Source organism: Drosophila sulfurigaster, chromosome 3, assembly GCF_023558435.1.
Source record: "Drosophila sulfurigaster albostrigata strain 15112-1811.04 chromosome 3, ASM2355843v2, whole genome shotgun sequence".
NCBI lineage: Eukaryota > Metazoa > Arthropoda > Insecta > Diptera > Drosophilidae > Drosophila > Drosophila sulfurigaster.
In genome coordinates, this window is record NC_084883.1 from 5,630,023 (window position 1) to 5,702,111 (window position 72,089).

The following is a 72,089-nucleotide window of genomic DNA, read 5'->3' on the forward strand; positions in this document are numbered from 1 at the left end:
TCCTGGCAACAACTGAAGTCTCTCACTCTCTCCCTCTCTACTCCCTGGAATATCCATCAGCGACTGCAGCGATGCGTTAACATGTGCTAAGCTGCGTCGCGAAATGACCATTAAAATGTTATCGCTTATTTATCGCTCAAGATTCGAACAGAGCCACTCGGACTTGCAGTCGCTGTTTCAGTCTCAGTCACAGTCCCAATTCTCAATCCCCACTCTTGACTCACTCCATTCTCAGTCACAGTCTTCGTCTCCAACTCGCTCTGTTGGCGGTCCTCTGGGCTAATCCGCACACGCATGCGATGAGGCTGCGGCTGCGGCTGCGACTGTGTTTGCGTTTTCGTCTGCCACACTGGCAACATTGTTGACAAAGTGTGCAACAAAATGTTGCCTGTGCTGTGCCATACGAAACCAACTCAAGCAAACATACAACATTATTGCAAAATTATTGTTGTTAATGTGGCGTGTGCATTTATGACTTCAAATTGCCCAAGCACAGTGGCACATGACTTATTTGAATTCCCTCAAAATTAATACTTTTAATATCGAATACATTGTATTTATATAAATTATATGAAAGATCAAAAATGAAATAGAAAAGAATGTGTATCACTTTAATTTAAAAGATTGCTTAAAAAATATTTTTGGGTAATATTAATTATATAACTCAGTTTTTTAATGCTTTACAATTTACACGAATCCTTAAATTTATATAACCTCTATATTTCTTCTATAATTGTATTAACCCTTTCATACCCGAATTCAATTTCTGAACTTAACGAAATTGATGAGGTTATAAAATCTTTTAACAATGTTAACAGGACATTAACAATAAAATTGTATGTGGTAGAAAATTCCTTATAGGATTCATGTATGTCCATTCTGAGTTTAAAAGATAGTTCAAAGGAGTTTAAAATAAAATAATTGTGTCTGCTAAATTTTGTAAAATTTATTTAAAGGTTAAAGTTTTAATATTTTCCAATTTTTATTTTTATTCAAGAATAAGCTTATAGACCATAATTTTCGGTGTATACACGAATGTAAAATAAACATTCGGTTGCTTAAGAAAACTTTTGAATGTTATTCATTGAATATTCATAGAAAGACGTAAATAGTTTAGATAAAACGAATTCAAACTACTTATTCTGACATCTCTCTGCAGTCACTTAGATAAACAGTGATAAGCTTCAAATGTTGGGAGAATAAACATATTTTGTTAAATCTATGATTACGACTTTATCTGTTTACACAGTGAACTTCTTCCAAAACTAAATGAAAGTAAACATATTCAAATGATTTCTGAAAACATACGAGTATTCGTAATCTAACTCTTAAAGTCTATCCGAATATTTATATCTTTAAGATTGTTAGCCTTGCGCTTTGCCCGAATTACATTGGACGAAATGGAATTGCAATCAAGATGAAACTAAATTTATTGATTAGTAGCATTCACTGGCCAGGCGGCAAGCTCAGGCTCAACCTCAACCTCAACCTGTGTGTCTTCCATAATCCGTTGCATAAGTATTCAAGTAGCAAGTTTGCCGCCAAGCCACAGCTTCAACCACAGAGACCCTAGGATACTTGTCCTATCTAGTTAGAGCTACAACAACCTCTGCTCTCTCTCTCTCTATCTCACTCTCTAGCTGCTATCTCAAGTGCATTCTCGGTCCAACTGATTGGTGGCCTGTTGAATGCTAAGTTGACGCTTTGATCTTGTCTAGCGCGTAAATCTGGCGATGCGCTTTGAGATTAAATGCCATTTGTGTGGCAATGGGGAAGCCGGCACTCAATCTGACCACATCGTTCTACACTCCCTATTTCCATTCCCATTCCCATTCTCATTCTCGTACCGATTCCCTTTTGCCTCTTCGTTCACTTCTTGGCTCTGGTGTGTGCACTTGGCAAATTAAGCAGACTTCCCGGTACAAAGTATTGGGATACTCGGGGATACTTGGATACTGGTTGGCTGTGCCAGCACCTGTTCATTAAACGGCCGCTGGAAATTATAGTTGTGCGAGTACAGTAAACAAATGTAATCGACATCCTGTGTGTATGCAGGTCCAGGCCACAAAGGATGCCGACACAACGTCTGTGCATCTGATGGGGGGCGCCACAGAGCTCGAAATGAACTAGAACGCAAAAGCAAACACAAACACACAGCACACAAATATCGACTCAACACACACAAACGCAAAATGACAACAAAAACAAATAATAAACACAACAATTTTTTGATTTACCATGAAATTTAAATGACCCAAACGCAGAGTGGAAAGAGAACCAGACCGGGGGACAGCTTGAGACTTCACTTTGCGTTTTATTGTCAAGGCGCGCAAATATTGTCAAAAGACTTTTCAGACAGGCGGGAGGCAGAGGCAGAGGGGGTGGGGGGGAGCGGAGCAAAGGAGAATGGAGGCGGGGGTCGACGCATTTGCATCTCGTTGCAACGGAAGCGCCAGAGATATGAGAAAAGATGCCGACAATGGGACAACTGTGGAAACTTGTCTGAGTCCGGTCCCAATCGCAATGTGCCTGTCGCAATCCTGTTTTTGTTTGCGCCGGCGCTTCAAGTGTCCCTTTGGAGAGGCAAGCAAAAGCAGCCAAAGCAGCCAGCAGGCTGTTGTCGTGCCACTTGTTTGGATTTATAAATATTTTTGGTTTGCTTAGGACGAGGACGACACACTCGAGTTGTGGAGAGGCAAACGTTGAGTTGAGTCGACTGGAAAGTGCCAGGCAATCAAAAACAAATTATGAGTGCTACAATTTGTTTAGCTGCGGCTCGAGCCAACAGAGATATGCTAATGGATTTGAGTTTGTCTTATCTCCGCTGCACTTGGCCAAGTTGCAAGTTGCAGGCATCGATGCGAGACGGCATTGAACTTTCGCCAAAAGGCATTCGCACAGCGAAAACTATCGTAAAGACAATGGGCCTCAGTCGACACTCTACTGACCCAATTGGGGATACTAGCTACGTTAGCTGTGCTGGGTTAGGCCTGGCCCAAGAGAGATAATCATGAGTGCTTGGAATCCTATATCAATAATTGACTTAAAACCAAACAATTTATGATGACCTAAGCCCAAACAAAAGGCAGCCAGCCATGGAGGAACTTAGCCAGACAGCAAAAGCAAAAGGGTGCGGTAATCAAAGGAATTGGCCAAACAGATTTTGCCAAACGGATAACGGCCAACTCAGCGCCAAGACCTGCAAAACTGATGACGTTGTTATAGCCATTGTTGCTGTTCTTGTTGTTGTTCTTGTTGCTGTTGCCAATGATGATGGCGATGCCGAAGCTGATGCTGATGCTGATAATGTACTCGATGAACGATAGAGCACGCCGGCTGAGTGCAATGGAATGGAGGGAAACAAAACCCACGCAAAACTAATGTGAAAGTCAATGCGGACAACGGGCAGGGATAGACGAAGAAAACTACACTTGGACAAAATGTTGACTACAACATTGTTGTAATCATTTCTTTTTAAATAAATCCATTTAAAATACAGTTTGTGTATCAAACCGCACAAAAAAATGAGGTATGGATGGAAAGCCTTATTTTGTATATTCATCACCTATAATTTCAAGATGCAATATAATAATATAATTAATATTCCTTGTTTTATTTATTTATAATAATTCAATTTGAGAAATTTGTGTTGTGAGCAGCTAAATATTTAATTTACATTTATTCCTAATTTAATGTACTTTTTTTTAAACAATTTGTATAAAAGTTTATTTAAACAAATCAATTTTGTTAAGATATTTTAAGACGTTTAAGAGAAAAATCACTAATTTAATAAAGTAATTTCTATCCTACATTTATAAATATTTTTTACATTTAACCTTTCAAGACACTGTGTCATATTTATTATTGACTTATTTAAACCATTCAGTTTTATTTATTTTATTTAAAAAGGTTAGATATCAACACTAACACAATTGCTGAAGCACTGGATGCAAAAACATTAGACTTAATTAAGTTTTAATTAGATACAATTCAGATGTAACTTATTTAAAATGAGAAAAATGATTGAGCCATTCTAATATCATGTAACTTTTCAAACGATTTTCTCAGAGTGTATTCCTGGGCTGGCGATGACGATGTCTACGACGACGATGACTGGCGCGAGCTGCAATTTTGACCTTTGGAGTAACTCTCTGAAAACATCTTTATGCTGACTTGAGAGCAATAAATAGCAGCACCAAGGAATTCAAGTGGAAAAGCATGGCAAATAAATACGAATATGCTGCGGATAAATATTATTTGTTGCGCCAACTATAAGTAGAATGAGTCGAACAGAGATACGATATGCGAACGGGGAGCAGTCTAGGCTAGGCTGGCACAGTTCAGTTGAGTTCAGGCCAAAACAAAGGCCATGGCTTACAATTGTTGGCCAACTGGGTCAGCAAGTCAAGGACCAGTTAAAGAGCGCTCCAGGGATTTGTGTTGATTTCCATTTATAGAACTGCGAACTGGAATTATGGACAGTAGCAAATAAGTGCATAAATTTTTCCTTGAACGACGCACACGCATTGCTGCCATCAAACTGCAAATCAAATCAATGTAATGATGACTCGTCCATTTCAGAGGTAGTTGACTTATTGACAGGCAACTTCTTCCACTCCTAAGAGTTTGACTGACTGCAGTCCTTACTCGACTCGACTCGACTCGATGCTACTCAACTTCATTCTTCTCCTTTTTTTTTTTGCTTTCAGCTGACTCACTTATGTAATAACAAAATTGGCACAAACATATGTATTAGAAGCTGCCACGACAAACACTACAAGAAATGGGTTGCCCCCGTGCCCTTTGCCCTGTTGTTGTCCCTACTCCTAGCATGATTATTTCTTGTCCCGGACTAAAGAATATCGATAGAACTGCTGTGTCACTATTGGCGAAGGGTAACCCACATCGAAGTATCTGCATTTTGAATGAACTTGCTGGAAATCGAACGCGCCTCATGTGGGGCATGAGTCTCAACTACAAGGCTTTTATGTTGTATTAAGAAAATTGAGAAATTTCCCGATTTTTATTTATGAGAGTCTTTTTTATGAAACTTAAAAAAATAAATGACAATTATTTGGCATTGAATTTTAACTCTGCATTAAAAAGTAATTATTTTCAATGTTTTCCAACTAAAAGGTTTTATTTAATATTGTTCAAAACTTACTGATTTAATTATGCTGAAAATAGCATTTTTCGCAACATAAAAAATTTGGATATTTATACAAATAAATTCTATTTCTATAATGAATTTATTCATTATTTCAATTTAATTATTTACATTTTTACATATTCTTTTTTCAATATCATAAATGTTTCATTTCATGTGGTAAGTAATTTATTTTCTTGTATTTATGAAAACAATTAAACAAATACTTATTACGATGATTTTTAATTTAAATTGTACTCCTATAGTAATAAATAAGAACAGTTTGTAACATAAGTAAAAACAATTAAATTATTAGATCATTTTTATATCGCTAGACAGAATTGCATAAGACAGCTGCAGCATTTTGACCGAATCATTTACCATTTGCTAGTAATTACAAAAACAGACAAGTCCACATTGAATACGTGCATTGTTCAGCGAGTAGAGACGCAGCACTTGAAGGACAGCAGCAGCGAGGAATTCAACAATAGACGCGAGACAGGTTCATTGCTAATAAGTTCCAATACCAAACTCCCTCATACGCCAGTTGAACAAAAGTTCCATAGTACCATTTGGATGGACATCATTAAGAGCAGAGCCACATAGGAAGAAACACTCTGTACCATATACATGTATATGAACGGACATCGTATGGGCAACCACTCAGTACAGCTTAAGCAGTGGCCAGCTAATAACCGACCATGGGGCAGCTTATTGTTGTCGTTGTTGTCGTTGTTGCTGATGTTGATGCGTAGCGCCACTTAAGTAAAGACGCTGTGCGTCAAGCAGGCAGAGGGCAGAGAAGGTAGCACAGTCAGAGTTCTGTCTCTGTTTCTGGCTCCGGCTCGAGCTGAAACTCTGCCTCCGTCTCAGTCTCCGTTTACGTCTCTGTCACTGGCTGTGCTTGTTAGCTGTCAAACTCGAAAATTTGCAATGACAGCAAACATTGGCAGCGCCTGCGTTGACGTCGGCGTCAGATAAGCAGCGAAATGAGCGCGGCCGTTGCACAAACTAAAAACTCATTGTCAGGCGCTGTCTGCTCGCTGCAAGTTGCAAGCAAGCAAGCAAGCCAGCAAACAAGAGGCAACCCGATCCGCATTGGGGGTGCGTTGCTGCATAATAAACTGCAGCCAGCAGCAGTCGCCAAGGTGCCCGGGCTGGGAAGCGGGGAGTGGGGGGAAGGAGCAGGGTCAGAAACAATAGGGCGCCAGTTAGCCTGCTGCCGTTGTCGTTGCCGTTGCTGTTGCCGTTGCTGTTGCGTTGCATGGTCAGTGGATGGCGGCAACTGGCGCAGCGCAAAGAAACAATAAACACACCAAAATAATGTAATGAGTGGCAGCAGGCAATGGGACAAGTGCAGCTTAGGCTGAGAGTGCAGTGACAGTGGACAAAATACGTAATTCATTCTGCCAAATACTAATTATTTATTTTTTAATTTTTACATTTTTATTCTTGTTAAGTTCTTTTTATGACTATTATCGCTATAACTTGAATTGATAATATTCTTATTATTATTGGAGGTTATGTTTAACAAGTCAAGGCAATTCAAGTTTATTACAAATCCAATAGGAACTAATTGAATTGTAAGCGTGAAACATATTGAAATGTAATCTGGCAACGCCAAATGCTAATAGCGCCATCTATGGCATTTTGTTGTAACTCATTTCATACGTAGTGAGTTGAAAAACACACACTCACATTTTGTTGGAATGTTCTTAATTTTAAACAAAGTATTGAGCACGTAAATGTGGAGCCTGAAGGATCATTGGGTTCTTGGTAAAAAATGCCACTTGTATGTTTACATGGTCGAGATAACTTACATAAAGTATTATTGTTATTAGTATTTATGTTAAGATAAGATAAGTGAATATCAAGTACGTCGAAGGTAATGCATTCTTAGAAGAACAGAATTGAAAAAGAAATTAATAATATCATTATGATAATAAGATAAGCACACTCGTGTTAAGATAATTTCATATTTAAACAAAATTACATTTGTTTCAATTTTTTAAAAATAATATCCAATTTTAGACATTTTTCTTTAATACATGTTGTTGTTTCTATATTTTGTATATGGTAAATAGAGCTTAGGCAAATTATGTAATTTATTTATTTGAATATTTAAAATTTCTAAAATCTTAAAAGTGTGATTTTTAATTTAAATCGTATTCCTTAAGTTTGTCATATAATAAAGTGTAAGTGCATAATGTGAATATTGTATTTTTCTTTAAGTAATCGTAATTAATTAAGTAAATGAAACTTTTATTAACTTATCCTCCACCAATACACAAATGTATGGTATGTAAGAAATGTATTTTAAAACGGAGCGTTGTTGAATCTAGCATTTTTCTCGAAAATACTTTCAAAATTTGTGTGATTTCCAAGTTCTGTTCACAATTTTTAGGAAACTGTATTCTTTAATGTCGAGAAACATGATGTAGCGTAGATATATAACGTTTAACTGAATGAGCTGTGCAATAATAGAATAACAACCTTCAGATGATAAATCCATATAGTGATCAATTTTAAATATAATCCGAAAGTCACTCAACTTTTTATTGATAATTCCAGTTGTATTTTGAACCACTGTCACTTCAAGTGCTTAGCTGCGGGAAGAGTGAAATAGTGCAAAGAGCATATTAAATTCATTTTTAAGCATGCACCATGAGAAACTCACCAAGTGGGCGCAGAGTCCCATGGGGGTTTGGGCTGTCTATCAGGGGGGAGTTGGCACCACATTGTATCCATAATTGATGCGCCCTGCATTACTAGACAAAAAAATAGTATTAAAAAAAAGCGGACAATGCAAGTTGAGTGGTATCAGAAGGGTTATTTACTACTTCTCTCTTTCTTTCTCTCTCTCTCTGGCTGTCTCTGTCTCTCTGGCGTACAGCTGCAAAATGTGGCACAAGAAACGGCGCTTTGTGGCAACCATCATTGTCGTGTGCAGCATCCTCTGTTCCCCTTTGCAGTTGCTGCCTCATATTAATTAAGAATTATTTTAATTAACGTAATAAATTTGCGGATGCAAGCCAAAAAAATAAAATGCGCGTTCGTTTAATTCTTCTTTCTCGCAGACTGTTTTTTTTTCTTTTTTTCGATTCGTGCAACGTTTTGTGGCCAGGTTCGTGGCACTGGCATTGACTTTGCGGGGCCCCGAAAAAAAATGTGCGAAAATTTATGTTGCATGCGATTTTGGTGACTTGTTTGCAACTTGTTTGCCATGTTCGATTCGTATGTATGTGTGTGCTGGACCTGCAACCGCAGACTGCGTTCCGAGGCAAGTGGGTCACAGTCTCAGCCTCAGCCTCAGCCTCAGACTGTGCCTCAACCATTGGCTCTGCCGAATTTCAATTAAATGCACATAAATTTAAAATTAGTAATAACTTTGGAACGCGCAGTTTGAGCTGCAGCCAAAGCTGAAGTTAAAGCTGTAGATGGAGTTGGAGTTGAAGTTGAAGTTGGGAGTACAAAACGTTGCCAGACACGCAAAAACGCAGGATGAGGACAGCGACAACGAGAACGCAGCTGTTGCCCGCATTGTTGAATCCAACGACGTGACCTGTTGCCCGTTCCCAGCTCCCAGCTCCCAGCTCGCAGTTCCCAGTTTTGTGCTGTGCCACACAGCTGCCTTGGCTCGCCTGGACGCATCGAGTTAAAAAATCTGTGTGCCTATTAATTAGCCAAACTTCAACACCTGCTGTGTGTGTGTGTGTTTGTGTGTTTGTGTGCGAGCAGAGCAAATTAACTTGACAACACGCCTGGCCAAATACCCCGCTCAGCTGCGTTGCTACGGGTCCTTATTTGGGCTGTGAATTGGAAAATAATTGTGCGACGGCCATTAAATTACAATGCCCAATGGACAACGTTAGATGGACGTCAACACAGTGAAAGCAAAGCGAGGGCAAAGCGAGGTGCGGAAGCGGAGGGTTGACTTCTATTTTTGGGTTGATTTGCAGCAGGTGGCAAACACATTGGCCACGTCCCGGCAATTATGGCATTATAAATAAACAAAAGACCAAATAGTTATTAACTAATAACTGGCACGCGCCTCAACTCCCACTTCTCCGGCAAAAGTTTTTGTTTTGCTTCGTTTCGTTTCGTTTCGTTTTGGGTGCTGATAAAGTTGATTAAATATTTATGTGAATGCCACCTGGCGATAGAAATGCCTGCGACATCGACTGCGTCTGGGTCAAGAGTCAAGAGTCAAGGCTGTCGCAATCGCAGCGAATATAACAAATCATTGAACTTGAATGTCTGAAACTAATTGGTTGAATTCGATTCCAAAATTAGACAGCTCTGGTCTACTAAATGTTTGATTTTGGATATGTGATATGCGAAAGTAACATGAATAAATCTGGTTTAATATTGTCTTTTCTTAAGTAGTTCTAAAATTATAGTAAAATTCAAATTATATAAATATAATAACTAGTGAATTTAAATTTTATTTCAAAATAATTTATCGACACTTCAATAAAAAACAAGTAAGAAATTTACAGTCGCGTGTGCTTGACAGGAAGACACCAGCTTGAAAAAAAAAAACAAGTAAGAAAGCTACAGTACAAATTAATAAATACTTAAATATACCAAAGATAATATTTGGTATACCTATATTTTAATTATACCAATGAATACAAAATATGCCAGATTTTCAACCAAAGCAACAATGATTGGACTGCAGCACTCTTTATTTTTGCCAAATAAACAATAAGATATGGCAAAATGTTATAATACTCTATGCGGATATACAAATTTAAAGCTATATAATACAATACCAAGTTTTAGTAACAAGTAGCAACAAGTCTTAATATTATTATATATTTCCAATCATGTTGATTGTCTATATTTATTTTTCTTTTCACTTTGGCAGACTTAAACATTAATTGATTTTTTGTTTTATTTTATTATTAGAGTATTTCGCCATACTTTACATGTTTATAAAGCAACTTATTGTCACGGTTTTATTAATAAAGAAAACGATTTCAAGAAATACGCTTTAAAAATAAACGTACAAGTAAATTCCTAAGCCTACTTAAAATTACTTACTTTAAATTCATAAAAATGAATTCCTTAAAAGTAAAAATATTAGATTTCATACGAATTTGTCTAGTTTTTTTTTGCCTATTAACTGCCCGCTCAGTAAGCATTCATTCATCCATTTACATTCAGAATTTAATGGTGTTTAGCCCTTACATTGTTGGACCTAAGCTCTCGCATTAGTAGCCAACATTTCGACATAATCGAACTAATCAATTTGCGTAAATAAACTGCACACGGTTTATTATCGGGCAGGTGGCACGTGTCGCTGTTGCTGTTGTTTTTGTTGTTGCTGCTGTTGCATGAACCCCATTCCCCGTCCCGCGACATAAATCTTTATTTAGAAAAGTGTAAACAAAAATTACTCATTCACGCGAATTTAAAAGAGACGCCGCCAATGCCACCAACAACATCGCCTTACTTGCCGGATACAGGCGGAAACAAAGCAGCAGTGAAAGGGAAAGCGAAAAGAGAAAGAAGGAAGCGTGAAAAAGGCTGAAATGCGAAAAATCAACGACTTCAACAATAAGGGAGCACCGGGCGGGGCAAGGGAAATGTGTGTATTAGCATGTGTGGGAGGGAGAGGTATTGAGGGGCTGATGGGCTGATGGGGCGTATGGGTGATGTGGTGTGTGAAAGAAACCCTATAACATTCGCCGCCTCCCCAAAGCGCCCACTAATGGCTCTCCAGTGTGTTTGACGTCGTCGCTGACGTCGCGTCGATGTGGAGCCCTAAACTCAATCCCAATTCCCCAGTTCGTCGATGGGGAAGGGGAGAGATGGGGGCCGCATAGGTCGCGTTGAAAAGTCAACGATTGCCGCGTTGCGGAAATTAACGGAAAATCAGCAGAGCAGGCGAAAAAGGCAGCTGCCTGTTAATAGCAACAAATGCGAAGGATGCTTGATTTAATGTACAAAACTTTTTGATGTTTTACTGATGCTGGCAACTCAGGAGAGCGAGAGAGCAACAACTGCTGCTGCTGCTGCTGCTCCTGCTGCTGAGGTAGAGCAGAGCTTATCATGAGGCAGACATTTTGCTTATTTAAAAGTAATTATGGGCACAACACGATGTCGGCTCCCAGGCTCCCTCTAAGACTCCTCCGCATTCAGAGTCGCAGTCGAAGTCTCAGTGTCAGTCAGACGGACCCAAAGACTGTCGTCCTGTCAGCTCTGTTGCCAACTCATTGAAGCAGAATGCGGCAAATCACGCACCCAACTTTGCTGAGCACAAGGGTTCGGTTCGTTTCAGTTCGAGGTGTATGTTGTATACATATTCTACATAAATGTATACAAATTATGCGTATTTATCAGGAAAATTCAATGAACTGTAAATGGTGTGGAAGTTGTTCATGTGAGTCGTATTCTGCCCGCGCACGTGTGTGTGTGTGTGTGTGTGTGTGTCTGAGGTGTATGTTAAGGTGTTTTGCACCACGACCCATTGTTGTTCTGTAGTTGTATGTTACAACATTAAACCAAGGGGTCGACCTGAGAATGCGCACAGGTGTGTGTCAAAAGGCATGCGAAATGACAGTCTACCGTGGAGGGGGGCTGATGGCAGTTGAGGGGTTGGGGTCGGGGCATATAACAGGCAGACTGACAGAAACTCTGGCTGGGGCAAAGGCCTGCTGCAGGTGAAGTGGAGATGGTGTAATAGAAATAATAAACAGAAGAAAATTTATTAAAAAAAAAAAACTTGCTACTCTGTTTATAAAGTTTTTACCAAATATTAAACATTAATTAATCAAGAACAGAGAGGTGATTGAAGTCAATTGTGTATAGTATAATTCAGTTTACCTTTTTATAACACTTTTTTACTATTTTACGGAACAAGATTGAGGAAAGGTCTTGCAACTTTTGAAACGAGCTTTACACATGGCACTTAATTCAATATGTATGATTTATTTACTTAATAAATAAAATCATTAACGAATTTAGTTGAATAATATCGATAATAATTAGATTTCAGCTGCCCGATTTCAGCTCGATAAAAATAAATAAGTTAAAAAGTCTAAAATAATAGTTAAATATATTTTTTCAGTGTTAATACTTAATTTTTTCAAGTTTTTGAATATTGGGAAAATAATTTAACATTTAAATTAAATATATTGTCTTCGGAGCTCTTACCTTAATACTATTTTATTTCTTTAAATAAAAAAAACTGTATTTTCAATATTAAATTTAAATGTAGTAAGAGTATTTAATGAAAATATGTTTAAGAAACTTGAAATATTTTTTCTCAGTGTTTTCAATATTCGTTGATTATTGAAAAATGTGTTTTAAAGTGAGAATAATTTAAAAATGTTATAGCTCTTGAAGAGTTCTAGATTTTGTAATTTTGTGTCTATTGATAAAAAAAAACAGAATAAATTCGTGTTTTTACAAAATAAATTTTACTAATATGCAGAAGCATATGCGATTATAAACACTACAGATGTGCTCAATGAACATTTAAATGCTAAAAATATTTTAAAATAAAGTTGAATATCGTAAATGCATTTTTGTTGCCATTCTTTCAAACTCTTTTGGGATTTTCTTACATTTCTCTCAATGAGATTTGGTTTCGAAGATCCAGCTCTTCTTGGATCATTAAAACTTTGGCTAAGCAACTGCATTTTCTGGCTGTTTGTCGTGTTCTTCTTGTTGCTGTTGTGTGTGAAGGGATGTTGTTGTGGAGAGGGGAGAGAGGAAGTGAGGGAGGCAGACATTGTGCTTGCCACTTGGCAGGCGAGTGGAAAACTTTTCATTTTACAACAACGCGAGCTGTGGAGCCAAACCGGAAGTGTAGGAGTCGACAAAGGAGGAGAAGAAAAGAGGGAGAAGAGCAAAGTGTAAAAGAAATAAACGGACTTAAAATAGGAAAAGTCAACATGAGCTGTGCGTTGTGTCCTGGGACAGGATGTTGGCTGCTGCTGCTTGTGCTGCTGCCGTCGCCGTTGCCGTCAACTAACTTATTTTATTTCAGTACAAGACAGGACACCACACTGCTAGGGGCTAAGTGCAAACAAAGATGAGATTTCTTTCTTCAGCTTTGCCCCCTCTCTCTCACTCTCTTTCGTACTCTATCTCTCTCCAATTGTTTGAGGGCTGGCCATTTCTTTCGAGGGGCACAAAAGCGTAACGGCGCTCAAAATGACTGACACGGCTTGCTGGTCACATGGTCAAGAGCGTGAAGCGAGCCCTTGCTATAAAATAGACACAACAAACACACCAACACACCGACACACACACACATACGCACAACAAACACACAGACAGATGCGAAATGAAATTCCATAGCTGGAGTCGTCCCCCATAGTAGAACATTTTGTATCTGGCTTAGTTGTTTTAAACTTTATTGTTTACGCTTGTGATCAGCAGCGACGCTGCAGTCAGCGTCGCAGTTGACGTCAGTGGCGACGTCATGGCCTCCATTTTGTTGACTGCTGTCTCTGGTTCTTCTTCGTCTTCTTCTTCTGGTTCAGCTCGCACTTTGGCCCATTGTGTGGCTCTAAAACATAAACGGAAGCGATTTATGGCGCAAACACAATGAACGAGTCAGCAGCCACCAACAACAAAAACAGCAACAACAACAACAACACACAAGAAATTGAAGCACAACAACAAGAACAGTACACAAAGGACACGGATACGGTCAGAGCAACAATTTGTGTAGTGTTGACCAGCATCAAACTGCGTTCCACATCTCCTTGGACTCCTGCTGCTGCTGCTGTTATTTCTGCTGCTCGTCCTTGTCATGGCAGCTCATAAAAAACACAAACAAACGGACATCAACTAAGATTTACCAGAGGACATTCGCTGCGGGATTCGCTGAAATCGCTCAGCTTTAAACTGGCTGCTACATTTTGCCAAAAGCAGCTAAACTTGGCATAGTTTAAAAAGACAATAGAATAAAGAAAAAACTATAAGATCATAAACTGCTTCAGAAATTAACGAATCGTTTTAAGTACAAACAAATTAAATTAAATCGAAAAATTGAACAAACATAAAAAATAAAAATTGAATTATAAATGTAATTCTACATTTCAAATAAAAATTATGTTTTTCTATGGCATTAAAATAGACCACTTTATCCCAAGGGATTATTTTTCTTATTTAACTGATTTGAAATTTTAGTTAATGAGATAAGCAAAATTCATATTTTTATAATACTGAAAAATGTTGTTTAAATAAGTATAAGTAAGTATAAGTATGTATATAAAATTAGTATCCAATTTTAGCTAAACATATTTTCTTAAAGAATTCATATTTTTGTTTGGAAAAAATATATATTAATATAAGAAAAATTAATACATAAAAACATTAGGGCTTTATACATTACATTTAAGAGTACGAACATTTTTGATGTTTAAAATAAAATCATCAACATTAAAAAAAGGTTTAATTTGAAATGTGACGATTGTGACATACTGTTTCAGTAAAAAGGTCTTACGTTTACTTCACTATTTTTGGCATTTTTGGAGTGGTCATTTTTGGCTTTTTTTTTGTTAGCTTGAAACCCGCTAATGTGTCATCTCTAGCTGGATCAGAAGACGTTGGCATTGTTCGCTTGCCGCAACTAAAGTGCTTGTCACTGGTCACGGCCCGGAAGTATCTTTATTTTAGCTTTGTTTGCACTCGCACTCGGACACACACACACACATACTTACATATATAGTATATATGTTAGATACACATACGCAAAGGAAACCCAAGTGTTATTATCCTGCTTAGCCATAATACGTTGTTAAAATGTTGAGTCTGTCATTTGTTGGCCATACTAAAAATCACAAGAAATTGAAAAAATGCTTCAGCACTTGAAAGAGAGACCGTTGATGTTAGGAGGAGAGGCAGAGGGGGATAGCTGGATAGAAGGGGGAGGAGGGGGAAGCCAAATAAATGGCAAGGCATCTAGAGCGATGAATTCCATTGAGGTCCTGTGCGTGGGTCCTGTGGGAATCGTTGACGGGCGCGTGGCCATTTTGTATTTCTCTCGACTTTATTAACTTTTCAGCAAAAACAACAACAACAGAGAAAAAAAGGAAATGTTGAGCGGCCGCCTTTGATTTGCGGCCATTTTGTAAGTGCGCGTTGATTCCGCTTTGCATATTTTCGTTGTTACCTGAAAGCTTGCGTTGTTAGTTGAGGTTCGTTGCGTTTAGGGTCTTAACAATTAGGTTCATTAAATTTCAATTAATTTGATTAATTGAAGCAGAAATATGCGTTTCATTTGATTTGTTTTGATAGGCCAACAAAGGAGCATATCCGAACTCACTGTCTCTCTCTCTCTCTCTTCTCCTCTTCTTTTCAACTTTCTCTATGCGTCCTGCTTGCACCTATCTTCAATTGCAATTAATTACGACAGCCAAACCACAATTAAAATTAATTTGCCTGTCTAGATGCTACTGGAAAAAAAAGTATAATTTTATATAGTATATCAGGAAAAAAAGCCAAAGCAAGAGAACAAGAGAAAAACAAAGGAAAATTGAAGCAAACGCATGCCGGAAATGGCGAAAGCTGCGCTAAAGTCCTTCGCATCCGCCTTTCCGGTGGGAGGGGGCAATAAAAATTCTCGACGTAATTAAAATCAAAGGATTTCGCATTTAACAATTTATGTGCGCTATAATTTTTGGGGCGATGCAGACAACTCGCATCGCATCGCTTCGCATCGCAAAGCGGACGCCGCTCGTAAATTTACCACCTCGAAAACCAAACCACATTCCGTTCTCCCCCCTTCTTACTCTTCGTCCTCTTTGCAGGCCTGTGTCCTGTGCCCAGTGACAAAAACGCTTTATAGCCGTTAATTTGTTGGGGCAGCAATGAGTGGGGAGGGGACTGTGTGTAAATGATTTGTTTCCTTGGCGCCCGTTTTTGGGAAACAAAAGCTTTTGAACACAGACAACGTCTGTGGCAAGTTGAGGAGCGAGGAAAAGCGAGAGAGAGAGAGAGAGAGAGAGATGGTTGCACGTGACTGCATGCCACACATGCCACACTCAGCGGCACACCGGGACATTCGACACGATCAACATAACTGTGTGGCATACGCACTGCATTGCCACATGCCACGCCTAACAGGTTTCCTAGCCTACGCCCCCCTACTCAACCCACAGACTGCACATCTGCCGCTGAGTGTTGCATTTCATCGCTAATTTAAGTTAATGTTCATTGTTGTAAATTACATTAATTTTAATGCGATTTCGTACACACACATGCATTGCAATCGCCTTCTTCCGCGATGTGTGGGAGGTGCGAGGTGCGAGGCAGAAGGCGGGGCAGTAAAGCTTTTAAGTGTGTGATTGTTTGGCCGTTGCACTTTTATGTAATTACGGCACTAACAAATTACATCAAGTGTCACAAATGAATGCATTTATGATGCGCATTTTAAAAGCACTACTCGCCACCCAAATGCAGCAAGGGGCATGCAACCCACAACATTATCAGGATGGGGATAGGAGGAACGGTGGCAGTCAGAGAAAAGTTCAGCATAGGCTTTTCGGAAAATATGCTATGAGCCAAATGGACGTGCAGAGTGGCCTAAAGTGCACTTGCAAATACATTAATTAAAAACTCCAGCACGGGCGAAAGCTTAAAACATTATTTGTTTCTCGCTGAGCCTCGCCCGGCGGTGCCTTTTGATACTATTGAAAATAAATATAATTATTAGTTGACGAGCAAACAAACAATTGTGATTAATAGTACGTAAATAATGTGGAAAATATTTATTAGTTTATTAATATGAAGAATAATGTGTAGCTTTTAGGAAAATTTAATACTTACCGATCTATAAATATAATTATAATTAAAATGCCAATTATATTTAACATTAATATGTGAAAGATTAATAGCAATTGATGAAGGATTTCTATTTATTTTTTTTGTTTGTTTTTATTTGTGCATTTTAAGGAGCCTTAAAATTCACAATGCCGCTATTGAGATACATTTAAAAATATAGATGTCAAACTTACAAAAGCACATTATATTAAATGATTAAATATATATAAAACAAAATAGACATCTTTATTTAATTTAATTTAGCCTTTGAATTAGTTAACCAATATTTATGGTTGTTGTTTCAGCTGATAAGCAATGAAATCTCAAATTGCATATGTTATTTTAAAAGATATTTTCATTTTGATGAACATCAACAGACGCATTAATTTAGAAAATTTTTATCAGCTGTCAGTTTATCTTTACGCAAATACAAAACTATGTAAATTAAATTTAAAATTAATTTTGTTCAAATTTAAATCTTCATAATGTAGTGTATATGTTTATATTATATATACATATAGTATATAATTGATTCTGCTTCATAATAAAAAAAAATATATTTTTTATACTAATGAGTCCAGCAAAAGATATATGGAAATATTTTGAATAATTAACAAATTAGATAAGTTAATTAGTTTAAAGTTATGTGTACTTCATAAGGGTGTGTAAATGTGTAAAAACATGAACGATGAAATCATTATTGGCCTGAATACTAAAAAAAAATTTGTATATGTCGTTGAAAAGCGTTATTAATTTAACTTGCATATCTAAAAGAATATTCGATTCTTAATTCTTTTAATTATATAAAATGTTATTTTGTAGATTTTTACCATGCGTATGCTAAATGTTTTTTGTACAGTTGAAGTGTATCCGCTCAAAAAATTAACGAAATTAATGAAATAGGAATTCTCTAAGAAAATAAGAATATTTATATTTAGAAAAGCAACATTCGCCCATCATTACCATTTGTATTATATTCTTGAACTATTTTAATAAGATATAAATGAATTATAATTCGTTGAATAAATAAAGATACCTAAAACTAAGCAGAATATTGATTTAGTTTCATGTCCCATGCAATAAGTATATGAATGTGTGTTGTGCTGAGACGCCAATGTATAGAAAACATAAAACATGAGAGACAAAACAAATAATACATGAAAATCATGCGGCGAGCGACAAGCGGCAAGTGCGCTTTGCTCTTGTGTGGCCACTAGAGTAAACACGTAGTATGTAGCTGCAAACAAAAACGTGGCAGCAACATGGGGCACAATGCCCCAGCAGAATGCTGCTCCTATAACAATATTTGGCTTCATTTGCATAAAATGCAGCACCAGAGTTGGCAACATAGCGACACAAAAATGTCAGGTGCAAAATGGGCACGCGGCGTATACGCAATGCGGACTCAATACGAAGCTGCTGCTGCAGCCACGGCAAGTAAACAAGGCTGTAAAGTTGCAACACAGAAGGCTGTCAATGGGCTGAGTTCTCTTCTGTCCGTGGATGCCATAAACTGAACGACTGATTGAACAGCAAACATGTCGCCAGTTGGCTATCGTCTCCTGTCTCCTGTATCCCGTCTCCCGTATGCTGCCTCAGCTAACCCCAACGTCATCAACATTCGCCAATTGGCTAAAGGGTAGTCACCATCGCCATCACCGTTACCAGAGTCATAGCCATGTAAAACACATGCTCTTATTTCTTTTGGCCATACTCAACTCAAACCATTCTCAAAGCTTCTGCCTATTTTCTCGTGTTGCCACAATGTCCAGGGCGTAACCAATTTTAAGCAAATATTATTGTTTGCATTTATGTTTGTGTCTGATATCACACAGCCGATAATATACATGGCTATGTGGTATGGTTCAGGTGAGCTGAACAGAACCGAATCGAACGGAAACGCAACCAAGTTCAGCATGCTCTTTTACACTGTTCAACACAATTTTGAATTTGTGATACAATTGGAAATGAATTCTATTTTTTTCGGCGAACATCTTAGAAATAGTTTTACTTGTAATGAAAGTATTAACATAACAGAATACAATGATTTTCTCAGATTATCTTATAATATGCATTAATGCCTGCAGCACCTGCAGCTTTTGCGTCTTTATTGCTTCGATTGACAATTTTGTATATTTTGTGGTATGTTTTGAATGCAGTAGTTTATAGATATTCATGGTATATTTTAGTATTTTTGGGCTTAATTTTAATGTTTATTACTGCCTACAGCACCTGCAGCTGTTGCGTATTGCTTTGATTGACAATTTAGTATATTATATGTTTTTTTTTAATGCGGTAGTGTATCTGTCATGTATAATAAAATTTTCGAATAGTTTTGCTTTTTCTTAAAAATGGGAAGTAGGTATTTTACAGCTTGAATACTCGATTACAGATTTCTTACTTAACTTAAATTTAAAATTGCCTTTTCCAGCACGTATACATATTTTTAATATGTTTATACTTATCATATTATTATTTTATTATATTATGGACTGCAACATTCTCCTGAATGAATTTTTCTTGTATTTTTACTGGAAAGAGTATACAATTAGATTCGGTTTATATATTTTACTGGCCAAATTGTTTAATTATTATTTGCAGCAATGTGTAGTTCCTGTTTGAAAATTATGCAGTTAGGTAAGGTTGCTCTTGTGGCACTTATTGTTGTTGTTGTTGTTGCTGATGTTGTGTGTCTTCAAGCGTAGTAAACATACATTCAAAGTAAAAGAGAGTGAGTGCGATAGGGAGAAAAGGGGGAAAGCGAGAGAGACAGAGTAATGTAAACATAACCTCAAATTAAAATATGTTTACTTACGTTAGGCAAACTATACGGCAAACTAGCTGATGCTACCGTTAGCTTCGAGCCAGTCAACAGCACACACACACACACACACACTCACACGGAGTGGGAGAGAGACGGGTCGAGACTTCACGGCATAAATTAAAAGTTTTTTTTTGCAAATTTCGTAACGGGGCAAGTTTGTGTTGTAGTTGCAGCTAATTATGCATAAAGCCTCGAGCCGTATCGCAGTTTATTTACCTTTTGCTCTAAAGGACATACAGCCCCCTTAACAAACTACCTCAGCCAGTTCACTTCCTTCCTCGAAAGAGGGCAACAGGGTATTATGACAGCTGATTTCACTGACAGACTTGTGGTCGATTACTGTCGGAGCGGAAATTAAGCAGCTCGCATTTTGCATGGCGGTCACGCATAAATCAGTCTCCTCCAATGAATTTGCTTCCGTGTTTTTTGCGTATGCAATTCTTTAACTTTTTTCTAACCATAGCCTTCAGGTCATAGTAAAATACACCGAAGTCTGAAAGCTCGTGAAATAGTCGAATTGAGCGTTATTAGTCAGCCAAATTGCCTAAGAAACAATTATGAACTGGTCAACGAAATGAATGCTTTGCTAACAAAGTCAAAGCTGAGTTTCGATGTAAGAGAATAAGTTCCTACCATGTTAAATAATTATAAAATAAATAACTATAAAATTGGTATATTATACTTTAATATTAATTTCTTGTTCTTCTTCGCTTAAAGTAAGTGGCAATCAAATGACTTAAGTAAGGAACTCTTTATACCCGCTTCCCATAAAGTACTGGTAGAACTCCCTAAATCCTATAACTTTGTGCCGAAAGGTAACTGATAGAAGAAGTCATCTATGACCCCATAGACCCCATATAGAATAAATCTATATTCTTGATCAGTGTCAACAAGCAAGACAATTTAGTCTAGCTAGCTATAGTAATAAAAATTGTCGAAATTATTTTACAAATTCTTTTGTTTAAAAAAAAATCATACTGCAATCAGGTAGTAAAGTATTTTGTACTCTAGGGTATATTTTAAATGTAAATATACCAAATATAGCTTTCTGCATATTTATTTTATTTTTATTCTTTTTTGTTCTAGGTTTTTGGTTTTTTTTTTTTAGGCCACTGTGTTTTTTATTTTTTGTTTGATCTGCTAACACTATTAGACTTATTGCTTCTATAATATCAATGCATAAAATCATTTGTCAACACTGAGTATAGAGGCCATCAAATTTGAAACTCATGCATCTTATTTAATTTCTTTTTAATGAATTGAATTTTATTTTCCTTTTTATTAAATTTTCTTATTCACTGGACTTATGTTAACTTTACCCTTAAAATAGTTCACTTCTGCTGTCTTCCCTTGGCATATCACAATAATCATCTAAATCGGTGATAATAAAATGTAATGCCAGTTGAAAGCGACTTGGCATTTTAATCGCGTCTTTACTTGATGTAATGTCACGAACATCTTCGATTTCAGCTTATTTGATATATACATGTACCTAATAACATAAAATGTACAAGCTGTATTTTGTACCAACAAAATTAGATCTATTTTTTCCCTGTCTTAGTAAAAGTTTTGAAAGACCAAAACAATAAAATGTAATATATGTACGTATTAAAAATAATTTTTGTAATTTGCAAAACTAGATTGTTTTTACAAATATGTAAATACCTACGAAGCCGCCAAAGCTTAAGTCAATAATCTAAAACTTTCATTCCAGAAATACGCTCTCAACTTTTAATCAGTGCACGTAGAAAGAGAAGAATACAAAAAAAATCTACGGCTATAAACTACCCTGCTTGAAGTTAATATAAATGTTCATGAAAATATTACAATCAAATTTTTTGAAAACTCCTAAACTAATTATTAGAAGCTAATAATGTTAATGATCTCACATACATTTTAAAAGATTTATTTTAGATAAGCTTAACTAAAATTTCACATTTAAATTTAACTGAAGTTACGAAAGTGTTTGGTAATAATTCCATTGATATAAAAGATTTCATTAATAATATCTATGAATTAAAATAAACTTGAAACAATATAAAGCTCTAAAAGCATTTACAATACATTCACATACTAAGATAAGCAGACTCTCAAACATAACTAATAATCTCATTACACATACACTGATAACATTTGGAATACACACATTTGTATATACATTAAAACACAATTAATCAAAGCTTTTAAGAGATGAGCGTACATTTCTTCAGAGAGCAACAGAGAATACTCATAGAGAACTTTCACGAATAATATTTTGTATTTTAATAATCAATTGCAATGAACACATTCAGTTTCGTCTCGCGATCACATTGAGTGTGTCACAAGTAAATTCAACGCTATCTAATCTCTTCAACATGATTATTAAAAGTCATTTTTCACTATTCGTCATTATATCGATTTTGGGAAAAATATATTGTATTAACATCGACTATGACAAAATTTCAAAAGCATCTCAACTCAAGTTAGCCAATTTAAATGAAATAAATAGGTATCAAAACGAAACAGTGACTCGCCAAGCTGGAAAACTAAATCAATGTATGGCAGATGAAAAAAGTATGGAGCTTAACATAACAAAATTACAAAGTGCCTTGACAAATATAACCGAAATTCTTAAGCAAGAATCGAAACGCGTTGATGATTATAATAAAGCTCTTAATGAGACCGAAAATAATTTGGCTTTAAGTGAAGAGACTATTGTGATATTAGAACGCGATTTAAAATCAAATAAAACAGCTTTAAATTATATGATAATCGAACTGAATGACAACATACAAATGGTTAACGATATGAATAATACAATTAGAGAACTCAATTCTACCATTAAGGAACTCAATGAAAAGGTCCGTCAAACTGAAGAAAACCTCACTACCGCAGATTTTGATCTTAAGAAATGGGAAGCAGATATTGCAAGAGCTAATAAAACAATTGATGAAAAGAATAACGAAATAACCGAATTAAAAAAGCAAATTAACTCAGATGAAAATACGATATTAAAATTAAATAATTCATTCACCTCCTTTGCGGATTGCTGCATAGCCACCAGTTGTGAAATATTTGGGAATTCGACTGATGTCCATATCATAAATGTATCTGGCGTCGGCGCCTTCGAGGTGTTATGTAATGGTAAAGTCAATGGTCCTGGCTGGACTGTCATTCAAAGACGCATCAATGGCAATGTTGATTTCTATCGCAACTGGACTGAGTATAGAAATGGATTCGGCGATCTCTATAACGAGTTCTTTATTGGATTAGAAAAGCTGAATCACATGACAGCAGCTGAGCAACAAGATATTTACATTGAATGCCAGGACTTCAATGGATATACATTTTCTGCGAAATACGACAACTTCCGAGTGGGCAACGAAACAGAATTATACAAACTTATTTCTCTGGGTACATGGTCAGGCAATGAGGATGACGATGATTTACTAAGCCAACACGTGGGTGAAAAGTTTAGCACCTATGATCGGGACAACGACAGTGATGTTGACATAAATTGTGCCGAGACTCTACACGGCGCCTGGTGGTACAGCGATTGTGCACTAGCGTAAGTTAACCTTATATTAATTACATACGAACAAACTCCATTAAGCTATGTTTATATTTTATTTTCAGTAACTTGAATGGACGCTATCTCGGAAATGGCTTTGAGAGCAAGGAAGGCATCTTCTGGTATGGCAATACTGAGACATATCTGAAATCAGTTCAAATAATGATACGACCAAGTAGACTATCAGGTTCGAAGACATAATTGAATAATAGTCCTTGTAGCTCATAAATAAAATAACTTGTTGATAACTTTTTGATACAAAATTATGATTTAAGTTTTACATGTTTGACTTCAAAGTAATCTCATTTGCTATATTAAATATGTAAATCTGTTCCGAAATATATGTTAATTGTAGAACACAATATTGATGTCAAAGGCATAAATTTAATGTTCAAATATGAAAGGTGTTATTTCAGCAATATTAAATAAAACTCCAGAAATTGGGAAACAACTTTTGATTTAAACAAGCAAGAGAGCGAGTGTACTCAACTTTAATTTAAACAATATATTTAGGTGGCGGGCTTATGAAAACGTCAAGTATATAAAATCTATATATATAAAAGGAACTTGTGTTAGTTGCACTATTTATAACTCAATAACTGCTTTACCGATATGACTGAAAATTAGATCCAGGAGAAAGACATAGGATACCTACCAAAATCGTCTTACGTACATATGTTATTAAAACAGGGGTGCCCATTATCACCTTACAGAACATTTACTAATTGTTTCGATGGTTTCTGCAGTATTGCGTCAACATGTATGTCAAAATAGAAACGAAACCTTTAACTTTTATTTGATTGAACCAAGCTAAACTGACATGCTGAATGTATAGAACTGAACTTATTAGAAAACGAGACCCATTGGGATACGACTATCGCTGCCTCATATCGTCGATTGTATAGCGAATAAATATAGTGAATAAACTGCTCTTGACAACAAACATGAGAGTTCCATTGCTTAATGATACATCTGCTGAAGATTTCTCTGAGCGATTGCTGACTATAGGTAATGGTCAAATACTTATCGATGAATCGAGCGAATTTATATCATTTTTAAATAATTTCTGTAATTTTGTCTCATCGAAAGACGAACTTATTGGCAATGTATTTCCAGACATTATTTCTAACCAACTTCCAATTGGATTTTAAAGCTCCTTGGATGTGCCTGGCTTATCACCGCATTATTCACGCCTAAAGGTTGGCTCCGTAGTCATCATGCTTCAAAATATAAACCAACCAAAATTGTGCAAAGGCGTTCGTTTAGTGATTAGAGAATAGATTATCAATGTACACGACGATGCTGAATGGAAAATTCAAAGGTGACGAAGTTGTCATTCCAAGGATCCGATGATCCTAACCGGTTTGCCGTTTGAATTCAAAAGACTTCAATTTCCGATCCGTATTGCATTTGCCATAACCATCAACAAATCACAATGCCAATCCTTGAAAGTTTGTGGTATGAATCTAGAACCTACATGTTTTTCCCATGGTCAATTATATGTAGTATGTTCACGGATCAGAAGATCAGTAAAGAGCAACATACATATGTAATGTACTTCTTTTTTCTCTAAGAAAGAAATTAATTAATTTGAATTATGGCCTTTAAGGCGGAACAGGGTCGCCGGGTCAGCTAGTACATACTAAAAATATATTTAAAAAAAAGTGGATGTATCATACAAATATATCTTCAATTTATTCAAAATACACACAAATTATTTTAAATACTTATGTATGTTATGTAAATCCGTGCATTTGAATTTAATAAAAATATATTTTTACTTAAAAAATTAAAATAAATAATAATAATTAATTATATATATATATATTTTTTTAAGTAATATTGCAACGGATTGGACTTTAAATTGATCACGAATATTAATAAACAATTAAAGTTAATTGACACAACTACTGAAAATTTCTGACTGGTGCCATAACTAATAACTCTTATCTTGACTCACTACTAAATACCACAATCTTAATAAATAAATATAAATAGCTTAGAATGTTTTACTTATCGCTTATTCTAATCGAACTCATAGCAGATGAGCCGTGCCTTAGGGAAATGCCCCTGTCGATTTTTGTACATACATATAATATTCACGATTCCTGAAGGTTTAGCTGTGATCAAGATTCAAATTGTTGGAGTAATTTAAAAAATAATTTTATATGACAAGAACCGACCGCTTTGGTTGAAAATCTGCTTTATTTTTTCTTTATGGTATATTTTGAATGATTATATAGAAATACCACATATAGACTTCGGCATGGTATTGTTGGTATATTTATTTATTATACTCAAAGAATAATAATAGACTATTTTGCTTTTATTAAAATGGAGTAGCGAGTATCTCAAAGTCAGGCTCACTCGACTGTATCTCTTAAAATTGCTCTGCTAAGGCTTGACAGGTGCCTGACTGCTAAAGACTCACCGTCTATTGATTTCATCCTCCCTAAATACCGATATTGATATTAATATTATATATACTACACAGCAGTCCAAATGCGCCAAATAATGTCTTGAAAATGTTAAGCGTGTATTGTATCTCTCGTACATGTACTTATTATTCCGTGCCAAAATTGAAATACTGAAATATGTATTTACGATCAATACATCGCTATTCGGTTAAAAACCTATGTCTGTTTCACAGAAGTATATAAGAATATATACTCAATTTCTACATTTATAATGGAGGGTATATATATATATATATATATATAAACAAAATAGTTAACAAATTTATATAGAATCATACATAATAACACGAAGCTTTTAGATGATAAGCCAACATTATTTCAGAGAGAGCATCAGCGAATACTGACAAAGAACTGTCACGAGTAATCTTTTCATTTATATTGGTGGGGAGGGTGGCGGGGTAAATATGTATAAGCAAAATAGCTAACATACATTTATATAAAATAAAATAATATAAATAATATAAATATAATATAAAATCATACATAATAACACGAAGCTTTTAGAAGATAAGCCAACATTATTTGAGAGAGCATCAGCAAATACCGACAGAAAACTGTCACGAGTAATCTTTTCTATTTTAGTAACATATTCAGTTCCGATTCGTGTTGACGTTCAGTGTGTCTTAAGTAAAACCAAACGCAAACTAATTTTTCAAAATGAAAATAAATTTGTTAATATGCGTAATAATATTAATACTGGGAAAAACATTTTGTACTAACGATACCGTCAAAACCTTTGAAAAAGAGTTAACAAAATTGAAAAATCATCTTTCCAATTTGAAAAGTGTGATTGACCTTAAAAAGGAAAATGAACGTTTAAAAAGGACAGATTTGTCTGAATGTGAATCGAATGCAACAAAATTGCTAATTAATATTGCAAAATTACAAAGTGACTTGCAAAGTAAAGCTGACAATGTGGACAAGGAAAAAAATCTAGTTGAGTGTATTAATAAAAATCTTAATGACACCCAGAAAATTCTAACTTTGAAAAAAGAGAGAATTCAAATATTAGAGTTCGATTTAAATTCAAACATAACTGCGTTAAATAATAAAATTAATTTAAATAAAGGTGAAACGGAGAGGATTAATGATATGAACATTACAATCACTAAAATGAATGAAACTATTCAAGAACTAAGAGATAAAGTACGTCAAAATGATGTATCCTATAATTTAAAAATAAGTAAACTTACAAAATATAAGAATGATCTAGAAAATTTGAATAGTGAAATCGACGTAAAGAATAATGAAATAAACGAATTAAAATCGAAAACAAATAATAATAATGAAAAGATATTGGAGCTAACAGCAACCATAGACAACTACAAAACTTGCTGCGGATCTACAAGCTTGGGTTCTGCAATTGGAAAAGAAGGTATGTTTATGTAATACAATAATAATAATAATAATAATAAGAATAATAATAATAATAATAATAATAATAATAATAATTATAATAATTATAATAATAATAATAATAATAATAATAATAATAATAATAATAATAATAATAATAATAATAATAATAATAATAATAATAATAATAATAATAATAATAATAATAATAATAATAATAATGTTATAATTCTAATTATAATAATAATTAATATATATTCTTTACGTATTCATATTCGAATTCTACTATATTTACAGAAACTTCCTTTGGGGCTAACAAATAGTGGAACACAACTCTGCTGTCACTTAAAACATAAATCATGAATACAATTTTCATACGCACATTAGTTAAATAAAGTACACAATATTGCTCGACATTGAAACTCGTTACTCTTTTTTTTACATAAATGTGTTATAACACCCGCTACCCATTTCGAATAATAGAAATAAATGTTGCGATATTTTTCTTAAACCCCTAGTAAGTTGGCGTTTTTGCCCATACAAAAGTAAATACTACTTTAATAACTTAGCGGGTATAAAAATATAGAAAAATTATTAAATTGTTATAAACATTGTGTAAAAATATTCGCTAATCTTTCACTGAAATATTTTATTTTAGATATGGCATAATTATCAAAATTAAAAAATGTTGAATTGATTAGAAGTTGTTCACAAAAATTAAACGGTTTATACAATTTTTTTAATCACAACCATACATATTTTACTTGTGACCCTAATCATTAAGCTAATAAGACGTATTATGAATAAATATACTTGACTAGCTAAAGAGAGAGATATAGAGCTTTAATTTTTTTCAACAGCATTTGCTATGTTTGCTCGCAGATCAAGTTTGTTTCAAATTTTTACCACGCCCACTTCCGCCCACGCGTATATTTTAGTATTTTTGTAGTATTATCGGTATATTTTGAAAACAATACCGCAATATTTTGCTTTTATTCAAGATGGGTAGCGGGTATCTCAGAGTCGAGCACACTCGACTGTAGCCTTCTTACTTGTTTTTTTTTTTTTTTGGTAAGTAAGAATAATTTAGCACACTATTTCGAAAAAAATGTATTTAGAAGCGAGTAACATTGAAATGTGTCGTAAAGTTTTGATTGACTTGCAGCCTAGCTCAAATTTAAGCGAGTGTGCCTATTTTACAGTTTCTTCAGAGTCAAAAATTTCACATTTTGTGAATTACTAATTTTTAATTTAAGCGAGAGTGCCTATTTAACAGTTTAATCAGAGTCAAAAATATCACATTACTCCTTGTGCGATTATTCTTCATATTTTTTAACGCTCTTTTTCGTTTCCCCTTCTGCTACGAGAGAGGAAAAGGTGTCATATAATTTTGTGCAGGAGTGTATATTCAAAGTGATCACGCATTTTTAACGAGCAAAGCCATTTGTTCGTTCTGTCTTTGATGATATATGGTATATATGGTAGAGTTAAAAGTAATATTTAAGTTTTCAGTATTAATGCTAAGACTAAGATTACATACCTTCATCTGGCATACGGCCAAATAAGCTGTTTTGCAAGAGCCTCAAAATATTCTGTGGGATCGTTTTTATGGTACATATTGAAAAAGTTACTAATCAACACATGATGACTCTTACAGACTTTAAGTTTTGGATTCTTATTCATACAGACAGGTAAGTTAACCGTATTGATAAAGAATATGCTTTCTCATTGCGCCAAGTCAAATTATTCTATCATCAAATCTCATTGAGGTGAGCATTGAAAGCGCTTATAAATATCATCTTTAGCCAGCATGTCTATAGCTTCACACTAGTATTCTCGGAGCTGGCGCTGATTTATGTGACACACATTAGGAAGCGCTCGTTTGGAGTTGGTATAAGGCAAATTGAAAGGCCCCACGAAAACTGAAAAACTGAAACATATTACTGCATTTTATTATGTTTTAGAATTAACGATTTGAGGTTTGCGGCCAGTGAATTGCAGCTCAGCACTTTGCTGCATTCCAATTTAATGCAGTTTTTCGCCCCTGGCTAAGCAAATTACTCAAAAATGGCGCATAAATTAATGAAAGGTCTGACAGAGGCAGATGACGGGCAGGCAGGCAGGTAGGCAGGCGGCAAGAGAGCAGCAAACTAGGCGACTGACTAGCAAAATTAAAACATTAATCTAAAGCAAACGCGAATGTGAATGCGAATGCGAACGCGAGGGAGCTGAACGTGCATAATAATTAATGCAGACTTTAAATTTATTAATTTATTTATGAAATCAAAAAAGGGCAGCCAAACAAAAGGCACAAAAAGAGGTGCGAATGCGAACTTAAAGAGACGCTGTCCAGCCCTTCTAAATGTGCACAGAAGTAGTATGTTACATACACAGCACAATTTAACGAGAATCACAAACGGAAAACGGAATCGGAGACTGCGTCTGGACATGGGACTGAAGATGAGGCAGCGTCTTTGTGCACAGTTTTAAAAATGTCCATACGCCCTCTAGGGACAGATTAGCGATTAATCTATGGGGCATGGTCACATGCTCATCCTCCTGTTTTGTGGAGTGAGTGTAGAGCGTTGCATCGTCCTGTGGTACGTGGTAAGGGGCACGAGGTACGAGGTAACGATTAAAAAATCTCCACAGTAAAGACTGAGCACTTAATCAAAGAGGATTTAGAGAGGAATAGAGCCAAAGCCAAAGCCCATGTCCAAGTCCAGGGCCGGGCGAAGCCAAGGCAGCAAAACGTTGATGCGGCGCTTTGTTTTTAGTTGCCTTCTTTCCACCTAAGTAATGCTGTTGATACCCTGTAAGCCAAAAGAATATATTTAGTTTCCGTTTAAATGATAACCTAAAGCACATTTTGGAAAATTTTATTATACGTACTTAGTTCTACATTTAATTTAATTAAATTTAAGTTTGTAATTTCCTATATTATTTTGTAAATCAAACATTTGTAACTATTCGATTCAAATTTATATTAATTTAATCTCTTATTTTGTCATTGTCTACAGCTCATACTCGAAATAAATAAAATAATATCATACCTATTGCAATTAAAATCTCTTAGCAACAAATCCAACAATTGTCTTATTTGAAATCAATTTATTTGCCATATAAATAATTTATTTATACACAATCATTTAAGTACTTAATCTTTATGTTTATTTAAATAAACAAACAACTAAACGCCAACTTACTAGGGGTTTAAGAAAAATACCGCAACATATATTTCTTTTATTCAAAATGGGTAGCGGGTGTTATAACACACCGTTTAAATGATAACTTAAAGCACATTTTGGAAAATTGTATTATACGTACTTAGTTCTACATTTAATTTAATTAAATTTAAGTGTGTAATTTCCTATATTATTTTTTAAATCAAACATTTGTAACTATTCGATTCAAATTTATATCAATTTAATCTCTTATCTTGTCATTGTCTACAGCTCAAATAAATAAAATAATATCATACTTATTGCAATTAAAATCTCTTAGCAACAAATCTAACAATTGTCTTATTTGAAATCAATTTATTTGCCATATAAATAATTTATTTATACACAAGCATTAAAGTACTCAATCTTTATGTTTATTTAGATAAACAAGTTTGCACATTCTTATTTTTACTTAATATATATTTGATCTTAGAAATATGGCTCTCTATATTTAATTTCATTACTTTGATTTTACAGAGCATGTGATAGTCGAGTTAGTGCTAAAATTTTTTTCGCTACATATTACAAGCAGTTTTATTTCGTTGAGCGTTGCTCATAGTTTTTGCTGCGCTTTTTCATTTACACTCCCATCCCTTGTTCCCAGTCTCTGCCGCCTTCCGTCTTGAGCCCCATCTCTCGCGAATCGTCTCTCGTCTACTCTCTTTATGGCTGCGGGCTGAGCTTCCAACTTGCATCCCATAGTACTGGCAGCTCATAAAAGACCTTAAATAGTGGCAAAGACATTTCAGGCATTGCCGCGTTGCTGCAGCGGTTGTAGCATTTGTCAATTTACTACGAGTTGAAAGGGGCGTGGCTGGGGCATAAAAATGATATATATGAGCGCTGAGTTAGCAATTTTAGTATGAATTGGTAAAACGACGCCGCTCGCTCGCTCGCATCTCACCACATCCACCATGGCAACGCAATTCGCTTTATGAATTTCTTTATGGACGAACTATAAAATATTTTGATTGTGTTTCATGTGCGTTGAAATTAAATGCTTGTTGCACTTTAGCTACTCACTCACTGCTCGATTTGCTTGTTGGCCATTCGACTACAAGTGGATTTAACAAATCTCTTGTCCAGTCCAAAGAGTGTGGCCCACTAACCGCAACAAGGCTGGAGGAACTTCTACAAAAAACCCCCACACAATATTTGGCATTTGGCTTGTAATCCTTTTGTGTGCTAATTGGAGCGTTGTTAGGCAATAAATAGTCCAAACAACTGTTGGTTTTGCTCTTTTTTTTTTCTTAGCTGCACTGTTGCTAGTAATATTTGGCAAAATATTTGTCGGCATAAACACTTGCCATTCTGACGTGCAAAATCGGCTTAAGAGCGCCCAAAATGTAAACGTTCTTTATGCCCTCTAATTGCTTTAGTCTTGTGGTTAAATTTGGGATCAGTTCTCGACAAATGCTTTTTCACTTTGCCCTAAGGCCAGCCAAAAGCTTATTATCAGACATTTCGATTAGCTCTTCAACTTGCGGTTTGACTGCAATACAAAGCTTTTATAATTACGAGCTGAATACCATTTCAATAAATACAACATCATTAAATATGAACAACAAAAACACATTCGAAAGTCAAATGATTAGATTGTCGAAATGTGAGTAATTTTGTGAACGAGAATATATGTATGTATGTACATACATGTAATGTTTCCGTTTGTCAAATATTTACGAACTTGTGTATACTTTATAAGCAGCGGGTGTAATTAGAAACAACAATTCTTAATCTTCTCATGTTATCTATTTAAAATATATTTCACTAATGCTTGGTATTCTTTTTTTTTTCGATTTTCCGGGGACATTATTTATTTCTCTATCTCTTATAATCTCTGAGATCGAGGTGCTCATTTAGACGGGCGGTCGAGAGACTGACAGACAGACAGACAGACGGACAGACAGTCAAAGTTATATCGTCTCGGCTGTTAACGCGGATCAAGAATATATTTTATATAGTCAGAGATGCCTCCCTCTGCATGTTCCATACAGCTGCGAGAAGCACAAAGTTATGAAACACTTTTGCCCTATGGGTAGCGGGCATAAAAATATTTCAGCAACGTTGAACATACGAATGTATATTGTACACAAATCACTTGATTGCTTAAACAAATCTCAAAGTCGAACTCGTGAGTCTGTGATCATCTACTTATTATGTTTCTTCAGAGAATATCGAATTCTCTACCCGAATTACCCGAGTTGTCACATAACAGCAGCTGCCACATTAATGATAATAATAAAAGAGTAAAGTAATACTAATAATAATAAAATACTCAAGTACTGTTGGGATACTCCAGATTAGATAGTTGACTGGTACATTATGTCTCTCTAGAAAGAACGAGTTTTTAATAATAAAACAATAAAGTATTGGCTTATCAGCAGTAAGATGATGTTGACGTCTACTTGAATCTCTATCAGTTCAGACACAGAATCAGACTTCGACACGAGCCAAAGTATTTTTACTCGATGCGTCGAACTCATTCAGCTTAATTCATTGTGTCGCAAGTACGATACGATTGCTCGACTCTGTAAGACGAATGAAAACTGATTGTGCTTGAGAAGAAAACTGAAAACATAAACAAATGTGAATATTATAATTCATTTAAATAATTCCACAAATCAATTAAAGTGAGTGTACAAATAGTAAACTAAATACAATAAAGTGCAATTCGCAACTTATGAAATGCATTTGTTAACTCAATTGTAAACATTCGTAGGAGTCTTCAACAAAAAAAGTGCATGCAATAAATAAATAAATGAAACAAAGTACACTAAAGTGCAATTTACATATACGAGACAAAGCATAAAGTTTAGTTTATTTTCGAGGTCTTCATCAACATCATAAAGAATTAGCTCAGAATTTATTTGGCGGAATCTGCTAATAAATTCATATAATGTCAATTAAAAAGTTGTGCAAATGATTATGCAAAGACATCGAAGTCTAATAATGTCAGTGCTGTCCAACGGATGAATTCTAGATTAATCTACTATATAGTGACAAATCAGAAACAGCTTTGTGTACTCCATCAATGGGCATCTTAGTGGGTGAAAATGCGAGCCACTTATGCGTGGATTTATTGGCAGATTTATTATCTGCCAGAGTTTGTATTTGAGTGTGTGGCACATTGATAGGCTATCCAATTTGCATATAATTTATTTTCAATTGTTGTGACATTTTCTACTTGCGCAAGCAGCGCCGACACTTGCCTCTGTTGCTCATTGGGCAGGTTGCCACAGTCGTGGGAACATGTTGCAAGGTTGCCCGTTGCCTGTTGCACGTTGCCTGTTGCTGCTTGGTTTAGTTGCCTGTGTTGATTGTTTCTTGTCGCCAGCAACAAATCTGTGGCCAACTTTCACTCAATTGTCGTAATTAAGCCATCTTAAGGCAGAGTCTCCCTTTCTCACTCTCTTTGCTTCATCGTCAGAGTTACAAAGCGTTTATCTGGTTGCAGACAATAGGTTCATCTAGCTGCTATCTGTGGCACATAGTTGCCGTGGTGTATACTTGCTGCTTCGTTGGCGCACCTTCAATTAATGAATCGACTGACTTCATTTATGTAGAGACCTGGTAAAAGTTGGAGGTTTGTTGTTGCAGCGATCTGTTCGCTGCAATTGATACGGATTCTGGCTAAATGCCATTTTAGCCGAATTGCAAACGGACCTTAATGTGTCAGCTTTCAGGTGCTAATGCTTGGCCAAGTTGTCACGCTAACTGTATCTGTTACCAGCTTGACTTGGCCGCATGTATCTCAGGCCATACTCGTAACGTGAAACCGGTTCGCTCTTTCGATCAAGTATGAAATCACAATCTTCCGTATTTTAACGCCAGTCTGTTGCAGCTTGCTCGGTGAGTAGGGGCTCCGCTGGGTCGGAATTGTGTATTTATCAGCTTACTTTAAGTTTCAGTGTGACCCACTTTAAGACGAGATATTCTTATTTAAAATTTCAGTTTATTCTGAAGCTACTTAACTTATTTATTAAACATAAACTTATTTGCTAGGAATTGAAAACTAAGCACTAGATTAGAATCTTTTTTTCGATTCTTTACATTATTTCGAGTTTATTTAGTACACTCTAAAACTCTTATTTCACTTTTCTTCTATACTCTAAATTGAACAAATCATTTCTGTATATTCTTTACACATTCACCTTTACACCAAGTTTCCGATTTTACTTTTATAAAAGTGAAAGTAAAAATATACCGTTTTTTTGCAGCACTTTGCACATGCTTTCATGTTAAATATCAGGAAATGTTAATCAGCCACTTTTGTGGTGACATTGACTGCGTTTTGATTTGATTATATCAACTTCTGCATTTGGGCTTCGTCTTACGATTTATCAACAGAAACTTATTGATAATTTCAGCCACATAATTTTAAATTTTATTTCACATACACTTATGTTTATTTAAATTTAAAGCAACTTTAAATTAATACAACTCATTTATTAAGTATATAAAAAATCATTTCTAATGATAAATAATATAAATTTTTAAATTTGGACATACTTAACCATAATTATTTCTGCAAGAAAATGTCGGTCATTTTAAAAGAATCAACTTTTATTTGAGAAAATGATCAATGATTTTTTCATACCAACACAACAATGCCTTTCTCATCATTCTACTTTCAAAATTATAAGCTGTACATTATTTCTGTAAAATTTTTTAATCTAACAAAATTTTTATTTTTTGTCATTTTTATAACAGGACAAGACGTAACATAAGTGTAATTCTGATATGGGTGATCAAGCAAAGAAGCCGGTAATTCGCCCGGTTGAGAAGACTGGCGATCCCATCATCTCGCAGATTGGCGACTTCAGGATATATCAGTTCTTCTTCTGTATGCTCGTGTTTCTAAGTAAATTCGGAACAGGATGGCACACGCTGGCACACATTTTCCTTGCGGCTCCGACTCCAGTCTCGTGTAAGACTGAAAACGTGACCGATGCCTGCAGCAGTGACTGTGATGAGATAGAGTTCGATACGAGTGTGTTCAAGACGACAATTGTCACCGAATGGGGTTTGGTCTGCGAAAAGAGATTTCTGTCCAGTTTGTCGCAGTCTTTTGTCATGATGGGAATTATGTTTGGCAGCATGTTCTTTGGAATGATAGCGGATCGGTAAATAAATATAAAGTACCTACTTCATTTCTTATAAAAAAAAGTAATTCTATTTACACAGCTTTGGTCGTCGACCTGCTTTCTTAGGGTGTTGTTTTATGCAGTTGATATGCGGACTTATCGTATGCTTGTCCCCATATTATTGGTTTTATGTAATCTTCAGATTTCTAACTGCCTTCGCCACAGGCGGAACAATGTGCACCAGGTAATTTATTTATTACAATATACAATTCTACATATTTTTATTATTGCTTCACACTTTGTCCACCACTCTTTGCAGCTTTGTGCTGATTATGGAGATCATTGGACCAAAGAGACGTGAACTAATCGCCATTTTATACCAGATTCCTTTCAATGTGGGTCATGCCTCATTGGCAATCTTTGCGTATTTCATTCGCGAATGGAGATGGTTCCAGTTCAGCGTCACAATATTCTCAGCAGTCTTCCTCATTTACATATGCCTTATACCTGAGTCACCACGATGGCTCTTCACCACCGGCAAAGTGGATGATTCCATCAAGATTTTGGAGAAGATTGCCAAACGCAACAAGGCGCCAACGGAAACGATTCGTCCCGAGATCGAGGCTGCTTACAAGGTTTTGGCCGCTAGAACACCGGCGAAAAAGGGAACTTTAATTGATCTGTTTCGCACTCCCTACTTACGATTGAAGACTATCTGTATGGCCATCGTTTGGATTGTGGTTTGCATGGTATACTACGGCACAGCTCAATACATTTCCAATCTAGGCGGTGATATTTTCCTCAACAATCTGATTGCCGCTGGTCTGGGAATTCCCGGAACTCTGCTGTGCGTGGTGATGACCAAGTATATGGGACGCAAGATCACAATGATGATCACAAATGCGATCAGCGGTGTTGCCCTTTTGCTGCTGGTGTTTTTAGTCTATGCGAGCGACAAGCTTCAAGTCATTTGTGCAACATTTGGTCTATTTGGGGCTTCGATAACATTTCCTAATGCATATCTTTGGGGTGGCGAAATGTTCCCCACAGTTGTACGGTCCAATGGCATGGGACTTTGCTCTATGTTGGGTCGTGTTGGTGGACTTTTGGCGCCTCTGATTTGTGATCTGGCCCACATTAAGCTGTGGATAACGCCCCTAATATTCGGAATCGTCTCTATAATAGCGGTAATTGCAACCATTTTCTTGCCAGAAACAAGAGGTCATCCCCTGCCTGAAACATTGGAGGACGGCGAAGCATTCGGACGTAAAGAGGCCTAAGTGAAGTGTAGAGAAGTCAAAGAGCACAGCAAATACTGTTAAGCAGATGGAAGATCAGCTCTCAGTAGCGGAATAGATCTGCAATAAGTACGCAACGTATATTTTAATTGGACAAGACAAAAATTGACGCAAATAAAATTTAATGTGAATTCCGGTATAAACAATATTTATTATATAAATTCTAGCTGTAAAGAAAGTAATAAAATCACCAAAGCGCAAGCCGCTAATTGACGCATATAAAATTTATAGTAGAGAGTCCAAGAATTTTAGAAGTGATCGAGAATGAGAAAGAGACAGACAGAGAGAAAGAGATAGAGAGAGCAACCGCTTGTTGAATGACCTTCAAAGAGAGAGAGAAATCTGCTGAAAAGTTGCAGGTTAATATCATTGTCAACTTTTGGCACGCCTCATTTATATGCAACACCCGTGTTGCCATCATGTATGTGCGTCTCACTCTCTCTCTCCTTCTCTCTACTCTTTGTCCAGCAAGTCAAAAGAGCAGTCGCCGTCGGCACTTGGCAACATGTTGAAGCTTTCATCCAGCGATGCTCAATCGCCACTCAAGTTTCAGATTGGGATGCTGCCTGAAGTCTTCTGTGTTGTCTGGGCAGTCAATCACCAGTTGGGGGCAGCCGCTAGCCATAGCCATCGGACGCAACTTGCCCCCGTCGGCTGAGGCAAGTTTTTAGCGTCATCGGCGCTGGCAGCTTGTCATGTCAGCCGTACGAAAACTGTCAGAATTCGAGTTGCACTTGGAGTTTGGCGTTGAACGTTTGCTGCCTCAATGCACATTATCCCGACTCATTCCAGTTCCAGGTCGAGTTTTTAGCCTCTGTTGTGGCAACACTGGGGTGATAGGGAGAGGGAGAGGGGTAATGGCAATGCTTGGTTGCGGCATCAAAGTCCGACTCCGAGTCAGAGTCAGAGTCCGAGTCGGCGTCGCATTTTTAATCAGCTGCGGCGCGTCTTAGTGATAATTACCAGACATTTTAGTTGCCTCTTTGCCGTTTCGTTTCCCGCTGATCCTTTTGGTTCATGCTGTTCCTGTTGTATAATTAATTACAAGTGCCACATTCATGTTGTGCTTGCCTCATTATTTATTACACTCCCAGCCCTGAGCCTCTGACTGTCTTGGCTCCCGAAATCATAAAAACGAATTTCCTGAAGTTTTTTGTTTGCCCAAAAAGCAACAAGCGATGTCATCGAATACTTTGCAAGCATATAATCAAGCTAGTATCTTAGAAGATTTCGAAATATGTGTAAACTATTTAATCTGAGGGGGAAAATTTCAAAATAAAATCTGAGACAAAATATTATTTATTAAATTGCATAATAAATTTATGTAGAGCTGTTTAGCTTCGTCCATTTCATATATATATATAAATGTAGTTATTAGATTAAATATTATCGATTAAAAGTTATGTCTACTGAAAATTTTACTTAGATAAGTGAGAAAGCTGCAGTCGAGTATGTTCGAGTATGTGAGATACCCGCTACCCATTTGAAATAATAGCAAAACAGTACGGTAATATTCTGAAAATATACTAATTAATATACCACAAAAATACTAAAATATACCGAAGGCCATATTTATTATGTCGATGAAGTGCAACATTCGAAATATATCATAGATACCCTAATATACCGAATAGTATTTAGTATTTTTACGGTATATTATGTGGCAGTATACCAAATAGTATTCAGTATTTTTGTAGTATATTTTTGGTATATTTGAAGATTAATACCGCAATATATTGGTTTTATTGAATACGATGTGTATCATCCAAAAGTAAAATACTCAACTACAAGGTAATCTTGCATAATTTTTAAATTCGTTGAACAGAACTTATTGCTGATCTAATAATCCATTGTATAACACTGCGAATAAATACTTGGTATAATAAAAAGGAGTTTACACTTTAACTTTCTTCTCTTCCTTCTCGCATTTAAACAAATATTGTTCAAAATTTCTCACCTAACATAAGAAAAGGTAACAAATTTAAACTAAATTTAAACTAATATATTATTTCTTTTTTGCTTGTCTCACATTTCTATTGTATCACCATCATGAGGTAATCGTTAATATGTCCTGGCTAGATAATGTTAAAGAATTTGACACTTGGCCAAAATCGAAAGAGCAAGCGCAACACAATAGTAAGCTAAGGCAAAAGCAAAAGCAGTTTGCCATTTTGCCAACATATGGCAAATTTGCCAGTGACTGCATGTCAACAACAACAGCAACAACAACAATAGCAACAGCAACAGCAGCAAACCCCTTTTAAGTTCAAAGCGCGACAACCGCCAGAGTCAGGAGTTTGCAGTTGAAGTTGGAGCTGGAGCTGCAGCTTGAGCTTGAGTTGAAGGTATGCAGAACTCCTCGCCATGCCGGTTTGAACCGATCATTATCTGAGCGGCATATCTATTTGCGGTTACGGGGAGCAGACAGTCAGCAGTCAGCAGGACAGGACAGACGAGAAGGAGGGGAGTTGGCTGTCAGTCGTGGGAGTCGGAATTGGCAACGTGGTGGCAACGTCAACGTGGGCGCATTAAACAGACAAATGTCAAAATGACGCGCTTTGTTGTTTATCATATTTACCGCAAGACAACAGGGAAAAAAACGCAACAAGACAACAAACAGGCAACTAAATTGAACTGAGCTGAGAAGATGGGCCAAGCTCTGAGCTCTCAGCTCTTAGCTCTTGGCTCGTCAACTCCAAGTTGGCCAAATGCAATTAGTATTCAAATGTGGACGCGTCAACGAGCACAAAAGCCAAAACGAGTCATCATCGCTCTGCGCTCTGCTTCTTGGGAGCTTCTTTGCCAATGGCCGAGCAGCTCCAAAGTCTTTTTGCCGACAGCCAAGTTCATTGTTGGCAATGAGTAGTGTGTATTGGGGGGAATGGGGCATGCTGCTTACACGTTAAAAAATGTCTAGGCTTTTGTGCTTTAGAATTCGTTGTAATTTAGCGCACGCATTTTGCATTTTAAATGCGACTTCTGATTAATTCTTCAGCTGGGCGCTACAAATTCGTTTGACTAATTGCGACTGCTTGGAGGGGATTACCGCTGGGCAAGGTTATTCTGTGGAACTGCACACCTTATCGGCCGCAATTAAATGCGGCCAGTCGAAACGATTTAATGTATGATTTCTTTCAAATCATCTCTACGTGACTTCACCTCATCAGCATGACACATGGACATGCGACATGGACTCCCTCTCTCTCTCTCTCTCTCTCTCTCTCTCGGAACGTGCGGCATCGTCTCAGATGATTCAATATGTTGCCCCACTTGCAGCATATTAAACAGCCAAAGCGGCTCAGCAACAATATTCCATTGTTGACTCTGTCTCTGTTGCATAACCATAAAGAAATGGACAACAAAATGCGTTATGGGCGCCATTAAAAGTGCAGCTCCGCTCCCCCTCGAGTTATGACAACTGCCGACAATTAAAATTGTCAATTGATGTGAAAGCCAATAAAACGGAATTTACATTAAAATGGGAGATACAAAATAAAGAATAAATATTACAAGTTGACTGATGGGCGAACAAAAAACAAGTTTACACGAATATGAATTTGTCAGATTTCATTTACTTTAACTTTTTCAGAAATGGTATATTTTTTAGTCGAGAAATTTATAAAATAATATAATTTATTTTAAAAATAAAATAAGGAAATGGTTTAAAATTTTGTATATTACATTTGAAATAATATACATACGACAACGGCTTTGTATTTGGGAATTTGATTTTTGATTCTTTGGACATTTTTCTCCGAAAATGTTTATTTCTTTACAACCAGCTATTTTATAAAATATATATTTATTGCATAAATACAAACAAAAAATGTTTATACTCATAGGGGTAGATGTTGTGCATTTTCAGGTGTTAAAATTAAAATAGAAAATTGTGAATTATATCATTAAAGAATAGCAATATAGCAATATACATATAATAGATTAGGTTTTCATGAACTTTATACAGTCTTATTTTAAGTATTGATTTCAAATGCTCATGGCTCAATTTTAATAATTTTCTATTCCTTAATGAAGAATATATACTTGACTTAAACATGTTCCTTACCTTCAAAACAATATAATTTATAATACATAACATAGGATCTATTTATAAATATAAGTATTGTGTAGATTCAAAAATATATTTTCTGGACTCAATTTTGAATTTTCTCGATTTTTAATGTTTTTGCTTATTATAATGTAATTGTTGTAAAAAACCTTAAAACGCAAAGGTTAATCAAAATTGGTTATTGTTTATTGAAGATTACAAAACGGAATTAAACGAAACGAATCTTGACATATGTTATTAGCTTACCATAACATACATAAGAATGCTTACAAAGCGCTCTTAATTAAATCAACAAGATCGATAATATTGAAACTTACATCAATACAAAAGTAATTATAAAATTGCAAATAATACATGTTACTGTAGTGTCAATATTTCGGTTTCAGAATATTGTTCGTCATACCATTTAACCCACGTGCGAACCCTTCGAAAGCTGTGAAATGATGTGAAATCTGTCTCAATTTAAATTGTCAGCCTTTCTTTTTTATGCCTCTCTCTCTGTCAGTCTCCCATCTCACTATCATAGACCTTTCTATACACATATCTAGATATATATCAGCAGAGTTTATACACTCTTTTTTTATGAACACTTCTGACTCGCATTTCTTTTTATTGCACGCTAGTTGCAAATTTACGAAAACTAATTGCTTCAAGTGCAGTAGCTCCCAAAACAACAACAACAACAACAACAAGAGATATAAGGCTGCAACCATATGAGAGAGGAAAATGGTTGACCATTTTTGTTGGAAAATATGACAATTGGCGGCATTTTTAAATTGCTACGTGCGCTAAATCTACCGACATCAAGGGGAACTCGTGACAGCAAAAAGGTAAAGGCAAAGGCAAAAGGGAGACTCAATTCCAAAACAGGTGAACGTGTGATGCTGATGGGCGAATGCTGTCCCCCAAATGGGAAGAGTAGAGTAGAAAAGTAGATGGGTTGCCATGACAGTTGCTGATAGCGCACTCAATTTGCATTTTTGGTCGTGAAATCAACAGAAACGAGCAAACCCATACAAAAGATGTAAAAATGCAAGATTCAACGGGTGGCAACAATTACTTTTTATAACTTTCTAGCTGCCACTTCAATCTCAGTCGCTGGCCCTGCGTTGATTTCAAAAAACAACCGGCGAATGGCTGCTGAAATAAACTCTCTAAGAGAGGGTTCCTTGGTAGTTTTTCAGGAGGTAAGCAAACATTAACATAATATTATGAAGGGATTTTAATTAAAAAAAACCCAAACCATTTCTCCGGGCATACTCAACAAAGTCGTTTTATATCAGACGTGTGTACACTGTACGAAATCAAGGAACAACAATTAAGTTGCCAAATAGCATATTTTTGTAAATAAACTTATATATGAAAATATATAAATTTAAATATTATTTTATTAAATTATAGAGTATACTTCATGGAACATTTGTAAAATTATTAACAATTGAAGATTCAAATAGCAAATGGTGACTCAACTCACATAATATGCTGCAATTTTATTAAATTAATATTTGGCATGTATCAAATGAATATATTAAGTTGAAACATTTAAAATTCATTTGGCTGGCAGCATTTCAATATACACAAACAAAGTGAACATTACTTTCGACTTTAAATAAAATTAGGTATCAAAAACACAAACAACATAATATGAGTTTGATTGTTACTCATTGTGTGCTGCTATCAATATTATTTTCAAATTTATTTAACTATTCGAATAATGGGAATACATTTCAAATTTTAAAACAAATCAGATATATGTTTTCATCGACAGAAGTATTTCCTTGTCAGGATCTACTATTCAAGTTATTAAGTTTGATGTTGAATTCTTCCTTCTTTTTTTTTGCAGTGTAGCTTTGTGTCCTTGTAGTGTCGTAGGGCATTTAAGGCTGCCATCCGGCACAGACAATTAAAAACCCTCTGCAGTTTTGCCATTTGCCATTTTATAAGCACAGATTACAGCTTTACGAAACGCACAGAAGGACTCAGAATGAGAGTCGGGGACACGGCTAGACCCGGAGCCAAAGCCAAAGCCGTAGTCGGAGCTGGAGCCGGAGCCGGAGTCAGACACACAATGTCCGATAAGCGACCACAGACAGGAATCTGGCTTGGGTTACGTATTGAGTGTATGTGTATGCTAGCCATCCGAATGTCCCTCTAAATATGTGCTGCTGTCTGTGTGAGTGTGTGTGTTGTTGTGATTTTATGTTGGCCATAGTCATCGTCAACTCCTTTCGCCATTCCTTCCCTCAAGTCGTCGTCATGCTTGCCTCGTTGTCTGCTTGTCTACTTTAATGACATTGCATTGCACTTATTTCTTTTTGACTTTTTTTTATACACATATTGTAGTTGCATGTCTTCCACCTTGAAAGCGAAAATGCAAAAAGACAGAGCAAAAGAGAGATAGAGAGATAGAGAGAGAGAGAGAGAGAGAGAAAGAGAAGTTGATAGTCAGTTGCAAGAGCTGATGATAGCTTAATTTTAGAGTTTTTAAATCGTTTTTGCATTTTCCATACATCGTTCTCTTCTGCGCCATCTCACAATGATTTTTGGCATAAAATCAAGTGCGAATTTGCATGGCTGAGTAGCCAAAATGAAGTCATTCGACTGATACCTCTTCGACACCTCCTCCCTTTCACTCCCTTTCATCATAATGGGCAGGGAGAAACTAAACTGCTAAATATGCACTGCACGGGCAGCAGATGATCATGCTCAGTCTGTGTCATCAGATTTCAGCTGAAGTGGAGTTTCACAGTTTACAAAAAAAATGAGAACCAATATTGGCAAAGTATGCAAAAAATAACGAAAGAGAAAAAGAAATAGTATGCAAATGGGATAAAAGAGAGAAAATATATAAGATTTCTAGAGAAATGAGAATAAATAATATAAAATAAATAAATAATTAAAAGTACATAACTATAAACTGTTAGATATTCGCTACCCATTTTGAATAAAAGTAAAACAATTCATAAAATATACCAATTGAATATATCGCAAAAATACTAAAATAAAGTACTAAAGTACTATATCAGTATACCAAACATAGCCTTAGTTGGTATATTGATATAGTACTGCATTTCGCAAGACAAAAAATACCCAAAAAAGCAATAAATAGCTCAAACAAATTAAATCTAATAAAAACTAACAATTCAATTAGTTCAATAAAATTTTAAAGATAATTACACAATTATATCAGCAGCTATTGACCAAGATTGACATTTTAAATAAATTGAGTAAACAATTGAATTACTAATTTTCTTTCTTTGATCAGGATTTACAAGCTCATTTCTATACATGATGCAAATATTTGTCAATTTAAACGGTAATTGAATCACAGAAATCAGTTCTCTAATTTAACTTTAGAGTTTATGACAAATTGCATAAATTCAAAATAAACCATGAATTTCTTTGAATACAAGAGACGATAAATTATTGCTACTCACCCCGTATTAATAAACTAAAGTATTTGCATGGCAATAGCAATGAGAATGCAAATTGAATAAAACGTGTCCATAATGTGACATAGTTATAGCACCATTTTTATGATTCTCCGCATAATTTGATACTTTATCAATCTAAAGGAAACATTTAATATGTTAATGAAGCGTAGAGGAAACTCTTTAGCCAAATTTTAAGAACCCTTTTGGCAGACAACCCGAAAGAAAAAAGAAGACCATCTCAACACAGGGGCATAAAATAAAGAACGAGTGAAATTGAAACCGTTTATGGAAATTGGAAAATTACGCGCGAAGACAATCGGACAACAGCATAATAACAATATTAAGACGAAATTTCCACATACGAGTGGCAAGCGGATGAATGGATGGATTGATGGGGTGGGGTGGGGTGGTGTGGTGTAGGACATGTAAAGAATATGGCGAGGACATCGTAAAAAGGAATCTGAGCAAATGGTCCGGCGCGACAAACTGGAGGACAAATGAGCGAGGAAGTGCATAAGCGCCAACAGCTACCGGAAACGGAAATATTTCGCAATTGGTGTAAGACTGAGAGTGGCAAAAGAGGCGTGGCATGGTGGGGCATGGTAAGCGTGGCGTGGTGTCGCGTAGCATGGCGCGTTGTGGCGCTGTTAACGCATTTACAAGCTTCAGTGACGACAATGAAATATCACCAAGATTATCTGTCCGACTCACTGCCAAAGAAGAGAGAGAGAGAGAGAGACAATCGCCAAAAAGGGCCAAGCATTCACTTTGCATAATAAGCCGGATTATGGAGCAGTCTCAACGAAGTTGACAATTGATTGCTTCACTCCAGTTCATGGCACGCCGTGTCTTGGGGTTGGAGTAGCTATAGCAAATGGCATGGAAGAATATTTGGCGGATTTCATTAAAGCAGTCAGCAAGTAAATAAGAACTCACTTGAGTTAACGAAAAATTTGATTTCAAGATGAGTTGTCATGCTAACTTTATCATTAGCACGGACAGCACCAAACGGAAAATTTATATTCCCATTGTACTATAGAGCAAGGGAGATGAAGAAGGGGGCGAAAGACTCAAGCAAATATGAAATATTTGCTGACGTCTGGCTCTAATGTTTTTTATGTCAGAAATCACTTAGAGTTCTCTCGGTCAGCGGAAGTGGCCATAAAATGGTCATGCCGCCATTTTTATGCCCATAAATTCGGCTGTGAAATTGAAACTTAAAATGCGTAAAGTATACGCCCTGTATGCTTTGTAGCACCACCACGAACACAGGCCTCGCAGCAGTTTCAATTTTTATGCACATTTTATATGCCTACTGAAAATTGTTGTCCAGAGCCACGCCTCCCGCCTCCCGGCTCCCAACTCCCTACTTTCTCCATATCCATCTCCCATTTCCCATCACCCTCTTCGACTCCGTCTCCATTAACAGACAGCAAGAGATTCGGAAGTTCAAAGGCCACAGGCGCACAAATGTTGCGGCGTTTTCTTTGCCCACTTTGTCTATGGCCGCTGTCGAAATTCCACGTTCGCAATCGTCATAAATCTTATGGCCACATCTTGAATTTATGTGACCACCCCCAACCTCCTCGTCCGCTTCTCAGCATCACTCGACGCATTCTGTGGCTGTGTTTTGTGGCTTAGATTACTTAGACCGTGTGGCTCTTCGATTTGCTGTGCTGAGCTGCGCTGTGTTGCTGTGAGTCAGCTGGCGATTTGTTATTGATTTTCAACGTTTCTTATTGAATTTTGTCTTGCAGACCCACAAAGTTTTTTAATCAAAAATAGTTGGGCTTAAAGTGTTTTGGGGCAGCTTTGCAACAATTTGAAACAAGAGGCCAAAGCATTTTTGCAGCTTAAACAAAAGGGCTGCTCGACCACTCGTCAACCCCCATTTTGGGTATAAAAAGGCGCGTCAATACTTGGCTAGCGAATGTCTGACCAGCATTTCTCTGGGCTAAGACAACCGAAGGTGAGCTGTTGCTTGGATTTCTTTTATTTTCCACTTGGCTGGCACACGAATCACGTGGTCAGAGCCCATTCCTAGCTGTGTACCCGCATATCTTGCCACTTGAGGTACGCGCAACGCGCAACGAAACGCGGCAGACAACAGAGAGGCCATCAGCCAGGCAGGCAGCTGCATCCTTTGGATAGCCAAAGCCAAAGCTCTAGCGAAAGCCAAAGCCAGAGCCAGAGCCATTGCCATTGCCGCCATGAAAATTGGCGTCTGCCAAACATAAATAAAAAAGGTAGACAAATCCGGAATAAATAACAGCGTTGTCTAGAGCTCTGCCCTCCTCAGTTCCCTCAGCATTCAATTGCAACATTCCCTTCTTTGTCTTCAGCATGTGGAGAGCAGGCGTCGCTGTGTCTCGTCTAGTCGAGAGTTGGAGTCGCTCTTGCCACGTCAGCGTTATGGCAACCAGGTGAGACCGCACCTGCTCAGCACACGGCTCACACTCGAGTCATTGCTGCACATCGCGTTGCGTATACGCTCAGTTGCACTGCAAAATGAGCGAGAATCGCTATGGCAATGCCATTTACTCCTCTGTATCAGACATTTAATAAAATATAACCATTTAATTGGTGTGGCAAACGCAGTTCTCATCCGCGGTGCAACTCACTTCTTAAAGCAACTTTCTTATCTGAGATTTAATTTAACTGCAAGTCCACCTTAATTTCAATTTACAATTAAAATTTTGGAATGCATTACCTTATCAGCACTTTTATTATTGAATGTGATTTATTTCAAATTAATTTATCTGTTAACTGTTCATAGTCTAGTCTTGAATATTCACCATACAAATAAGTTGCAAATAAACGAAATTAATCACCAAAAATTAATAATAATTAATAGTTGCACTCTTTACCAATTTTCAATAAAATCAAAACGATGCAATATTACTCTTAATATATAATACTAAAATATATCGAATATGACGTTTGGTATATCGTTATACTATTACGTTCAATAAGGAGATGGCTTCTTTTCCCTGTTACATTGACTTCATACTCAAACTAATAATATTGATGTCATATTTTATGTCTTATTTAGACCAAGTGCATCTGCTTCAATGCTCAATTCTATGATGCAAGTGTTTATACCAAAATCGCATCACGCGAACAGCTGCTTAGGGTTAAAAAAGTAAACAAACTCAGGAAGAAAGAAGACGAATATTTGAGGTAATAGAACGAATCAACAGGAAATTAGCAAATTGCATAAATCATGCGACAGAAAAAGTATAAGTGTATATGAATTTTATTTATTAATAATAAATCGACTCTGCCCATTTTTGTTTTTTCTTTATTTCTTTTAATTTTTCCTTTTTTTCGATATCGTTTTTTTTTGTGAAGAAATACAATAATAGTATGAAATTATACTAACTTGTTTAAAATTTCTGGAATAATCACCTACGAAAATATTAGCCAAAACGGCCTCATTTTCAGATTCGATTAAATCTCTCTCTCTCTCTCTCACTCTCTTACACATAACCTTTATTGAATGGAAATTGTTAATGATGCAGCTTAGTGTGTACATTTTATTATTATTTTACCAACTCATATGCGAATAAAGTGCACTCAACACAGCGAATCCTCATTCTATTCTCTGGCTTTGACTATGAAGCTGATAAGCAACCATAAATAAATTTTGTATGTAGGCCACATTTGTTTGTTTATACTAAAAGTGCAAATATTATGAACGGAAATATTCAATGAATTCTGATAATTAATGTATAATTTGTTTGAAAAAGAAACACATAAAAATAAATAGATTTGCACGCTCAAGATTGTAGTCTGTGCTGAGCTTTCAAATTCAATTAATAAATTTCAGGCTGCTGTCAGGGATCTACATGCCACGTTGCCGTCACTAATTAATTCAGAGTGGGGCGCAAAGATTCACACCAGATGCCCCAAACAGGCAGGGGAATGCATAGCGGTGATGGGATGCGAGTAGCAAATGGGGACACCGTCGTCGATGCCTAAATGGCTGCAATCAATTAACAGGCAACAAAGTCAACCATGGCCATATCGATGTCCATGTCAGCAGCTGTGATAGCAAATGCCACAGCATTCCCAGTCAGTGTCCTGGCCTGGCAAATTAATGAACAACGCAGCAGTCCAAGTAAATGCGACTGGGAATGGCAATCTGATTGGGATTGGGTTTGAGACTGGAATCGGAATCGGAATTGGAGTTGAGGTGGCAACATAGAAGAGGGAGAATTGAGGATGACTACTTCATATTTGCATATTCATGTGTCAAACCCAGTGGATACATGGGACTAGACTCCAGTGACAGCTGCGGTCGCTGCACTGATTGTCCCCAGCAGGATCAGCTAATGTATCTGTATCTGTATCTGAATCTGAATCTGTATGCAGCTGTGTATCTTTGTATCTGCAATTGCTTCCGCCTAACTGACCAATGAAATTCGTGTTGCTTTACTTTAATTAGTTGTTCAGTTTTGTCAGTTTGTCTAGCTAAGTGAATGACTCTAGAAAAAAACAACGAACAGAGAGCGAGACTGAGAAGTGAGAGAGCCTCTTCTAATGGAACTAAACTTTGAGAAAATGCGTTTGCCTGTGTTAATGGACGGTACGCAGCTCATTAGGCATTCTCTTTTCCATGCTAATATGCATGCACTCAATGTGCAAATAGTTTGAGAGCTAAGCTACAGACTACTGTCTGCCTCTAAGGACAACTACTTCTCGACAACCAGCACTAATAACAACAACTACAGTTGGTAAATAGTAGTGTTCAGGTTCAAAAGCCCCAGGAGTTTTGCCTAACGGCATCGACTAGTCAGGCCGGTCGAAAGGGGGTAGATGAGGTTGCATTCTCTGGCTTTTGCGTCAATTGGCCAAAAGCTAACCATATTTTCGACATTGCTAACGGCTTTTAATTTGCTCTGGGATTATGTTCGGCATTTCAGTTATGAAAATCAACTAAAAATACGACTTATAAATAACTAATTCGTTTTTAATAACTGTGTTTGCTTGGCAAATATTCAATTGATCAATTGAGTACTGACTAATTGTTTCACTTCCAAACGGAACTATCAAAACTACAGATTAAACGGTATGAGTTAAGACGTGTACATGTTTGCTTACAGAGTATTATTTACACAATATTACAGTTTAAAAATGATATATTTTTACCTTTACAACATTTACTCTCTAATTATCATACATTCAAGTAAGAATGAAAAGCCTATAAACTACCCGCTACCGATAAGACTGCGGCTGTTGACTGATCGTTGCTTTCGTTGTCAATCAAGTATATTAAGTAATCTATGGTATATTTTATAGTATTTTCTCGGCATAATAATTTTAGCGATTATATTATATAACTTTCACATAATTTGTCATTTTTTTTTTTAAATAATAAAGTGCGAAACAATAATCGAAATTGAAAAAAAAAATGGATTAATTTTAACGGTACCTCTCTCTCTCTCTCTCCCCCCGTCTCTCTTTCTGTGTCTCCCTCTGTCTAGATGCCTTTTATATTCCCAAATTAAAAAAAAAAAAACAATTTGTATTAATTAATTAATTTTATTAATGTTAAGCACTTTTTGTTATGTATTTAGGGAAGAAAACAATATCTATGAGATTTGCTTACCAACTTCCCACAAATTAGCAATTTCTCAAAGAGCCAGTAAGGACATTCATAATTACATATATTATACGTGCCAATTATGACAAGGGTAGATGAAAGAAAAGTTTCATATTTAGCGCGTTGTTTGTGGGCAAACTGTGAGCTATTTTTGCAAGCATCAAACAAAAGGGATAAATGAAGAAATGCCGGAAGAAATCTCAATGCCATAGTAACGAAATTAATAAAAACAGAGAATAGCAAAACAAGTGCAACAAATATTGTCACATGCATAAAAAGGACTTCGCAATTTAACGCTTGAATGTATGAACAGCCGTCGACATATGTGTCTGCTTTTCTGCCTTCGAGGACATTTACTTGTGTGTGTATTTTTGTGTGTGTCAGCGTGTGGAATTCGCCAGCGTTGCGTATATGAAAGTTTTTAATAATACTTGGGTGAAATACCAAAGGAAAAACTTTTATTAATAAAGTTTCTTTCTTTCTTGCACTAAGAGAGCGTCTTCATCTCCGTCTCCGTCTCCATCTCCAACTCTAACTCTTATACAATTTCCATCTCTCTCTCTCTCTGTCGATGTCTTTGTCACTATCGCTTCCATTGGCTGCCATCTCTTTCTGTGGCTGCCTTAAGGCTTCCTTCCTTTTTTGCTTCGGCAGCTACTAAGGTTTAATTACAGCTGGGGAGCAACAAAAAAATAGAAGAAAACGCATAGCAAGCAAGCCGACAAACGCCATGAACTAAGTAGTGGCAATACTCTTTAGCACATACGCATGCAAAGAATTGCGAAAGGATAATTTTACGTTTACACATGATCAATTCGGGTTCAACTTATCACTGAAAAGTTATTTTCATTTGAAAACTATAGCTAATAATAAATAAATTATTGCAATATTATACCTTTTCACAAATCTTAAAAATCGAAGAAATATTTTCCATTCAGTTTTCTTTCTTCAAAGTTATTTGAATTAATATGCATAGAAAAAAACTGCGTTAATGTCGTGTTTATTGTTATATTTGTGATTCAAAAAAGGAGCATTGTGAACTAATCGTTTTTATTTTGGATGTATTTGCGCTCGCTGTTCTCCGAAACTATTTCTAAAATGCCAAACAAAACTCATTCATTAAGCTAAGATATTATATATTTGTAAAATTATTTGTTTTAAGTTTTAGATCCTTGCGGATAATTGGAAAAAAGAATAGGACTGTTTAGATTGAAAGCACTAAAGTAGTTAAGTATTTGATATTAATAACTCTATTCCATATTTATAGTTTTATTTATAGTTTAATATTCGATATTAAATACTGTATTTCATATTTCCATACAGGCTGCAATATTGCTTTCTTAAAACCTACATTTCTCTCTTTTATTCATTCCGCTCTTTCATTCAATAATTCTCGCTTTTCCTTTCTTGTATATTTTGAACTAAAGTACAACTACGCAGTTTGCTTCCTACCTATCACGATATACTCCTACGCATAAACGCCATATGCTTGGCGACAAATACGCATACAGATGAGGAGAGACACTTGTCGCATCGGCTACAATTGCAAGCTGCAGCATGTCCGGAGTTTTGGACTCCGGCTGAATCTGCCTTTCGGCAGCAATATTAAAATTTAAGTTGAGATGCCATCGAGCGGCAAATGAAAGGGCCGGAAATAGTTTTCCCTATTTTTGTGCGGAATTTTATTCAATTTTTCTTGCTCTTGTGTTCGTTCGTTTTTTGTGTTTTTGATTTTGTCGTATTTGTCTGCTGATAGAAAAGCAGAGCCGTTGGCAGCGCCGCAACTTTTGCCCGAAATACTTTTAATTAAAATTTCAAATTATTTTCGTCGAAGAGACAACGAAGTGAAGCAGACGTAGATGGAGATGGAGATGGAGACGGAGAGCGAGCGATGAAGATGAGCACAAGTACAGTTAGCAAGTGCAATGGCGCACAAGATGGCGGACAGGAAGTGCTCGCAAAATGCGAAAAAGCGAATTTGCAAAACGCTGAAATATTCAAAGCGCATTTTCAATTTAAAAGTTTTTGCGCCCAAGCATATTTATTTATTTTATTTCACAATTTTTGTTTTGCGCTCATCATTGAGCCACGAACAACTTAGTGTGCAGAGAGGGGCGCGGGGGATTCTGATCCTGCAAGGGGTTGTGATGGGGTCTTTGACCAAAACTTTGAGTCGAAGTAGGCAATGTCATTGAAGTGGGCCACGGCGGGTGAATAATTTACAAGCAACAGCAACAGCAACAGTGCTTGCAACAACAACCAGAGCAACTTTAATGCAATTTCGCTTTAGCAGATTTCATTTGTGTGACAAATGGGGGGCGTGGCCATGCAAATCGCAAATAAAAAGAACTCATTAAAAGTTTATGCCACAAAGTTTGGCACCGGTCTCCGCTTGCCACCCGCTGCCCTCTGCACACAAATCGCTTCAATGCCACGCCCATGATCCATATTTCCTCTCCCTGCAACTGCAACTTGTTTTGCTTCCTGCCTTGTGTCCGAGCAGCCTCTGATTGCATTTGTTTGCTTCCCTTCAGCCTCAAGGGGAGTTGTATACTCCAGGGAGGAAAGGGGAATCAGGGAGCAGATGCAGCTCAACTATACTGGGCAAAAGGCCTTTTGTTTTTGGGTGTTTTGCAATAGTTTTAAAAGCGACTCGGCTTTAGTTCATGATACACAACTATCAATTGCACGACCATCAGTTTCTCTTACCACTTTAACAACAAAACTTATCCAATTTTATTTCAATTGCATTGCAATATCCAAGCAGCACTCCAAAAAGTCTGATTATGTTCAGACAAGTGCAGTAATAAACAAAAGTGACTCCGCTTACTACAATCTCAATTTAATGCGTATACGTAATTTAGTATATTAACAATCATTCTATTATATTATTATATTTTGTTAAAAAAACAAGAAAGAAAGCTGAATTAATAGACCGAAAAAAATATAAAAAACTATTAAAATACCGCAAAAATACTAAAAATTAGCTACGAGCTTTATTTTGTATATTAGTACTATATTCAAAATATACCAGATTGTTGACCAAAAATAATATTCTTCTAAAATACTTCTCCAGATGATAAGCTAGTATTTATTACAGTTTTCCATATTTTTTTAGACTAATTTACTTCTACTGCATTACTATTAGACTTCAACTAAGAATTAAAATTATTAAAGTAACAAAAAAAATTCCTTATTGAAATGAGATGAGCCAGAGGCTTTAGACTATACACGTATTTAAAAAATTATGGCTTATATCTTCAAAGTTAGCTTTTTATAAATACATAATATGAAGATATACTAAATGCGATTTAATTATTATGAAGCATCACTTTTCTTTCAATATTTTTTGTGCTCCAATCTTAATATTTTTATTAACTATTTACACTAAATACTTCCTCACTTATGCAAATAAACTGAACAGATGCACTTCGAGCATATTTCAACTTATACAACATGAAACCACCTCAAATGTCTATGAGCAATCGCAGTTTCACATATTTTTTATGTCACCAAAGATTCAAGCACGTGCTTCACGGTTTCCCCCATTGCCTCATTGGCCACTTGCGGCATTCGCTACATTGGCTCGATTTGCGACACGTTCACGTCAAGTTCAAAAAGTCAATTCGAATTAAACAACGCATTTGATTGCCATAAAAACGGGCGACCGCCCATATTTATGGTCCAGAGTCGACTTCAAATTGCGGTTTGCAAGCTCAGCAAAATGCATTGTCCGTTAGCTAGTTTGCTAGTTGCACGATTGCTGGCACGGTTTTCGTATTTATTTTTTCTGTTTTTTGTCCCCAGAGTAAAACGTGGTCACACCCAAAAATAAAATAAATAAAACTGAAATAATTGTCTACATAAAGCAAAATGCAAAATGGAAAAAATAAACGCCAACATTAGTCAAGACAGGCCTTGAAAATGTAAAAAAAAATAACATTTGTTCAAAATGAATTTAAAAAACATAGAAGCAGGCGGTATTTCAATTAGCTGTCTGATGTTTGTCCAGCAATTAGGTGTGTTAGACTTGGCTAAAATGATTTTAATCGCAGCAAGTTCTAACATAGATTTCGTTTTTCGCCATTGGAAACATTTTGTTGTCATGTCGTCGGTGACATTAGCGAGTGTACAACACTCACACATCCGCACACCGAGACTCTGGCTGCATGATGCATTTGAGAGATTAAAACCCCCAGATATGACAATTTTAATTAAGGCTTGCTTCACCGTATAGTTCTACATTTTAGATGCGAATAATTGCAATTATAGTAGAGGGGTATATTAAAATTGCTATGAAGCAAAGTTCGTTTAATTAACTATAAGGAATACACTTTTTATACAAAATGTAGATATTTCCAAAATATTTTTTAGCATATTACATTATTTTACTTATTTTTAAATATTATATTTATTTTCTCAAATAAAAAGTGTTGATTTTTTTATATTGGTTTGTTAATGACAGTAATGTAATTAAATTTTTTCCATAATACATTCTTAATATGAAAAATATATGTCGGTTAATGACTTTATCTATAGGACTATATTAAATTTACAATTTATTACATTTTCAAACAATATATTTTTAAAATATGGAATCGAGTTCGTTGATGATTTCTTACTATTAAGGTCATCTTATTGATTTACTTTTTTTTAATTTTCTGTATTTAACAAAATATTTATTTATGAATTTTTAATCAGTTATATTAAACTTGTTGAAATCATAAGGAGTAAAGTTGGTTACATTATATTATATTTTATTTATTTACAATACTTTATTATGTAATATTTTAAAAGTAAGGAACAGAGTTGGTTAATGAATTTTTACTATTAAGTATTATTTATTATTATAATTTTATTCATTAAAATTTTAATTTGTATTTAAAAAATAATTATTAATGAATAGTTATTAATTGCATTACATTTTATTAAATATTTTTAATTTGAATACAAAAGTTCGTTAAAGATTTTTGCAAAGAGTGGATAAATTAATTTGTACTATTAATCATAATAAAATCATATTATTTGACTTACTTTCAAACTTTTGTGATTATCAAATTATTTATTTTTGATTTGTTATATTTATTTATGAAAATGTATGATAATTTACATGATATATCTATTTTTTATATGATTTATACTTTATTATATTATATTATTAGCTTAAGGAACAGAGATGCTCAATGATTTAGTACTTTTAAGTATAGAGTATCTTTAAGGCATATATGTATAATATAGTACACATTTTTTCTAAGAAATCAAATTAATTAAAATGGTTACAGTTTTGAAGTATTATTATTTAATTGCAGGTCACTCAAAAGGCGCAATTATCTATATCTTTTAATCAATTCACAGGGTATTCGAGGGGCAAGAATTGGGTGAATGCTCTTGCAGTATTCTTGAGTGGTTCTTTTGTTTATCTGAAATTGCAAATCGAATGCGATGCATTCATTGGCAGAAGGGCTGGCCATGCCCCTTCTACCCAATCTAACGTGCCCCATGCACCCAGCATGCACTCTGTGTGGTTGTGTGAAAAGGTCAAAGCATTCGATTAACTTTAATTTGCGCGGCTTTGTTTACGAGTGTGTGTGAATGTGTTTGTGTGAGTGTTTGCTAGTGGTCCATTGTTTGCTGCAGTTGATTTAGTTAGCAGAGCCGTTGATGTGTTGCCATGGTTCATACAATAGTTACCATGGTCCAGGTGTGCCAGCGTGAGGCGGCGTGAAAGCCAAACCTACCGCTGCTTTCGGGCCACAATTCTGATGTGGCGCATCTTTTGCAGTGACCTGGAGTGCGCTTTGATTTATGCATCTGGTGGTCGTGTCATAGTTCAGGCCAAACAAAGTGAAAGAGACAATGGACAAGGTGCTTTAGACCATGTTAACAAAATGCTAATTGCTGTTTCGTCGAGGCACGCGTCACTCGTTGCAGCCACACAACAACAACAACTACAAAAAAAAAATGAAAAACTTGGCCAAAATGTCACTGGCAAACGGTGAACGGCAGACATAATTGTTGGCCAAATTTGGGCTTGCAAGTGACGGGTTTTTTTTTGGTTTTGTCGAAGTCGAAGTCGAAGTCAAAGAACCGAAGAACGCTCATAAAGTATACATAATTGATACTGCAAGGCGGTAATCCAATGTGCTGACTGTCAGTTTGTCAGTTCGCCATTCCGCCAGTTAGTCAGCTAGTCTAGCAATGCGACAGTTAGTCACTCGACGGTCTCTGTCAGTTAGTTGAAATTAATTTGCACAGGCGAGCAAAATAATTTACACTCTTGCCCGTTGCCAAAGTAAAGCCGGTTACCTGCACTCCTCTCTTCCCTCTGCCTATATGTTGCAAGCAGGTTTTATGTATGTTGCAGATACTTTTTCATGCACCTCAGCCATGTGACATATCACGAAATTCTGCTAATTCCGCCTGAAGATTCTGAGACGGTAAAGTACCGCCCCATTGGAAGCTGTCAATTAGTTGTAGTTACATCAACCAGACACGCTCCATTGCATTTTATTTTATTTTTATTTCAACCGAAATCAATTGATAAAGTCCGTACAAATTATATTTTTATTGCTGGACAAGATACTGCAAAGCTCGTCAGTGATACTTTACAAATCAAAGTATGATTAGCTTCATGATAAATTGCTATTATGAACGAAAGATTTGGTAAATGATTTTGGATAAAAATTTTAACAAATGAATATTAATAAATCTTAAATAACTTTAAGATATTCCTAGGTAGATTTTGGTCTGTTCTTACATTGACAGAATATTTCCATAACTCGTTTATTTAAATACGTATTTTTAAATTCGTATTTTATTTCTGACACTTTATTAGAAAATTGAGAAAAGAAATTACACAAGTGAACGTGCTTAACAAAAGAGAAAGAAAAGGCTGACCATTTTAGGTAGACCATTAAAGGCAATGGAATTATATGGATATTATTTAATCAACAATATTTATATATGTTTTCGAATTATTAGAAGTAGTAGACATAAACTGATTAAAACAATATACAAATCAATTCGTTGCTTTGATACCATTGAAACAATTTAATCGATTACTCGAGATTAGTTTAAAACGATTTTATACATATTAAGAATTGATCTGTTTTATCGCAACATTAAATTATTTGTAAGCTTAATGAAATATTTTCGTTAGTTGAATTTGAATTTGAATTAATAACTTAAATGATGACAAGCATTGAATCCAATATGTAATTGGACCTTTTTTTTATTTTTAGATTAGCTTAACATTTGCGCATTACTTTAATATACATATTATAAAAATGTTTTAGGTTTATAATAGTTATAAAATTTATTAGTATTTTTTAATACTTGTGTTATTAATAACTAAAACGATTAGCAAATATAAAAAACCAATACGTTGCTTCGTTATCCCTCGAAAGGATAACTCGAAATTAGTTAAAAGCAATGTTAAATCCAATATGGGAAAATAAATTCAAATTAAATAAGCATACTTCAGACTTGTTTCGTAGGAACTCGGCATATAGATTATTAATAATAAATAAATGTAGTTGTGGCAATGGCAGCAGGCCAATAAAGAATTGCTTCTATTTCGAGATTGCGAGCTAAACGTGTTGCAACAAGGCAGCTTCCCTCAGATAACACTTGCTGCTGGGGCAGAGTTACGAATACTTGAGGCGCAGCTCTACATATTTACTGATTGCTGCCGGGTTGCAAGTTGCAAGTTGCAGCGTGGCCATGCGTTGTATTGCAGCCACAAATCTTGTCGGCGAAAGACCGCCCGCAAAATGCAAATATCTACGCAACATGCAACTAGGCCGGCAGCATGCAGCTTACATTTTGCAGCCAGTTGCTGGTTGATGGTTGCTGGTAGTTGGTAGTTGGTTGCTGGTTGCTTGTTGGAGGCTGCGTCGGCGACATTCATTCCTCATTTGATCTTTATCGCCTAGCAACATGCAACATGCAGCGGTGTTGCATCTGCGCTGCTCCCATTGACTGTCGACTGATTGTAATCAAGATTGGCTTTTTTGCATGTGCTCGCCCGGCTGCCAAAGCGATTTGTGGCATGGAAAACGGTTTCGCTGCGTTTCGTTTCGTTTCGTTTATGTGTGCGACATTTCAAGGTTTCCATTTATAATTTTTTTTTTGCTTTTTTTTTACCCGTTTCAGCCACCTTTTAGGAGCCTCGGGGCACAAACACAGCACCACACTTTTGCTTGTGTTTGTGCAATTTGCAATTTGTGAGCTTTTAATTTCCACTCGCGCTCTCCACTCATTAGTGTGTCATGCTCCAGATGGTCGAGCACAGCGCAAAAAAAGAAACTCAATCTGTTTCAGGGACGAACTCATTTAAGATAAGGTCAACATAGGCTTAATACTCAACCGTTAGGCGAAACGTAAGCCTGCTAAATAATTCTATATGCTAGCAAACTGATTTCAATCTACGATGCTTACGCACCGTTAGAGCGAGGTTGCCTTAAATTTCTCATTGCGAATCACCAGATGTCTATCATTAAGTATTAACTTCTTTAAGAATATCACTTTATTAGAATTATCAATGATATTTTTAACTGTTCAATTTGTAGAGGAATACATATTGGCATCAACCTCATAATTGTACACTTACAAGTTAAAATAAATTAAATTAATTATTAATATTAATTTAAGAACTATTACGGCAAGAAGGCTAATTCTACTTTTAAAATAGTTTAATGAATTATATTAATAAATAAGATTTAAAATTTAACTCTTTACGGTGTGGCAACTTAACCCAATTATATATTAATAAATCCACTTATTAACTACTATAACATAACATAATGAGAGATTCTATAAATGAAATTTGTATTTAGTCTTAAATTATGAAGATAATTTTTATACCCACACATAATAATAACTACAGTATGTAATTATGATTTCTGAAAATCATATATAAATTGTTGAAGAAAGAAGAAAGATTCGTTTATATGACAAAATGCGGCTGCTTACAACGGGTTTTAGTTGCTTTGGTTGATAATCTGGTATATTTTGTACTCTATGTAATAAAATGTTATATCGGTATACCAAATTTAGCCATTAGTATTAGGAATATTTGTTTTGTCTATTAATTTGGTAAACTTAAGAATAAGTCAGCTTTGTTTTGCTTTTATTTAAATTTAATAGCGGATAGAGTGACAAAGAGTAAACATTCAATTGTTGTAATTAATAATAATTTTTAGATCCCTCGCAATCCTTGATTTCGTTTTTACATTAAAATTGAAGCAGAGATTGAATTTTATCATTGGTTAAGGTTCCAATTTATTAAGTTAGTAATTAATACGTTACATATTAAATGTGATCTGTTTGCAAAACGCATTACCATTGTGCAACAAATAAGGAATTAGAAAATATTTAAGTTAAAGAATTACAAATCACTGGCCAGAGCAAAAATTCAATTCTTTTCTATGATCAGGTGACCTGAGTAACACGCACAATTTTAAAGTTTGCTACCTTTTAAAGTGTTGTTGTTGTTTTCGGCGATGTTGTTGTTATTGTACTTGGTGTCTTCAAGAAGTATTCAAAGCTGACTTTTCGACCAGACAATATGACAATGGATGGGTGTAAATCATGTTTGCATTGCTGCTGTCTAGTTGCCTGCCGCCGACTTGACTTGTGGTCAATGGCTTGAACATAATGTCTATCCCAACAACAACAACGGCAGTAACAGCAACAACCACAGCAACACCATCAGCAACAACAACAGCAGCAATTGCTTTGGGTCTATGGGGCATTTGCAAACAATGACATTATGCTGACGTTTATTAATCGCATTTACAGAATTAATGTCGTGACATTTTCGGTTTAATGTACTTGTAATAAATAAATGCGGCTTTTAGTAAGAAAAATCAATATACAGTGCTACAAAAATTTGCAATAAAACCGAATGTTTGTTGTTATGTTTTGTGTCGTGGGTCAGTTTATTTTAGTGACACCACAATCAAATTGTGTAATGCTACTTTGCATTTTGCAAATGAGCTTTGAGTCAACATTAGTTTGTTGTGCTTTATACAAAGTATTATAGTTCAATCTACAAATGAACAATTGTTACAAAAACTTAACCAAATTACACAATCGAATGCATTTAAAATATTTGTTTTTTGCATACACAACATTTGAATAAGTTGATAACCTTAAGAAATAATACAATTTGGCTAAAGCATTAAATTAAAGCTGCAATCTCTAATCGTAGTTCACAAGTCGTAAAATAAAATCCATATTCAGTTGAATATAAATGGGTTGAAGGTGTTCAATCGAAAATGCACATTTTACAACCAAAGAAAATCGATTTGATAAAGGAAATAAATATTGCGAGTATTTATGGAATTTTGCAATAAATTTCCTTAAAAATAAATACAAAATTTGTTATTTCTTTTATGACTAAACAAGTAAGAAAGCTACAGTCGAGTGTGCTTGACTATTAGATACCCGTTTGAATATAGAGAAAGCAGAAATGTACCAAATGAAATTACTATAAAAATAACGAAGGTTATATTTGGTATATCAATATACTATTACTTTCAAAATATACCATATAGTATAAAATATGCCAGATTTACATTCCAGCTCTTCCTCATATAGCCTTAAAGATCCAGGAGATTATACGAATACACGGACAGACAGGCAGACGGATTTGGATATATATAATTTGTGGAGTCGGAGATGACTTCTTCTAGTTGATACATAAATTTGCTGGAGACTTAAAGTTATAATACCGTTCCTATGGTAGCGGGTATAAAAATACTAAAATATACCAAGGGCAATATGTGACGGACATGGCTATGTATGAGGTCGCAGATGACTCCTTCTGCCTGTTATATACACATTGTGGACTCACAATATAACATATGTATATTACCCTTTTACCATAATGGTAACGGGTATAAATATATTTTCATATTATACTTTTGTACTGGCAAACAATCCGCATGCTTAATTTGCATTCAGTTTGGCAAATATTGGCATGACCCTTTGCTGCACTTTGTTGCATGCAACACAGTTGACAAGACACACATCGATGACGACGACGTCGACGACACACTTAACAGTTTGCCTAAGATCAATTCTCCCCTCTTGAACTGTTGGTTTCACAATGGCTTGTAACTTGGCATTTTCCATTAGTTTTAAGAGCCTTTGCGGACATTGTCTAATATCGATTACAGACTTTAACTGCTGCTATTAAATGGCAATCAGGCATTGATGAGCTGTCAAAATGCCGCTTGACATTATGAGTACTCCTCACTCACTCCCATTAAGTGGGTGTGTTCTAAGTGCAGCCCAGGCCAAACCCACCAATTTCATCCCATTCCATTCGAATCCATTCGATTTCACGTTTAAAGCTAGTTTCGATCGTAAATTCACTTTCGCCAGCATAAAAGCAACAACAACAACCATAACAACAAATATGCAGATAGAGTGAAATATGGCAAATTGCCCAAACAGCCAGCAACTTTGTGCCATTTTCAGTTTCCATAAAGCTCTACAAATACCAACAAACAGAATTACGCTAGTCGAGTGACTTAGACTAAAGGATACTATATAATTACTCTAAAAAAATTCATGACAACTTTACAAATGTCTTCATTTCACTGATTTATTATATTTCAAGAAAGTTTGCATTCCCCAAATGATTATAATGAAAATGTATAGTATTCAATTCACTCAAAAACAATCTATAAAAAATATGTTTTATTGTTCTGCGAGCTTATAATCTAGATTCAAAAGATTTTAAGTATTATTTATAAATTTTCTATATAATTTAATAACCATAGTAACAAATTACAAAATAATACAATCAGGGGTGCCACAAAAAACAGATATTTCCACACGAATTTTAGTTCAAAATCACTTCTATTCAGTGATTTCGTAAACACCCAATATTTTGGCACTTTACTTTCATTTACTTCACATACATGTACAAAATTTCAATTATTTATAAAGAGTGTTCAATTATGAATGAAATTTATTCAAATCCCATTAAAATATATAAAATAAAATTAACTATTTGCTTTTAATGTACTTCGAGTTCAAAATCTAGAGCATAGAGTTTGTAAGTATTATATTTTTTTTATAATATTAAAAGGGTATAATAATACAAAAAATAATAAAAATATTACTTGCAAGAATCTATTTATTTCAGTAGTTGTCTATCAAAATAAAAGAGGCATGTAATGAATATTGATAAAATTGTTTTGTCAAAAGATTACTGAAAACTAACTAACTTAAAAATTGTTCGTTTCAATTCCTTTCTCACATGAATACGCTATACCATGTACTATACGATTTTTTGGCTACCCATTTTATAATTATATTTACAATTTGTTCAAACTTAAGCTAACCTTTATCATGCTTTTACTGGGTATATGGAAAAAATGGGAAAATAAAAACTGAGAAAATACGCAAAAGTTTTCATAGTTTCATTTGTTTTATGCTGCTGGCAAAGTTCAGAATGTGCTCAAGGTTAAAGAGGGAGTAGGTTTGGGTGAGGTAAGGGGTGAACTAGTGAGGTGCAAGGGGCTGCTGTCTGTGGCGTGGTGCTGAAGCTGCCACAAATGCTCATCATTAATGCAAATTCATTGTTGCAGCTGTTGGGCGAGCAGAGAGAAGCTCGTGCATTAAAACAATTCATGTAGCATTTTTGATATGCAGACAACAACAAAAACAACAACAACAGCAACATCGACTACAAGTTGCAACTTTCCACACAGACGCAGCAGCACACACACAATACATACGTATACTTAACTGCAAAAAAAAGGGACATAAAAAGCACAGTTTTGCTGTAAAATTAATGACGAGTGCTTACAGAATGTAGGCCAGGCCCAGACCACATTTGGGGAGGGGAAAAGAAAATGTTGCAAGGGGAAGAGAAGGAGGGTTGAATAAAAAACACATAGAAAACTAAACGGAAAAGCAGCGCAACTTTATGAGCATCTCGCTGGCATTTTGCTTAATTGAAAAAGGCTCGCAATGGCATGGGTAGGTGCCTTAAAAGGATCTGCTGCAGTCCCTAGCCCAGGCATGCAGTTCATAAAGCTGACAGAGGCTGAGGCTATAGCTGAGACTGGCCCACAGCCTATAAAAGCACATGACCAAAGCCAGAGCTGCCCAGCTCAGCTCAGCTCAGTTCAGTTCAGCTCAGCCAAAATAGACCGACAACCCAGAAGCAACAACCAACAACAGCAAACAGCAAACAACGAACAAACAACAACGAACGGCGAAAAATTATCAACTCAGATTATGTCGAGATTAATTACATACGCTCAGCGCCATTGTCTTGTCAATAAATTGTCTTCGTTGCTGTTGTTTTTGTTGCAGTTGCTGTTGTCGTTGTCATTGTTGTTGTTGCTGTTGTCGTGTGTAGCGCAGATAAGAGTGAAAGAAAGAGCCAAGCGATGTGCAGCTTGTGTAATGGTAATGGTAATGGGAACCTATCTGCCACTACCGAAATGTTAACTGACTTTTTTTTTGGCTTTGCTTTTAGCTGATGCTGTCAAAAATTGTTTGCCAAGCCTTTTGGCCAGGAGGCTAATTAATTCAAAATGTTGCCAAACCGTCAAGGGAGCGCCACAAACAACAATAGCGAGTACTCTCCGCACTCGACTCGTAATAATGAAATGATATTGTGTATGCTCCTCGAAGGCCTCGAAGCTTCTCCGTTAGCCAGATAAGCATCGTTGTCCAAGAGCGCGTAAATTAATTGGTAGTCAACAAAAAGCAAGACCCGTCCTAAGGCAATCATCTCAAGCTATTCCGAAGCCAATTGCCTCAGCTACTCATTAAGTGCAATACATTCCAAAGAGATGCCTCAAACCTTCAGATATTGACTAGGGAAATTGATAAAGTATTGAATGCAAAATTCAATTACAGTCAGAAGTAATAGTAACATATAACAAAATTAGAAATTTGACAACCCACATGTAGCTTAAAATTCTTATTTCAATAAGTAGTAATAATAAAAAGTTAATAAGTTGATGTCAGTAAATATAAGATTATTGCACCAAAAGCACATCAAAGCGAACAGGTTAATTTTCTGATATTATTTTAATATTATATTAAAAAAAAAAATTATACATAAAAAAATACGATCAGTGACAATTGCCGAGATAATTTAACCAGGTCCGTCTCAGGATCGGACAGATCAATGTCTGTCTGTCCGTCCGTCGATATGAGCACCTCAGAAATCTGTCCGTATGCAATTTTAGAAACTATAAGTCATAGAGATAAATTTCGACTGCACTTGTTATGTTTGCACGCAAATCAAGTTTGTTTCAAATTTTGGCCGTCCCGCAAATTGACAAAAATCGAATCGTTATTTTGAAGCTTGAGTCGATTTTCGGTAAATACAATAACAACTACAGTATTAATGATTTCTGAAATTTGATTGCGAACAAATACAAATTTAAGGAGTTACTTAAGAAATTACTTTTAAGTGAAAACAACTTCTGCTTTGGCTGACAATGTGGTATATTTTGTACCATATGTGTGAAACATTTTAAATGGTGTACTCAGTATATTTGCGGTATATTAATTTGGTATATTTTAAGAATAATACATTGTTTTGCTTTTATTCAAAATGGACTTTCTTGCTTGTTTTTCATTTAACTCTTAAATTTCAAATAAGATTATAAACGATGTGGCTGCAATGTCTTCCCCACTATTCACAAGTATTTCAATATTAATGCACGTAGCTTAACGTATACTTAATTGCATTTCTCTGATATTTTCAACTAAATTGAAATGCAGTGCAAGCTGGTCCAAGCAAAAGGCATGCTACGCATTTAACACTTTGCATCTACTGAGCCGCAAAATAAATTTAATTAACAAATATTTACTGACGCATTACTCATCATTAATAACACAAATGGGGGGATGAGCTTTTCAACATTGGTTTTGGGGGGGGAAGGTAAGTGTGGTAAGTGCACTTTAAATTCTTATTGAACTCTACACACTGAAGCTGAAATAATTAATTATAATTGAAATTTATGTTTGCTTGTTATTGTCACTCTCACATTTGCACTCACTCTCAATGACAAATGAATGGATAATACTTCAAAGAATTAGGTGAGGTCGAAAATAAATACAATATATAACCATGTGGAAGCAAACCGATATATAATATTATTTAAATAAATCGGGGAAAACAATTTGAACTTGTGCAATAAATTTTGAATTGTTAAATTCAAAGTCTTTTTAGGGCGAATAAATTGCTTGAGTTTTAAATGTATATCCTTGAATTGTAAATGTTATGTTATTTATTTGAGAATTTTATTATTAAATGATTCAATATTTTCTAATGAAGCCAAAATAAAATTTGATAGAAAGTATTCCAAATTTTATCAATAAATTATTTTTAAAAGAGTTTTGGTGCAGTGAATTAAATAATAAAGAATTTTTAATGGATGAATTTTAATTTTTCTATTAAATTTAATAGTTATTATACTGAATTTTGTATGTTTATTTGTTCAGTTATTATTATCGGTTAAAATATAAATTAATTTTGATTCAAGTCATTTCACTAATTACATTTTCAGGAGATCAAGAATCCAAACATGAATTCACTTATGCAGCCAATTGTATTCACAGGGAATGCCACGATAAAGACAAATAATTGATTTAAATATTGCAGACTTTAATCACAATTAATCTCAATAATTCTAATATAACCGAACTCTGTAATCATATCATAATTTGTTAGTACTAGCTTTAATATAGAGATCCTGATACCAAGGTGTTTATAAGGACCCACTTGTTAGGCATTAAGATATTTATAAAAATTTGCTGCCTTTGCTGGTATCATATTCGTTAATAAACTGATAAAGGACACGTATATATTATGTGGAACCTTATCAGTTTTAAAGGACTACAAGCGAAAATTGTAAATTTGTATTCTATGAAAGGCTTTTCTTACACACAATCGAAAATTCTATAACTCGAGCTAAGATTTATATTTATGTTATGAAGGTTTTTTTCAACACAAATTTGTACATATTTTTTTCTATTTCCCCAATAACTGGTAGCTTTGAGCATGGACAAAGGCAACAGTTTCTGAAGCCATTGCATGTGGCTTAATATATTTAAATGTCATTGCCAGTGCTCGTGCCTTTGACACACACACACACTCACACACGCACATTTGAATCTCTTAATTTCCCAAGTGTGCGGCGGAAATTCGCCGTCAACTACGCCAACGCCAACTCTGACGCTGACGCCGACGTCAACGCCGACGCCATTTTGCCCGCGGCCATTTTTCGGCAAGCGTCGCGTGCCGTCTGAATAATTGATGCCGGCTGTCATGGGTTAAGAGTGTGCTGTGCTCCAATGCCACCGCCCTCCTCACCGCCTCTGCATCATCAAGTCTAGCTCCTTTTTCGCTTTGCCCATTTCTGACTCAGCCTCTGATCATCCTTTGGCGCACTTGCTATTAATGAGTTTCTGCTTCCAATGTACATAATATACGAGTAGACTCGCAGCACGTGTGTGTGTGTGTTCGAGTGTTTGTGTATGTATTGCTACCCCTTCCATATTGTAGTTGACAAATAAGCGCTTAAGTAATTTGCCACCGTTGAAAACAACAACAACAAAAGCAACAGAAACGAGGATATTTCAGGCTGTCAACTCGCTTTATAAGTGAATATTAAATAAATTTTCCAGTTATTGCCACCGCAACGAAAGGGAAGAAATTCTGTGTGTGTGCGGGGGCGCAACGAGGGGAAGCAGAGGAGGCGGAAGTTAATGTTGTAGGGCTGCATTCAACTTGTAATTAATGTCAAATATTTACACATTCGCTGGAGATCAAAGGTCTGCCTGTCACTCCCACTGCACTGCTTGTTACTTGCTGCTGGCCTCGGTCTCAGAGCAGCGCTGCTAATTAAATGAGTATTTATATTTAAATTACACAAAACTACTCAAAAAAGCCCCCGCTACTTCTTTCCCCGTAGCCTGGGTATGAAGAACCCGCTTTTGTCTGACTCTAGATGGACTCTGTTTGGACGAGCAGGCGTCCCACCAAACTCCAACAACTGTGCAAAGATGTCAGCCAAACAGCAACAGGAGCAACCCTTTAGTTTCATGTGAAGAGTTCAGTGGGTTGTTTATGATGCTTTTCCTGCTCATATTTGGGCAGTACATATCCACAACTCCTTCAAATAGAGCAGCCAAAGGCTAAAAAGCTTTTGATCTTCATGCAAATAAATGTGGCGTAAGTATCATAATTATGTTCCACAGATGCCGGTATGTGTTTGGTTAACAAAGAACTTTGATCAGATAAGTAAACTTCATTACTATGCAGTGCTTGCTACTCCATTACTCCATTTAGCTCAGTAAATAAAAGTAAATTACATTTATTTTGTATTACTATAATTTTTTTTTTTTATTTTGATTGAATCACAATTTTTAAAAATACAATTTCCATTAGATGAATTTTAAGTTTTCAAGGGTTACTTAAAAACACATATTAATAAAATCGAATTTGTTTTAAATTAATATTTTTTGAAGCCACAAATTAAAATGAGTTTGTGTACTTTTGAAGTAACACACAATATAATATGACTGGGGGACTGTTACATACTATATACTTCTATCAATAGTTTATGTGAGCATTGAATATACTTTGTTGTACCTCGAAAAATATCTATAATATTTATAAAAACCTATCGTTTGTTCTAACCCACGCACTTAGGTAATATAATAATAAATTCCTTTCATTTACTTGTTGTTTATGCAACAACAAATGAGTGCCTATAGAGGCCGTTAATTGCATTTGAAAATGCATTTGGTGCGTGTGCAGCGCGCCCTTAGCTTGGACAAGAACCCGTCTGTCAACCAGTTCGAAGCTCTCACACATGAGGCACATGCAAGACATGTGTATATTTGATACACTGTGAGTGTGTGTGAGTCTCTCAGTTGTCTTGCAATGACCGGAACTCAGCTCTGTTGTGTTGCGCTCTGTTGTGACTCTGTTAGACTACGGAAATGTCGGCGCACACACGAGAAATGCATTTTGTAACCCAATTTCCTTCATCCGGTATCTTTTTGAAAGTCCCCTCGCCATGCTGCACCACACCTGACCATAGCCTCATATCATACCTCACCACACTCGATGCAACTCAACACAACCTGCAAGTCGTGAGCGCGTGGGAGAGTGAACGGAAATGAGCTTATGTGCATGCCCAGTCCGCAAAATATAACTCATACTCATGAGAGCTTTTTCCCACGTGTTCCACATGTGCTTCGACCAATTGCGCCCGCTATTCTAGCACTCGCCGAGTGAGGGCTTGAGTGTGAGTGAGAGAGTGGGAGTTAAGAGTCAGTAGGTCGTGTCTCGTGCTGCGTGCTTCGTGCATTCGTGCCTTGAACGGAAGCTTCTGACTGCTGCTTTCAGTGCTTTCAAGCTTTGCGTTGGGCTTTTGATGTTCGTCGAGTGCATTTGCATTGCATTCGTGTGCGAACTTTCGTAACGAATCTTTTTGTTGTTGTTTATTATGCTTATGTAGATGTTGTCGACTACTGTACGTAAATTGTTTAAGAGCTGTGGGCAACTCACGTGTGCATTTGATTTGATTTGATTTGATGAGTTATTATAATGATTGCGAATCGTGTTGTTGATTGATTGGGTAATAAAGTCGTTAGACAGGTGTGACTGTCGTTCACACACAAACAGCGATGCGAGTCAGTGAATGCAACTGCCAGTTAAATTAAGTGCCTCATTAGACAAACGGATTTTATAATTTGACATCTTAATGTGGCTCTATATTAACGCAGAATGAGAATCCTTTAACAATTACAAGACTTAAAACCCTTTGATTTGAAGTATCAAACCTATTTAATTGGAATTTTAATATTTAATCAGATTATTTATTTCCGATTCCCTTTTACGCAAATCTTGAAAGTAATGCCCTTGAAAAGTCGTTTCTGGCTATAAGCATTAGGCTTTTATATTATATATATATATGTATGTACATAGTTAAGCATTTGATTTATATGAATTCAAATATATTTTCTAACAAATGAATTGAAATATCTTACTAACTAATAATTAAAAAACATGTTAAAAAAATTTCTTAAGAATTAAAACTATCATCGTTTTTATATTATGTGTAATAACAAAAAGATTTTAAAGGGATACGTTTATAAACTACTTATAATATAGCTTTATATAGTATTACTTTTAGCAGGACTAATTATCCAACAATTACTCGCTTCTCACGCTGTCATTCTCAAGTTGGATTAAATGTTCTACAGTCGTCAGTCGCGTAATTCGTAACATGGCTTAATCGTTTCGCATTTATCCAACCCCAGCCCCAAAAAGGTGCAGGAATACTTATGATAACAGCTGTGGCTGCTTGTCACTTATGCTGACAAGGTCGCATTGTCACTGTCAATGCGCGTGCGTAAACCAATAAAATTTGTCTAGCTGCAGTCATCGTTGTCTTCACCGCAGTCGTCGTTGTCATTGTCGTTGCTGGCTAAAACAATGGGCAAATAAACAAAGCTAAACGGACCCAACCAGGTCGGAATCGAAGTCAAAGTCGCTGCCTGGCCTGAGTCGGAATCATGGAGTCAGTGGCTAGTGCTTAAAGCTTGAACTGGCTTTAATGATTCAATCCATTTATGGGTGTCAATAAGTTAACAGACAGACATTGTTGCACTTGCCGCAGCCATAAACCGGGCAATGGTCAACGGGCTAACCGTAGCTGGAAGTTAGCCACAACCAAATGACAGAGGCATACATTGAGAGAAACGATTAAGCAGTTTGGTAGTCGAGAAATTAGAAATGAAAACCGAAAATGTCAAACAAAAATATTGCTGTTCCAAAAATACATATGTTATATAAAAAATATTGTAAAAAGGTTTAACCAAATAGAATTTTATAAATTTGTAATTTGTATATTATAAATAATGCAATACTGAAAGTACCAATTTTATGCTTTTAACAGTTTTATGCTTCTAAAACAATTCGTAACTTTGCAGTAATTATCGCATGTCTATTTAAGCTAAGGCAAATATCGAATGCAAATTAACATGGCTGTTAAGTTTAACATTGTCTTTGTAACGCAGCTTCACATTGCTTATAACAATTTGATTCTGTTACTTTGAGGATATTAACATACTTTCTAATAATAATATTGGAAAAAAATTATAATACTTTTTTTTTGAGTGTAGTAATCGAGCCATAGACCGATCCCGACTTTTACTTGGCTTCTGAAATTATGAAATGCATTTAATTTTGTTGCGCACTTTTTGTGCGGGCTCTCCGTGTCTTTGGAAAATCTATAAAAATTCCATTGACCATATTTTAAGCCATTGCATTGACATTGCACTTGGACTTGGTCATGGACTTGGAGTTGAGGTTGGTCTTAGTCTGAGTCTTGGTCTTGGTCATGTTCGTAACAGTGGTCTTAGTATCGGGCTCTGCCTCAGTCTCCGTCTCCGTCTCTGTCACCGTCTCCGTCGAAGTCTCGAGCTCTCGGACTCGGCAAGTTGGCATCGGTTGACTGTTTAAGGAAGCAAATGTTTCCGTGCAGCTGCCAACTAGCTGACAACTTGTATGGCCTGTGTTTTATGTGCCAGTTGCAGCAGTTTGTTGCACAGTTTCGCTGGCTTTTGCTCGTATATTGCAATCTGTCTGCAATCATGTCACATCATTGGCCATAACTGGTTCTGCTCTTGGTGCTGATGCTACTGCTCAGCTTCAGCTTCTGCTACTGCTACAGCTACTGCTACTTAAAAGCCCGTCTAGTAAACTCGCCATGGCCATGCCATGGCTAATGAGCGTTCGAGGGCGTTGCTGCATTACACTTCTTCATATAAAAGTCTTTATTGCAGTCATTGACCAGCGGCAGCGAGACGTACTCGCATTGCCCAATAAATCTCAAGTGTATGCATAAAAGTTACAACATTAAATGGCATACATGGCACTGCAGCTTCTACTTGCCACCGGGCGTGGCAGCCTCTGTGTAAACAACAGCAAACAAAACACTAAGCTGCTGCAAACTGACAAAAGTCTTGGCTGCCAAAACAAAGAGCTAGCCAGAAAAATTGTAACGCAGTCAACAAGGACACTGTCATAACTTTTTTAATGGTCAGGAACAAAAAGCTGGGATTGCAGTAGGAGCGGAGGAGGGAGGTGGAGATGAGGGGACAGCAGCAGGAGCAAAAGACAGTTGACAGTAGATAAATTCTAAGCAAGTAACTTTTGTATTTGTGCTCTTTGGCAGGCCAAGTTGTGCAGCCAAGTTGCAGTGACAGTTGGCCACGTTGCGTCTTGACAAATCGCAGAGAAGAAAAAAAAATGAGAAAAAAAATAATGGATATAACCCCCACTAAAAGTTGCAATGGGAAACTGCTTAGTTGTTTTAAGATTTTGCGAAAAAAAAACCCCTCCGCGAAAAGTTGTCTCACTGGCAACTCATAAATCGTGGCGGGCTACTTAATTTTTCAGCAGTTGCCGCTTGGCCAAGTGCATTTCATTATCTTCTGTCCCTCCCCCCCCCACGCCTTCTTCTCTGCCACTGGCTTTCAGCCAAGTTCAGCGGCGTTCTTAAAGTTGCGATTTCTTTGTCGATATTGTCAATTGACATAGTTCTAGAACTTTGACATGCAAACAAATTGCAATCTGTTTTTTTGAGGTCTGCGTCTGTGGGTGTTTGTTTTTGCAGTGGCAGCCATATAATTGAATTTATATTGCCTCTGGCCTCAATTATTGTTTTTTTTTTCTATATATGTAGACTTCATAATACAGGTGTTCAGTTTTTCAATAAGAATACCACAAATGGTAGTGGATAGAGGAAAATAAGTCTTTAATTATTGTATAATATTTTATTAAACATTTCATAAATATATTTTTAGGTATAATAATAACCATTTCAAATACCTATATTATTTTTTTCTAAATATATTATATTGGGTAGAATGAAATTGTTGTAACTATTTCGAATATCTAAATTATTTTTTAAGATAATGTACATAATATATTAATAATAATATAGCACGGTTTTTTTTCTCACAGTCGGGTACATTCGAGCTTTCCTACCTATTTAATAAATAAAACTTAACCTTTTTTTGACATTTAAATTGTGAATTTCAAAGTTTGTTTGTAAGTATATAATAATATATAACTTTACTAATAATTGGTATACTTACTTCGTTCATTCAATAGTTTAGAACTAGCCACATAATTTGCGTTTAAAAATTCCATTTGGTCTCATGCGTTTATGAGT

General features: G+C 35.8%; 2 protein-coding genes across 3 annotated transcripts; both read left to right on the forward strand.

Moving 5' to 3' along the window:
- Positions 1 to 22,056: 22,056 nt before the first annotated feature.
- On the forward strand, positions 22,057 to 23,505 carry LOC133845316 (fibrinogen-like protein 1). The gene is made up of 2 exons (XM_062279746.1): positions 22,057 to 23,301; positions 23,370 to 23,505. Exons 1-2 carry the CDS (start codon positions 22,109 to 22,111, stop codon positions 23,503 to 23,505), a joined length of 1,329 nt encoding a protein of 442 aa, XP_062135730.1. The 5' UTR covers positions 22,057 to 22,108.
- A 9,372-nt stretch (positions 23,506 to 32,877) lies between these two features.
- On the forward strand, positions 32,878 to 36,967 carry LOC133842175 (organic cation transporter protein). Of its 2 annotated transcripts, XM_062275166.1 has the most exons (4): positions 32,878 to 32,991; positions 35,072 to 35,484; positions 35,546 to 35,689; positions 35,765 to 36,967. In XM_062275166.1, the coding sequence occupies exons 2-4, from the start codon at positions 35,102 to 35,104 to the stop codon at positions 36,723 to 36,725; spliced, it is 1,488 nt and encodes a 495-aa protein (XP_062131150.1). In that variant the 5' UTR covers positions 32,878 to 32,991; positions 35,072 to 35,101; the 3' UTR covers positions 36,726 to 36,967. The 2 variants fall into 2 exon arrangements, with proteins under 2 accessions (XP_062131150.1, XP_062131149.1); XM_062275165.1 differs by lacking the exon at positions 32,878 to 32,991 and having other exon boundaries at positions 34,992 to 35,484.
- The last annotated feature ends 35,122 nt before the right edge of the window (positions 36,968 to 72,089 follow it).

Coding starts and splice junctions, on each gene's coding strand:
- LOC133845316 (XM_062279746.1), top strand. CDS start 22,109: ATGATTATTAAAAGTCATTTTTCACTATTCGTCATTATATCGATTTTG. Junction 23,302..23,369: donor TACAGCGATTGTGCACTAGC/GTAAGTTAACCT, acceptor TTTTATTTTCAG/TAACTTGAATGGACGCTATC.
- LOC133842175 (XM_062275166.1), top strand. CDS start 35,102: ATGGGTGATCAAGCAAAGAAGCCGGTAATTCGCCCGGTTGAGAAGACT. Junction 35,485..35,545: donor TTTGGAATGATAGCGGATCG/GTAAATAAATAT, acceptor CTATTTACACAG/CTTTGGTCGTCGACCTGCTT. Junction 35,690..35,764: donor GGCGGAACAATGTGCACCAG/GTAATTTATTTA, acceptor CACTCTTTGCAG/CTTTGTGCTGATTATGGAGA.